The following is a 71,645-nucleotide window of genomic DNA, read 5'->3' as shown; positions in this document are numbered from 1 at the left end:
CCCTCAAAATATGGCGTCACTATCACCTGGGGAATGTCTGTCACATTTATACAGGCCACAAAAGTTTGAAGTATATCTTTACCCAGTCAGAGCTTAATATGAGACAAAGGAGATGGCTCGAGCTGATAAAGGATTATGAATTAGAGATTCACTATCACCCAAGCAAAGCTAATGTAGTAGTAGATGCGTTAAGCCGTAAGGCTTTCTGTCATTGCCTTATCACGAAGCCTTCTGACATTACGATCTGCCAAGAAATAGAGAAGTTGAACCTGGGATGATTCAGCATGGAACTTCAAATCATTTGAAGCTTGAGTCAGTCATCCTGCAACAAATAATTGACGTACAAAGAAATGATGAGGGAATGAAGCACATTCATGAGAAGATAGAAGCTGGAAAAGCCGACTGCTTCCGAAGAAATGATCAAGGTGTTGTATGGTTCAACAACCGCATAGTTGTGCCTAAAAATGATGAGATCCACCAGCAAATTTTGGATGAAGAACATCTTAGTCACTATTCTATTCATCCCGGAAGCACTAAGATGTATCATGATCTGAAACAACATTATTGGTGGACAAAGATGAAAATTGAAATCGTGCGCTATGTGGCAAGATGTGACACTTGTAGACGTGTCAAGGCCATACACATGAAGGCTACTGGTCCATTACAATCTCTACCTATCCCTACATGGAAATGGGAAGATATAAGCACGGACTTTATTGTGGGATTACCCAGGACCGCAAAGGGGTATGATTCTATTTGGGTTATAATTGACCGGCTTACGAAAATTGCTCATTTTCTGCCAGTCAAGACATATTACCCGGTCCTCACATATGCGGAACTGTACATTGCTTGCATTCTCAGTTTGCAGGTATTCCGAAGACTATAGTGTCGGATGGTGGACCTCAATTTGTATCCAAATTCTGGGAAGAACTTCACAAATCCTTGGGTACTAAATTGCTCCATAGTTCGGCCTATCATCCTCAAACCAGTGGGCAGACTGAGAGGGTAAATCAAATACTTGAAGATATGTTGCGAGCATGTGTTCTGGAGTTCCCACAGAAATGGGATGATTGTTTACCATTAGCGGAGTTCTCATATAATAATAGCTATCAAGAAAGTATTAAGATGGCACCCTTCGAAGCTTTATATGGACCACGATGTCGTACTCCGTTAAATTGGTCTGAACCAGGTGAAAGAAGCTTCTTCAGAACTGATATGGTAAAGGAGACCGAAGAAAAAGTTCAACGAATAATTCATAATATGAAGAAGCTCAAGCTCGTCAGAAGAGTTATGCAGACAAGCGATGACAACCCTCGTACTTTCTAGTTGAAGATTATGTCTACCTGAAAGTTTCTCCGATGAAGGGTGTATCCCGTTTCGGGGTTAAAGGGAAGCTTGCACCCCGGTATATTGGTCCTTTTCCTGTTCTTGAACAATATGGACCAATGGCATACCGACTCTAGTTACCCAAAACCTTGTCTGCAGTACATAATGTGTTCCACGTGTCTCAATTGAAGAAGTGTCTTCGGTTTCCCGATCGAACCGTTGAAGTAACAGATGTTGCCCTAGAACCAGACTTGATGTATTCAGAGCACCCTATTCGAGTCTTGGATCAAAGGGACATAATTACCCGAAGAAAAACTCTCAAGTTTTACAAGATACAATGGAACCAACATTCAGAAGACGAGGCTACATGGGAAACTCAGGACTTTTTAGAAAAGAATTTCCCAGGCTTTTTAGCCTCATGTAATTTGTAAAGTGTATACAATTGTTGTAATAAAAGAGTGAGCCCCAAACCACCCCTGCCTTGTACCAAGAATAAGGAAATAAAGACATGACGTGTTTCCTTTTCCATTACTTACCCTAGGACTTTTAATCTCGGGACGAGATTCTTTTATGGGGGGAAGGATGTAACACCCCTGGTGTTACTGTTACTAAAACTTGAGCATAACATCATAAGCATTGCCATTCCATAAGTTTGTTACACCTAGAGTGCATTCACTAGGCAAAAATTTCAAACAAGTTGTATTCATGTGACATGTTACTAGTTAAACCCTAGGGGCTAAATGCAAAATTAGTGCACTTTTGGGCTAAAGTGCAAAAACCATGAAAGTAAGGTGTCTTAAGTTATATGGTTCACAATTATGAAGATTTGCAACCATATCTGATAGATTCTTAATTTTCCATAGAATTTAATAAAAATAGTTTTAGGATTTTTAATCCCAACAGGAATATATAGAGTAATTAAAACAACTCAAGACCTTGCTTCTAGATTTTTAGAAAACAAATAATAAACCCAAAATTCACTAAATTTTTTGGATAATCTCTAAATAATATTTAGAAGCCTTGGGTAGAGTTTGGTATGATTTGGACCTTGTTTGATACTTAGAACCCAAAACCCTACCCCCTGCCCTATGAACTTCACTATTGACTCCGAAAACCCTAGGTTCTCAGAGAACCGTGAAGGAAAATTGTACTCAAGACTTTAGATAACCAACTTCTATTATTTTTGCATCTTCATGAGCACTACATGAACATTCATTACTATACTTGGCTATATATAGCAAACGAAGAAGAAGTTGAAGTCGAAGAAGAAAGAACTTCATCACCGCCACCTGAGGAACATCAGGCAGGCAGTTGTTTCTATTTTGATATCTGTGGGACCGAGCCTGAATCACCAGTAAAACAAGGCAAGCCCCGGTGCATTTGCCACCTCCTTGATTCTTTTAAAATCTTTCTCACTTGCTTGATGCATTAGGTGATAGGAGTTGAGTGCTAAAACGATTCTTGCATTTCCTTCCTTAAATTTGATTACCTTCCTTTGAATCCCTATTTTACAAAAGGTTTTTCCTATGCTTAGTCTTGCTCTAGCAAAACAAAATGTTTTGTTTTTACAAAAGATGATGTTGCAAATTGGGAGGGATGTTTTCAAAAATAAAAATTGATGGTGGATCCATCATGGCCATGATGGGTTCAACATCAGAAAAGATGTACCTCTGCCAGGTACCAAACTTTGGGTTTGAAATGATTAAGCTGAGACCGGGCGGGTGACTTGCACGAGAAGAGAGTCTTGGTGTAGTGTCTCCGTCTGAGTCGATTAAGGACCGTGTCGATGTAGGCTTGATGACCGAGGACCCTTTAACTGGTAACATGCCTCGTCATGGGTAAGCTTTGCCTCAGGCAGACTAATACCATAATAAGATAACACGCAATGGGCGTGGAGAGATGGCGAGAGTAGCATGTACTCTCCGTGGCAAGAGGCTGGACGGTGGTGTATCTGTGCTCTCGGTTGGCGTGAACCTGATCTGGTCTTAAGAACCCCGATGGCAAGTTGACATATGCAAGGGTTAAGTGCTACATATGTCGTGTGATTAGAGATCCTCAGCTGAGTATAATCGATTCGGATCGCCGTACCTTCGTGGTTATGAAGACTTGGTCACTGACCTATACGTAGAAATCCAGTAAAGATGAAGGGTTGTTAAGAAATTGGCTAGTGCAGGTCAAGTGATTGAACTAGGGTAGAAAGAACTCTAGATACATGAAATCTTACTTAACCTGACAATTAAAATTGGATTTTTAAGGATTCACTTTAGTAAGCATTTTTGCAAACAGAGTCATTGATTATTGATGAGCCTTACCTTGACTCCCTTAAAGCCAGCATATCCTTGAGAGTCTTTTATTTTGTCGGGTAAGTCTTGCGAAAGTACACTCCGTACTCAGGGCTTTATCCCATGTTGTTTTAAGTGAGGAAGCAACAAACTTTTGTTGCTTCTGTTCAAAGGTGGTACCCAAAGACGAGCACCAAGACTAGAGCTGCGGAAGGGAAGGCCCTCCGTTAAAAACATTTTAATATCTATTTGGGGAGGAGTTTTTGCCTCCCATGGTTTGTAATAATAATACTCTGCACTCGTATATTATGTTCTGGTCTGTAAATATTTAACTGTCTTACTTTTCAAATAAAAGTAAGCTATTATAACCGCTTCCGCACTTCCGCATCTTCGATGATTTGTAATGTCTGCGTGACGGGTAAAACGCTCTTGGGAAGGTAAGGAATTCAGATACCGAGCTTGTCAAGTGATCAGGTGCACCTGCAGGGTTGTCTGAGGTCCGTTGGACAAGTACAACTGTAGGTGGGCCTAATGACTTGGGAGGTTCCGTCACACTGGTTACCATAAATACTGCCGCACTGTACATTGATGGGACATGCTTAACAAGTCACTACAGTTCCTTCTTACTGTTTTGTTAAGCACTAGAGTACCCTCTCTCCCGAGTGCTTGGGCCCACTTGACTATGTGTGAGTCAGCACCAACAATCGGTATTACATTTTATGTGATTCACGTTGTTTATCGTATTAGAGTCAGAATTTCTCTAGTGTATACATACATTTGTTCCTTTACCATGTTTTTTGTGCAAAAAATTTTATCTTTTCAACTCCAAACATCAATAACCAGTGTGAAAATAGTTATTTTTACACAGTTAGGACAACTAAGGCATGTTCTAAACATACATGTAAAAACATATGAGCTTGACGACCGTTAGATTTAATTGAGTTCCGACCATTATTCATTAATTAAATTGAAGGACCGGTGGAATGAATAGAAAGGGTGAATGGAAACCAATCAAATTTTGCTTCTAAGAACTGAAATTGGTCCGTTAACTTTAATTGAGATAAAGAAAACACCCAAACCAAAAGCACATCAGCCAACCAGTGATCTCATGATTTCAAAATGTTCTTAAGATTCATACGAGACCAACAAAACGAACGGATTGCAAATCGGACACCGAAAATCCGAATTGGCCAAAACTGTATCGCTTACTATTGCTGATTTGAGGAGCTCGTAATTTAGTTTTCGAATGCGAAATAGAACCAAACGTGCTTCAATTGAGCTGAAATTTTGCACACGCCTTGACAAGAGATATTCCAAGATATCCACAAAATTTGAACTCAAATGGATTTATATTTTAATCGCAGATCTGAAAACACGGATATATTTGGTGTTTTGTTGGAGTTTTCTCAAACGAACTCAAACTAAGATCAAATTGGATCATGATCAAGAACTACACCAAGGGAAGAACGTGAGAGCAAATTGACTCAAAAACTGCAATGGAGTCAAAACTAAGAACAAGATTCGACTAACCCTTTCGGTGGATCTGGCCACCCTTCCTTCAGATGATCCGATGATGATTACAAAAGCACATATGAAGAGCTCAAAAATCTATGGAGCTCATGCTTACCTAGGAATGAGAACTAGGGTTTTCAAACCAAAAACACTAATGAGTCTAGCGAAGAGATGGCTGAAACAATAAGCTCACCTTTCTATTTATAAATGGTTATTACTACCCCTAGATATATAGAGCCTATCCAGTTATAGCTAAGGGCAAATGGACCAACTCCTGGAGTTTTGATTTGACGGCCATACGCTCCACACGAAGTTGCTTCGCCTCGATGCACCCTCCATGATGGCGCCACGTGCCGCCTATGATGTAACACCTCAGGTGTTAGCTATAGAGGTTAATTCAACATTCACTTAATTAACATATTATCACATGTGGTTTTTATATGGGCAAAAGTCACCACACTTAAGGATTAAGGCCTTAGTGAGGTGTGAATCATCCTAGAAGGTCTACCTTAACCATCTCACACTAACCAAAGAAGGGGAAATGACCAAACCCTAAGCACACCACATTAAGAGCAAAAGGAGCACCAACAAGAAATGAGTAAGAAAAACCAATTGAACCACCTCATCATGAGATGAACCATTAATAAAAGTGATAGCCTACTAAATAAGTAACAAAAGTTATTAAAGGTTAGGTACCAAAAAGGTTTAACAAAACCCCTAATTACGTCAAGAAATGGTGAGAAACAAAGGAAGAATCAGACATTCCTTAGCTTGATTTCAGCCCTCTAACTAATACCATGTTCATTAGGATCTAAACCTCAAACATAATAACCCCAATTAGCAAAGTCTTGCTAAATTACCTTAGGAACAACCTGCAAAATTTTGAGCCCGAGGCGCCCACGTTTGACAAGACAAAACAGTGTTTTGACCTCGGTTTTGGCCCTTAAGACAGACCAGTCTTGGGGATAAGACCATTCCTTATCCATGCCACAAAATGCTTCAATCATTGCACACAAAAGACAGAGTGAAGATTAGGGAGGATATCTTACAAAATTATTTTGCTCAAATTCACTCGAATTATCGACCTATGAGCATTTGAAAGGGACTAAACCAGACTCGACAACGCGTTCGACCCCGGCTGGCAAGCAAGAGCGCGGCCAACCATGCGCCCGTGCACCCCCCACACGCTGTCGGCCATGACCGTGTCTAGGTTGCGCCTATAAGACCACCCTGACCCTCGGTCTCACTCCCCGCGCTCCCGTGAATCCTGCCCAAGCTTTGTCCGTCGGTGCTCGCCTGAGCGTTGCGAGCTTCGCCGCTCGCCATCACCACCGAACCACTACTCGCGTGGCCAGAGCCCATCTTGAGAGGGAACTATTTAAATGGCTTGATCTTCAAAATATTAAGAAGGCCTTTCAGAAGAAGGATATGCAAATGCAATTGCCTAGGTCTCCACGACGTTTCTAGCAAAATTATAGGTATGACTTTATATTGCATATTATTTACCGTTGTATATTTTGTAGAAATTTATTCTTATTATAGACAATGTTTTATTTATTTATATATATCAAGTTATTATTCTATAATTTGATTTGTTGTGTGCTAAATATTATACGACCTAGTCGCGTAGAGCCACACCTAATTTTTCGTCCTCCACCACTGGTCCTATGAAATGTTCTCCGATGGAGAAATGACCAAAATAAAAGATATACATCTGAAAAATTTGTGGAACTATATAGTTTACAATCTTTTCGTTTAAAGTCATTTTGATGTTGAACATTTTGATTCACAAGATTTCATAGAGTTAATAACTTAGAAATCAATATGCTTCATATAGCACTAGTGTGTAGTACGTGAATGTGGTACTAACAACAAGCGGTCTCTAACGAAGAAACAAACAAAACAATAAACTAGATCTCAAAACGTTATGCAATATTGTAGTTCAAAATATTTTCATTTAAAATCAAATATCTAGCGAGATTATGTTGAAAGGCCCATATTAAAACTAAAATTTTCAAACAACCTCAGGTAGGCAAAAGAACAAAAAGAAAGTTATAGATCTCAAAAAGTTATATAACTTAGTAGTTGATAACATTTTTTATTTGAAATCATCTATCCGAAATTATGTTTGAATTTTCTTACATTTGAAATTCAATCGGAAGTTGTAGATCACAAAAGGATATAAAACTTTATGGTCAATAATTTTTTATTTGAATTTTGTCAATGGTTTCAAATAGTTATTTGAAAACAAGATAAGTATAAAGTGATCATAACGAATATCTGAAATGGATACAAATGTCTTATAGGTGCAGCGTAAAGCTTGAGGTCTTAAGTTTGCACGAAAAGCCGTGTGATGTAAGCTTTTGTTTTTACAATCGTCGGAAATCTTCCTGATTGTTAGAGCAGTTCCAACCCATCATGTCCATAAGTAGAGTCTACCGTCTGTTTGGTTGCCTGTAGGAACCTAGCCAGACTAATTGAGCCGAGTCAGGATAAGGAGAACCTGATTGAGTTCATGCATGATATATTTGTTTGGTTGCTTGTATAAGTCGAGCTACGCTGATACATACATTGTTTGGTTGATTTGGTACATAAATACACGTGATTAAATAAATTATTATTTTTTAAATATATATAGCATAAATGTTCTAGTTTTATAAAATATCTTAGAAACACAAATATAGAATCAATCAGATTGGATTTTTAATTCAAAGATATAATAAAAAATAAACAAAAAATGTTTTTTGTTATATGTGCTAGTGCATGCAACCGCATGCAACCAGCCTACACCCGTGTATACGAGCGGCAGCAGCATCTCCCGCGGGCCTGGCTTCACGTCGTTTTTGTTAAGAACCCTTTGCTACTAGTGTAGTCCAAAGGCTTCTTAACTAGAAATAGAATCACAAACATAGGAGACACAAAGATATAGGAGGAACTGTTATTCGCATTCATGTATTCAGCTCACTGGTTACAACAAATGGCGGTGTCCTCCTCTATATATAGTACAAAGTTAGGGTTTCGGCTAGATGGGTCACATGGGCCTTCGGGGCCCAAACTGGTTTCTTAACACTCCCCCTTGACCTTCTAACCGCGAGATGCACATGTCCCAAAACTCCACAAAAACCCATTGGGAAAAATTTGGAGAAAGAGTACATGGCTCACGCTTGATGTGTTGCATGATTTACCTCATTAAAAATCTTATGTGAGAAACTTCTATTGAAAACTCACTTAAGGGGAAAAGAGTGCAAATCAACCTTTTCTTAATTTAATTTTAAGGTTATAATTAGATACTTGAACTTCATGCTCAAGATTCAATTTAGGAGTATGCAAATTTCTCCCCCTGAGAACCACACTTTTAAGTCTTCTATAATTGCTTCAAGTCCTTCATTTCAATGATGAATGTAATGCTTAAATGAAGATCTACAAGATCCTCTTGTGGCTTATTATGCAAGACTCTAACGTGGTTCATCATATGCCTTCTTAATTATATATTAATGGGATTTTCATACATAGCATATATCACAGTCATTACTTATGCAACACAAGCTTCTTTATTTCATAAGTTGGTAGTGGGGATTCCTTAATCCACATTGCTTATATCGTGGAGTGTTTCTTATTCAAAGTATACATCTTCACAAAATCTTTATGCTAGACTTTGGTTCCCATATGAGTTTGTCATTGTTGACACAAAGGTCTACTTTCTGACTTTAATTCAATTCTGATTTGCCACAAAGGGAATTCATATTCACATTTAGATCCATGTCTTGATCTTCAATTCAAATTTTCTCTTCCATTTGGATGTATTGGAGGACATTCATGATCCATATACAGGGTATTTGCTTATACTTAGTGCCATTATCGATCCAACACAATGACACTTACAGTGTCTACCTTTCGTGTTATCTTCATGGTGCATCGACATGGTATTTCCTCCCCCTCATCCTTAGGTTCTTATAGGTCTAGGTTCTTCAAAAATGACCGACCAATTAATAGCATTTTCATAATATACATTTTTATATTGAAACCCTTTGAGCATGATAAGGTATATGTTTCAAATATTCATTCAATCATGCCTCAAGCTATGGTTTGCTCATACTTCAAGTATGGTTGCTTCTTTTCATCGTTCTTTCAATACTTGTGGTAATTTTTCGAAGTTACATTGTGCTTTAATTCTATTTGCCTTTCCTGGTTTATGGGCAATGACACTTCTATGTGCCTATAAATATATATAAATCCCATATCTAGATATTTTCTTTAGATAACCATCCCTTTATTCAACTTCCAGTTGATTTCTACCACTGAGATAAACATACTTACAAAGAAGATAATGCCCATGATTAGGAAAAATAGATCTTCAAGACCTTGAGCTACTAGTGGTCATTGTATCCTTGCTACAACCATTTTTCAAGATAGTCTGCATTATATGATAGATACATAATGACAATTACTCTTGTTCAAGTATTACCATTCCTTTTCAAAATTCACGGTCGTTTGTCATGGGGGTGCTTTATGCACTTTATCTTGCTTTACTTAATATTTCTCAATACGATAGCAAGCTCCTTTATTAATAGCTGATGAGCTCAAATTTGTTTCAACTTTCTCTTCTTTTTCATTTACCGGTATATTCTTATCCTGAAGGCACCTCGCTAGCAGGCTGCTCTCCAGTTACCAGCTCTCAACTGGTTCCCCATTATTTCGTTGGGGTGTTTCGTGACTAGGCTGTGATAAGCTCTCTTATCCATTTTTCTCCAGGCGTCCCCGGGTACATGGAATTAGAGTAACTAGATTTCCTATCCTTTTCTTTGAGGCCTCGGAATAGGATGAGGAATACCATTCATGGTACTTAAGTCCTCTCTAGTGCACTAGACAATAGTGTGACTTGATCACACTCTACAAATCACAAAACAAAATGGCAGTTTAATACTTTATTTCAATGTCTTCTTGACATTCCAATTTACTTATTGGTATTGCACGAGAATATTCTATGTGAATTCCCGGCTTCTTGATATTCTAGTTTTCTTATTAGTGCGGGTCTTGCACGGGGATCTTTTTGGCTTTTTTAGCGATTTCCCGACATTCTTATTTCAAGTATTCTTTTCCTCCCCCCTAATGTCGTGGAATAGATAATTGGGCATTATTGTGGTAAGTACATATACCATAGATTTGAAGTTGGGGAGTTGTTCTTATGATCATTTGCATGTATGCCCCTTTTCTTTTCTTTTGAAATTATGGACTTCATGTCCTTTTCTTGAAAAAAGGGTAATTCTTCTAGTACGACCATATTTTCCAAGTGTATCCTTATTTCATTTGGCATCTTCCTTCACATTGCTAGACTTCATAATGATGATACCCAATATATCCATAATTCTTATGAGCAATGCTATCAACTTCATTGGTATGTGGTTTTCTAAGGAGCGCACTCACTTTTGACCACTTTGATGAAGAATATTTTGACACGTATAAATTCTTAAAATCCCTAATAAGGATTTTATATGACCATGAATATCTTCTAGATGCATTCTAGGCAAGGGTTATTCTTTAAAATTACTATTTTTATAAGAGGGTATTGCACTTTTAGTTTCCCCAGTGGCTCAAAAGTGCTCACAAGGATCTTCTTAATTCATGAGATACTAATGTGATGGTCATGCAAATTGATTGCTTCTCATTATTTGCGAATATAAATGAAATTTCTTATGATGCAAAAAGGGGAGAGGATATCTAAGATTCTAAACTATTTATCCAAATAATAAATTGATAATTCAAGTGTGCATTGAGATTCAAAAGGGGAAAAATTTTCATAAATGATTTTCACATTTAACCTTTCTTAATTATTCATATGGAAAATCATTCATATTTCCTAGCAATTCATAGTGAAAGTACGATGTTCATTGTTTCTTCCTGAAACGAATTCTTATGGATCTCTTTTAAACTTGAGAGTGTACTACATGTACGATGCTTCGTATGATCATGCTTCTTCAAGTGCTGATATAATGTCACATTTTTCAGTCTATGCATATAATGTAAAATAAATACTTCGAGGAATGACATTATAGAGGGCAACCTTCATGGCCTGCTTGGATGCACTCTTCTTAAAAATTCCTTTTGTGTCGATATCTCTTTCGACATTTTATATCAGTCGGATACTTTCATAGTATTTAAGAGATGATTCATATGCTTCTATGTTACTTTCATGCTTCAGAATAATCGAGTAAATGCAAGATTCCATACAAAGTGAAAACAAACATCGAATGTATTTCAAATAAATACTAAGTAAAGATTCATATATAATGATGAGAAAAATGTGCCCTTCTCTTCAAGAGTTGGAAATTCTTTGCCAAAATGGGTCTACTCTTCGTGGCTTTCTAATTCATACAATATTTACAACCACAATTCTAAAATGATGCAAGAGATGTTGATCATTTATAAAAGATTATTCAAAACAAATATTGACTTTAATTTCAATATCATTGTTTGTAGTATTTTCTTCTCCAATCCACTTCATGTGGTTTTTATACGGCTAGGGGAAAAGGGGTATTTCTTCATGAGGGACCATTCATAATGTCAATGACTTACTACTGCATGTCCGAAAATAAACTTACATTGGTATAAATCAAGCTAGTGTGCCTTCAATTGGCAATTCATACGACTGAATTTGGATATGCATGAGGTAAGAGGTTGTGTATAGTAAAACAACAAGATGAGCTTCTATGGTTCGTATAAATGGTTACTGTTGTTTATATGATAGTATTACACTTCTTGTTAAATATTTTCAACTAGGTCAAGGGAGTTATCGACCATACGTCCACGCATGTGACTTGTGCATATTAATTGATCGACGTAGAAGTCGGCGATTTCAAATCAGCAACGATTATATGCCACACCTCGATCGACTTCTTGTCGGTGATTGCTAGTCAGCAACGATGATGTATTTCTCGTGTGAAGATAATACTTAAAATTGCCCATATTTCCGTATTTGAAATATATACAAAACACTTGCAATCCTATAAGTGGTATATATGCTTCTCATGAAATTCAATAGCCATGAAATATAATTCACTAGTAATTTCGTAAATGTGTTGCATAAAGGTAATAAATAATATCGTACAATTACCTTCAATCCCATGCTCCTTTATGCCATCATCAATGCTCACTACAGCAATCCAAAGCATCCCCGTCGGCTACATTAATTCCCGTCGGCCTGCGCGCGGGCCGACGGGGATTAATTAATTCACGTCGGCTAGAATAAGGCCGACGGGGATTAAATAATTCCCGTCGGCTCGCCAAAGTAGCCGACGGGGATTAAGTAATTCTCGTCGGCTCGCGCATAGGCCGACGGCGATTAAATAACTCCCGTCGGCTGCGCCGCCAGCCGACGAGAGTTATTCGAATAACCAACGCCGGGCTTCTTCTTCCTTTCTGTTTCTCTACGCCCGCGCCATCTCTACGTCGCGCCCTGCCCTGCCCGCGCCCTGCCCCCGCCCGCCTGCCGCCGGAGCTGCCGGCCGCCCCCCGCGCCCACAGCCCGCACGCCGCCGCCACCACGCCGCCGGTGCGCCCGCACGCCGCCGCCACCACGCCGCCGTGCTGCCCGCCTCCCCCGCGCCCACGGCCGCCGCCCCCGCCCGGGCGCCCGATGACCGTCGCCGAACGTCGTCGCCCGCCCAACGCCGTCACCCGCCGCCGTCCACGGTAGCCGCGGCTTCCCGACATTGACGTCGTCCATCCGCGTCGTCCACCGACGTCGTCCACCACCGTTGTCCGCGCAAAGCGAGCAGCGAGGTATATTTTATATATTGTTTTATTTTCGTTGGTTTTTTATGGCCGACGGGAGTTAACTAATATGTGATTAAATTTTGTTTAAATTTGTTAGTTAACAGTGTTAGTAGTCTTCATATTTTTAATTTTATGTTGCAAATATAAAATGTGTTGTTTAATGTTATTAGTTAATAAATTGGATGATTAATGTGATGTGTTATACAAATAGTAGTTATTTCAAATATTATTATTTAATGAATTTGATGTTATGCAAGTAGTAATCATGTTAATGTGATTAAGTTATGTTATGTATATATATAGTTTAACTACTTATCTATAGATGTATGTGTAACGTTTAGAAACATGAATGTCTCACACACGCAATTCTTATTCGTACACACAGCCGCAATAATGGGTGATAGACGTGATTGGTTGTATGAAGGTTTCAAGAAGGGTGGGTGTCACACAAGTGAATGGTTTGCCAAGACGCAGATGTTTCTGGACCATGCAGCTGCTTTGTCACAAATAGATAATATTAGGTGTCCATGCAATAAATGTAGAAATATGATGAGCCACACCAAGAGGCGGGTCACACTACACCTGTGCTCGCATGGTTTTGTGCCAGGCTATAAGGTCTGGTATCTCCATGGGGAGTCACGCCTTGAACGAGCAGCAGAAGTAGAAGTTGATGACAGTGAAGATGATGTTGATAGGATGGACCAGATGCTTGAGGATCTGCAGCCTGAACTGGCACCAGATCATCATGATTCACCTACACCGGAGGTTCAGAAGTTCTTCGACCTACTTAAAGCGTCAGAAGAGCCTCTTCACGGGCACACTAACGTGATCGTACTCGAATTCGTGACCCGGCTGATGTCAATCAAGTCCAAGTTTGCATTCTCAATTAATTGTTACAAGGAGCTTGTGGATTTGATTAGCGAGGTTCTTCCTACGGGTTACAAGAAGCCCAAAGACATGTACCAGTCCAAGAAATTGCTTGAAGGTCTTGGTATGGAGTATGAGAAGATTGATGTTTGCCAAGACAACTGTATGCTTTTTTGGAAGGAACATGACAGAGAATAGAAATGCTTAAAATGTGGGAAGTCGAGGTACGTGGAGCTTGTAAATGAAGATGGGGAGAAGGTGGTGACAAAGGTTGCACATAAACAGCTTCGGTACATGCCTCTCACTCCTAGAGTGAAATGTTTGTTTCTCTCGAGGAAGACCGCTATGCACATGAGGTGGCATAAAGATTGTACGGACAGACAAGATGGGTTAATGGTGCACCCGTCAGATGGTGATGCATGGAAGGCTCTTGACAAATTTGATCCAGATTTTGCCAGCGATGCAAGAAACGTTCGTATCGGCTTGGCAACTGATGGTTTCACGTCGTTCAATATGACCGTTGCGTCGTATTCATGTTGGCCTGTCATTGCCATACCGTACAACCTTCAACCTGCTCTTTGTATGAAATATGAGTTTATGTTCCTATGTCTTGTTATACCTGGGCCTGAGCATCCTAGCGTACGCCTCAATGTGATGCTTGAACCACTGATTGAAGAGTTAAAGAAGCTACGGCAAGGTGTGGAAGCCTATGACTGCTTCAAGAAGCAGAAATTCAATCTTCGTGTTGCATATCTGTTCTCGGTTCATGATTTTATGGCGTATGGTATTTTCTCTGGATGGAGCGTGCATGGTAGATTGACGTGTCCTTATTGTGCTAAAGGAATTTAGGAAGGGCACCATCGTCACGAAGGGACCGCCCAAGCGACGTAGTGGGATAGAAATTACAGAAGAGCATATGAAACTTGTCCTAGACGAGAGTGGGAAAAGTGAAAGGGAAATGTGCCTTTGGGCCATTTCTAAGTATTTTGGTGATTGAGTGCAAACACAAGTGCTTAAATGTAAATCTATGCCCATGGATGGACAAGTTGCAAATCAAAAGTAAAGGTATGTTTCTAAGCCTTAGTACATTGGTTTTGTGTACTAATATACTTGTCTAAGTGTTAGAAACAGGAGAAAACGAGTCAGAGAAGAGTTGGTTGTGTACAGCCAAAAGGCTGTTTCGGTCTGGGGCACCGGACTGTCCGGTGGTGCACCGGACAGTGTCCGGTGCGACAGGCTGCCTCGGGCGAAGAGGCCGCTCTTGGGAATTTGCCGACGGCGTACGGCTAAAATTCACCGGACTGTCCGGTGAGCCAACGTCGGCCGGGCCAACGGTCGGCCGCGGAATCCGCGCGCGACACGTGGCCGAGCCAACGGTCGGAAGGGGGCACCGGACTGTCCGGTGCGCCATCGGCTCCCACATCTCCAACAGTCTGCAACGGTCGACTGCACTGTTTATGGAAATAAATCGGGCACCGGACAGTGTCCGGTGTGCACCGGACTGTCCGGTGCGCCCGACGACAGAAGGCAAGGATGGCCTTCCAGATTTGTTCTCAACGGCTCCTAGCTGCCTTGGGGCTATAAAAGGGACCCCTAGGCGCATGGAGGAGTACACCAAGCATTCCTACAACATTCCTAAGCACCAAGACATCGATCTTGCGCATTCGTTTCATTGTGATAGCATATAGAGCTCTTGTGGAGTTGTGAACTCTTTGAGTTGTGTTGCGAGCTCTTGTTGCTACTTGTGTGCGTGTTGTTGCTCTGATCTTTTGAAGTCTTGTGTGCGTTGCTCATTCCCCCTTGCTCTGTGTTTCTTTGTGAACTTCAATTGTAAGGGCGAGAGGCTCCAAGTTGTGGAGATTCCTCGCAAACGGGATTGAGAAAAAGCAAGCAAAACACCGTGGTATTCAAGTGGGTGTTTGGACCGCTTGAGAGGGGTTGATTGCAACCCTCGTCCGTTGGGACGCCACAACGTGGAGTAGGCAAGCGTTGGTCTTGGCCGAACCACGGGATAATCCACTGTGTCATCTCTGTGATTGATCTCTTGTGGTATTGTGTTGTTGAGACTCCTTTATAGCCACTTGGCAATTATTGTGCTAACACTTAACAAGTTTTTGTGGCTATAAGTTTAAGTTTTACAGGATCACCTATTCACCCCCCCCCCCCCCCTCTAGGTGCTCTCAATTGGTATCAGAGCCGTTCTCTTCAAGAAAGGGACTAACCGCCCGAAGAGATGGATCCTAAGGGGAAGGGAATCGTGATCAACGATAAGGAGAAGGAGTCCTTCGTCAACGAGCCCAAAGATGACAAGTCTACCGACTCCGGCTCGGGCCATAGACGGAAGGAAGGGAAGAAGAAGAAGACAAGGCGCATCAAGGAGATCGTCTACTACGACGACAGCGACGAATCTTCCTCTTCCCAAAAGGACAACGACGACAACGACTATGACAAACAAAAGACGGTTAACTCAAACTTTTCTTTTGATTATTCGCGCATTCCGCATAGCTCAAATGCTCATTTGCTCCCCATTCCACTTGGCAAGCCTCCTCACTTTGATGGAGAGGACTACGGATTTTGGAGTCACAAAATGCGTACTCACCTATTTTCTCTCCATCCAAGCATTTGGGAGATTGTGGAAAGTGGAATGAAATTTGATAGCTCGGATAGCCCTTCGTTTATTAATGAACAGATCCATAAAAATGCACAAGCTACTACTGTGTTGCTAGCCTCTTTGTGCAGGGACGAGTATCACAAAGTGAGCGGCTTGGACAATGCCAAGCAGATTTGGGACACCCTCAAGATCTCTCATGAGGGGAATGATGTCACCTTACTCACCAAGATGGAGTTGGTGGAGGGCGAGCTCGGACGATTCGCGATGATAAGGGGCGAGGAGCCGACACAAACATACAACCGGCTCAAGATCCTTATCAACAAAATAAGGAGCTACGGAAGCACGCGATGGACGGATCACGACATCGTCCGCCTAATGCTAAGGTCATTTACCGTTCTTGATCCTCACTTGGTGAACAATATTCGTGAAAATCCTAGGTACATCAAGATGTCGCCCGAAGAAATTCTTGGAAAATTTGTAAGCGGGCGAATGATGATCAAGGAGGCGAGGTACGTGGACGACGCGTTGAATGGCCCAATCCATGAGCCTCAACCCATTGCTCTCAAGGCAACAAGAAGCAAGGAGGCGCTACCCAGCAAGGTGGCGCAAATTGAGGCGGCCGGTCTTAATGATGAAGAGATGGCCCTCATCATCAAAAGATTCAAGACGACACTAAAGGGTCGCAAGGGACAGCCAAGCAAGACTAAGACCAAGGGAAAGCGATCATGCTTCAAATGTGGTAAGCTTGGTCATTTTATTGCTAACTGTCCCGACAATGATAGTGACCAGGAACACGGGAGCAAGAGGGAAAAGAAGAAGCATTACAAGAAGGCCAAGGGCGAGGCACATATCGGAAAGGAGTGGGATTCGGATTGCTCCTCCTCCGACTCCGACAATGAAGGACTCGCCGCCACTGCCTTCAACAAGTCATCCCTCTTCCCCAACGAGCGTCACACATGCCTTATGGCAAGGGAGAAGAAGGTATGTAATCAAAACAATGTCACTTATGATTCTTCCAGTAATGATGAGTCTAGTGATGATGAAATAGATTACTCTAGTTTGTTCAAGGGATTGGATAGAACTAAAGTAGATAAAATTAATGAATTGATTGATGCCTTGAATGAAAAAGATAGACTCTTAGAAAAACAAGAGGACCTTTTGTATGAAGAGCATGACAAATTTGTAGAGGCACAAAAATCTTATGCTTTAGAAGTTAAAAGAAATGAAGTGCCTTCTAGTGAACTATCTTCTTGTCATAAAACCATTGCTACTTTAAAGTGTGGTAATGATGACTTAAATGCTAAACTAGAAGTAGCTAGTAAATCTAATTCCTGTGTAGAACATGTTGAGATTTGCACTAGGTGTAAAGATTTCGAAGTTGATGCTTGTAGTGATCATTTAGTTTCAATTTCCAAATTAACTGAGGAATTGGCTAGTCTTAATACCCAACTTAAGACTAGCAAGAATGAATTTGATAAACTAAAATTTGCAAGGGATGCCTACACGATCGGTAGACACCCCTCAATTAAGGATGGACTTGGCTTCAAGAGGGAAGCCAAGAACTTAACAAGCCATAAGGCTCCCATTCCCGCTAAGGAGAAAGGGAAGGCCCCTATGGCTACTAGTGCTAAAAAGAACCATGCCTTTTTGTATCATGATAGGAGACAAACTAGAAATGCTTATAAGAGTTATAATGCGTACGATGATTTTTCTCATGCTATGTTTGCTTCTAGTTCTTCATATGTGCATGATAGAAATGTTGGTAGAAGGGATGTTGTTCATAATATGCCTAGGAGAAATGTTGTTAATATTCCTAGGAAAGTCAATGAGCCTTCTACAATATATCATGCTTTGAATGCTTCCTTTGCAATTTGTAGAAAGGATAGAAAGGTAATTGCTAGGAAGTTAGGGGCAAAATGCAAGGGTGATAAAACTTGCATTTGGGTCCCTAAGGAAATTGTGACTAACCTTATAGGACCCAACAAGAGTTGGGTACCTAAGTCCCAAGCCTAAATTTGCCTTGCAGGTTTATGCATCCGGGGGATCAAGCTGGATTATTGATAGCGGATGCACAAACCATATGACGGGGGAGAAGAAGATGTTCACCTCCTACGTCAAGAATAAGGATTCCCAAGATTCAATTATATTCGGTGATGGGAATCAAGGCAAGGTAAAAGGGTTAGGCAAAATTGCAATTTCTAATGAGCACTCTATCTCTAATGTGTTTTTAGTAGAGTCTCTTGGATATAATTTGCTATCTGTTAGTCAATTATGCAACATGGGGTATAATTGTCTATTTACAAATGTAGATGTGTCTGTCTTTAGAAGAAGTGATGGTTCACTAGCTTTTAAGGGTGTATTAGACAACAAACTTTATTTAGTTGATTTTGCAAAAGAATAGGCCGGTCTAGATGCATGCTTAATAGCTAAGACTAGCATGGGCTGGCTGTGGCATCGCCGCTTAGCACATGTGGGGATGAAGAACCTTCACAAGCTTCTAAAGGGAGAACACGTGATAGGTTTGACTAACGTGCAATTCGAAAAGGATAGACCTTGTGCAGCTTGTCAAGCAGGTAAACAAGTGGGAGGAGCGCATCACAGCAAGAATGTAATGACCACTTCAAGACCCCTGGAGCTGCTGCATATGGACCTCTTCGGACCCGTCGCCTATCTGAGCATAGGAGGGAGTAAGTATGGTCTAGTTATTGTTGATGACTTTTCCCGCTTCACTTGGGTGTTCTTTTTGCAGGATAAGTCTGAAACCCAAGGGACCCTCAAGCGCTTCCTCAGGAGAGCTCAAAATGAGTTTGAGCTCAAGGTGAAGAAGATAAGGAGCGACAACGGGTCCGAGTTCAAGAACCTTCAAGTGGAGGAGTTCCTTGAGGAGGAAGGGATCAAGCACGAGTTCTCCGCTCCCTACACACCACAGCAAAATGGTGTGGTAGAGAGGAAGAACAGGACGCTAATCGATATGGCAAGGACGATGCTTGGAGAATTCAAGACCCCCGAGCGTTTTTGGTCAGAAGCCGTGAACACGGCTTGCCATGCCATCAACAGGGTCTACCTTCACCGCCTCCTCAAGAAGACTTCGTATGAGCTGCTAACCGGTAACAAACCCAATGTATCTTACTTTCGTGTATTTGGGAGCAAGTGCTACATTCTAGTAAAAAAAGGTAGAAATTCTAAGTTTGCTCCCAAAGCAGTAGAAGGGTTTTTGTTAGGTTATGACTCAAATACAAAGGCGTATAGAGTCTTCAATAAATCATCGGGTTTGGTTGAAGTCTCTAGCGACGTTGTATTTGATGAGACTAATGGCTCTCCAAGAGAGCAAGTTGTTAATTGTGATGATGTAGATGAAGAAGATGTTCCGACGGCCGCTATACGAACCATGGCGATTGGAGAAGTTCGGCCACAGGAACATGATGAACGAGATCAACCTTCTTCCTCAACTATGGTGCATCCCCCAACTCAAGACGATGAACAGGTTCATCAACAGGAGGCGTGTGATCAAGGGGAAGCACAAGATGATCATGTGATGGAGGAAGAAGCGCAACCGGCACCTCCAACCCAAGTTCGAGCGATGATTCAAAGGGATCATCCCGTCGACCAAATTCTGGGTGACATTAGCAAGGGAGTAACTACTCGGTCTCGATTAGTTAATTTTTGTGAACATTACTCTTTTGTCTCTTCTATTGAGCCTTTCAGGGTAGAAGAGGCCTTGCTAGATCCGGACTGGGTGTTGGCCATGCAGGAGGAGCTCAACAACTTCAAGAGGAATGAAGTTTGGACACTGGTGCCTCGTCCAAAGCAAAATGTTGTGGGAACCAAGTGGGTGTTCCGCAACAAACAGGACGAGCACGGGGTGGTGACGAGAAACAAGGCTCGACTTGTGGCAAAAGGTTATGCCCAAGTCGCAGGTTTGGATTTCGAGGAGACTTTTCCTCCTGTGGCTAGGCTAGAATCAATTCGTATCTTGCTAGCATATGCCGCTCATCATTCTTTCAGGTTGTACCAAATGGATGTGAAGAGCGCTTTCCTCAACGGGCCAATCAAGGAGGAGGTGTACGTGGAGCAACCCCCTGGCTTCGAGGATGAACGGTACCCCGACCATGTGTGTAAGCTCTCTAAGGCGCTCTATGGACTTAAGCAAGCCCCAAGAGCATGGTATGAATGCCTTAGAGACTTTCTAATTGTTAATGCTTTCAAGGTTGGGAAAGTCGATCCAACTCTTTTTACAAAGACATGTGATGGTGATTTGTTTGTGTGCCAAATTTATGTCGATGACATAATATTTGGTTCTACTAACCAAAAGTCTTATGAAGAGTTTAGCAGGGTGATGACGCAGAAATTCGAGATGTCGATGATGGGCGAGTTGAACTACTTCCTTGGGTTCCAAGTGAAGCAACTCAAGGACGGCACCTTCATCTCCCAAACGAAGTACACGCAAGATCTGCTAAAGCGGTTTGGGATGAAGGACGCCAAGCCCGCAAAGACTCCGATGGGAACCGACGGACACACCGACCTCAACAAAGGAGGTAAGTCCGTTGATCAAAAAGCATACCGGTCCATGATAGGTTCTTTGCTTTATTTATGTGCTAGTAGACCGGATATTATGCTTAGCGTATGCATGTGTGCTAGATTTCAATCCGATCCTAAGGAGTGTCACTTAGTGGCGGTGAAGCGAATTCTGAGATATTTAGTTGCTACGCCTTGCTTTGGGCTCTGGTATCCAAAGGGGTCTACCTTTGACTTGGTTGGATACTCAGATTCCGACTATGCTGGATGTAAGGTCGATAGGAAGAGTACATCGGGGACGTGCCAATTCTTAGGAAGGTCCCTGGTGTCGTGGAACTCTAAGAAACAAACTTCCGTTGCCCTATCCACCGCTGAGGCCGAGTACGTTGCCGCAGGACAGTGTTGCGCGCAACTACTTTGGATGAGGCAAACCCTCAGGGACTTTGGCTACAATCTGAGCAAAGTCCCACTCCTATGTGATAATGAGAGTGCTATCCGCATGGCGGAAAATCCTGTTGAGCACAGCCGCACAAAGCACATAGACATCCGGCATCACTTTTTGAGAGACCACCAGCAAAAGGGGGATATCGAAGTGTTTCATGTTAGCACCGAGAACCAGCTAGCCGATATCTTTACCAAGCCTCTAGATGAGAAGACCTTTTGCAGGCTGCGTAGTGAACTAAATGTCTTAGATTCGCGGAACTTGGATTGAATTGTAGCATACATGTGTTTATGCCTTTGATCATGTTCATTCTGCATTTTGTTGCTTATTTTGGTGCTCAAGTTGTACAAACACTCCCGGGACCTCACAAGTCCGTTGCAAAGTGATGCACATGTTTAGGGGGAGATGTGTTACAACTTGACCCTTTGAGACTAACTATGTGGTTGAGTTTGCTTGATTTAGTCTCGAAGGAGAATTGAAAGGGAAAAGGTGGACTTGGACCATGAAAGACTTCCACTGCACTCCGATGAGAGGGTAACTTATTCCAAGTCCATCTCATGAACTCTTATTGCCATTTGCTCTTAATTGAAGATTTTGGTGAGGCAATGGGGTTAAAAGGGCCAAGATTGATCCCGTTTTGGTGCTTGATGCCAAAGGGGGAGAAAATAAAGGCCAAAGCAATAAATGGATCAGCTACCACTTGAGAAATTTTGAAAATAGTGAAATAGAGCTTTTTGTTTTGTCAAAACTCTTGCATTGTCTCTTTTGTCAAAAGTTGGCTTCTTGTGGGGAGAAGTAGTGATTATGGGAAAAAGGGGGAGTTTTTGAAATCTTTGATCAATCTCTTTTGGAATGACTCTCTTTATGCTTCAACATGTGTGTTTGACTTAGAGATAGAGATTTGAGTTTGATTTGCAAAAACAAACCAAGTGGTGGCAAAGGATGATCCATATATGTCAAAAATGAATCAAAATAGATTTAAGTTTTATTTGAAGTGATTTTGCGCTTGTTCTAGTTGCTTTATGTTGTGTTGGCATAAATCACCAAAAAGGGGGAGATTGAAAGGGAAATGTGCCTTTGGGCCATTTCTAAGTATTTTGGTGATTGAGTGCAAACACAAGTGCTTAAATGTAAATCTATGCCCATGGATGGACAAGTTGCAAATCAAAAGTAAAGGTATGTTTCTAAGCCTTAGTACATTGGTTTTGTGTACTAATATACTTGTCTAAGTGTTAGAAACAGGAGAAAACGAGTCAGAGAAGAGTTGGCTGTGTACAGCCAAAAGGCTGTTTCGGTCTGGGGCACCGGACTGTCCGGTGGTGCACCGGACAATGTCCGGTGCGCCAGGCTGCCTCGGGCGAAGAGGCCGCTCTCGGGAATTTGCCGACGGCGTACGGCTAAAATTCACCGGACTGTCCGGTGAGCCAACGTCGGTCGGGCCAACGGTCGGCCGCGGAATCCGCGCGCGACACGTGGCCGAGCCAACGGTCGGAAGGGGGCACCGGACTGTCCGGTGTGCACCGGACATGTCCGGTGCGCCATCGGCTCCCACATCTCCAACGGTCTGCAACGGTCGACTGCACTGTTTATGGAAATAAATCGGGCACCGGACAGTGTCCGGTGTGCACCGGACTGTCCGATGCGCCCGACGACAGAAGGCAAGGATGGCCTTCCAGATTTGTTCTCAACGGCTCCTAGCTGCCTTGGGGCTATAAAAGGGACCCCTAGGCGCATGGAGGAGTACACCAAGCATTCCTACAACATTCCTAAGCACCAAGACATCGATCTCGCGCATTCGTTTCATTGTGATAGCATATAGAGCTCTTGTGGAGTTGTGAACTCTTTGAGTTGTGTTGCGAGCTCTTGTTGCTACTTGTGTGCGTGTTGTTGCTCTGATCTTTTGAAGTCTTGTGTGCGTTGCTCATTCCCCCTTGCTCTGTGTTTCTTTGTGAACTTCAATTGTAAGGGCGAGAGGCTCCAAGTTGTGGAGATTCCTCGCAAACGGGATTGAGAAAAAGCAAGCAAAACACCGTGGTATTCAAGTGGGTCTTTGGACCGCTTGAGAGGGGTTGATTGCAACCCTCGTCCGTTGGGACGCCACAACGTGGAGTAGGCAAGCGTTGGTCTTGGCCGAACCACGGGATAATCCACTGTGTCATCTCTGTGATTGATCTCTTGTGGTATTGTGTTGTTGAGACTCCTTTATAGCCACTTGCCAATTATTGTGCTAACACTTAACAAGTTTTTGTGGCTATAAGTTTAAGTTTTACAGGATCACCTATTCACCCCCCCCCCCCTCTAGGTGCTCTCAAAAAGGTATCAAGGTTTTGGTGAGGAGCATAACTAGACTCACATATGTGGCTTGTGGGAGCTTCCTTATGCTAAGTCATTGATTTTGATGCACAACATCGACATCATGCATCAAGAGAGTAACTTTTGCCAAGACCTCATAAATACATGCATGGATTTCCCTGATAAAACGAAAGACAATGACAAGGCACGCATGGACTTAGCAGTGATATGTGATCGTCCAACCCAAGTGCTTAGAGAAAACGGAGGCAAACCAAAAGCTGACTATTGTCTGAAATCTAAGCAACGGAAAGAAGTGATGAAGTGGATGAAGGATATTAAATTCCCCGATGGTTATGCCGCTGGTTTTAGAAGATCTGTGAACTTGAAGACAATGAAGATGAATGGACTGAAGAGCCATGACTTCCACATAATTATGGAGAGGCTCATGTCTGTAATGTTTCGTGGGTACATTTCCGAAGCTGTGTGGAAAACGTTAGCTGAAGTTAGCTATTTCTACACACAGTTGTGTGCTAAAGAAATCAGAAGAGATGTGATGGAACAGCTGGAGAAAGAGGCACCAGTGCTTTTGTGCAAATTGGAAAAAATATTTCCACCGGGTTTCTTCAATCCTATGCAACATCTCTTTATACATCTTCCATATGAGGCTAAGGTCGGTGGTCCTATTCAGTATAGGTGGATGTTTCATATAGAAAGAGCTTTAAAGAAGCTTAGAGCAATGGTGGGCAATAATGCAAGAGTTGAAGGATGTATTGCGGAACAATTTAAACTTAAGGAGGTAGCACACTTCACAAGTTGTTACTTTGCAGAAGAACATAATGTATTTGCTCGAAAGAAAAGGTACCATGATGATGAACGAGAGATGCCTCCTTGTAGTGATCTTTCGATTTTTCAGACAAACGGCAAAGCTGTTGGTCCACCCAAGGCATATCACCTCAGTATGGAAGAACGGAAGTCTGCTTTACTGTACATGTTCACGAATATGCCTAAGGTGGAGAAATACTTTGTGTAAGACTTATTTTCTTAAACTGTTCATATGTGAATTAGTTTATGTTATCAAATATCTCATGTCATACAATAATATTTGACAGCGAGTTTGATGAACAAAACATGAGGTGTCTCGGTAGGCCAACAGCGAGAGACATAGACAAATTGCGACACAATGGTATGCATGGGCGACCTAATTTCATTATGTGGCTTCGGGACCGTGTAAGTCTTAATTATGTGGCTCCGAGAGCTAATTTCAGTTAACTAATATTACAGAATTTGCTAATGCTTTGTGGCATAATTGACAGTTTGGGGAGGAAATGAATTTGAATGATGACTTACGTCAGTTATCTATTGGAAGCGTAACTGCCAAAAGCTATGGACGTTACGACGTCAATGGATATCGCTTTCGTTCAAGCATTTTCAAATCAAGTCATCCTATGGCCGCCACTCAAAATAGTGGAGTCGTTACTAGGGCAACCGACATGGAAGGACACAAAGCCTGCTATTACGGGAAAATCAAAAATATAATCGAGATTACATTTGCTGGAAATAAGCCTTTAGCGCTAGTTTTCTTTGAGTGTAAATGGTATGACCCGAAGTATTATAGGACCGAATTTGGGATGACACAGATCCAACCGGAAAAATTGCTTCAAGGACACGACACGTATATCCTTGCCCATCAAGTAGACCAAGTTTATTTCTCGACATATCCATGCAAAAAGTTGTCTAAATGGAGGGTTGTGTACAATGTAAATCCCCGCGAACGCCTATACACTCCTGGTGAGGACGAATATCAAATTGGTCACCTTGAGCAGGTTGATGAGGTGTTTCAAGAAGAAGAGTTGCCAACTAGTTTTCATATTGATCCTACACCGGCATTAGATTCACTAGTTGCAGACGTTAACGACTTAACTTTTCCTGAGAGACGGAGAAGACAACATGTTAGGAGAAAGGTTACATGGCGACCTCTGCATAGAAGAGAACAAATAGATCCTGATTTTGATGATATTTAACAAGTAAAGTTGTTTTGTTATTTCATTTGTTTCTATTTTTAAGTATTATGTCATTTTTGATGCACTAATGAATAATTTCTTATTTTTTATGTAGGATGCCGCCAAAATCAAAGAAGTCAGTGAAGGGGCTGTTCAAGGGCCTGGGCCTTTTTCAGGGCAGTTCTTCTAGCAGCAGCAGACGTCGAGAGCTATTGAGCGCGGTACATGGAGATGAGGTAACATATCTTGTACAAATAAATTTGTTTACATATTTACAAATAAATCTTGAGTTGTATGTACCAGGATGAGCAGCACACTGAGGAGCAGCACATTGAGGAGGAGCAGCACAATGAGGAGGTGGAGCACAATGAGGAGGTGGAGCACAATGAGGAGGTGGAACACGTGACATGGGACCAGGCCGCACAGCATCACCAGCCATGGGACCAGTGGGACCACCAGAGAGAGCAGCAACATGCGTGGGACCAGTGGGGCCAACAAGGCGAACCGGGTGACAACCCGATGGATGGTGGCTCGGGAGGCTCTTCAGCGACACGCACACGTCGCTCAAGAAAAAGCCACTCAGTAAAGCCTCGTCACGCGATAGAGCGAGTGGCTGATAGTACTTTAATCATGCCACATGGAGATCGGTGAGTGTAATATATTAACTTATCTCATATAACTATTATGTCTATTATTAATGTTTTTGTGTAATGCAGGAATTGGGAGGACCTGTCCTTTGACGGCAAGGGACACCACACTCAGGTTAACCTTACGTTGGGTTCTCTTTGCCGCCTTCACTACCCTGGTATAGTGAAGGTGCCAAACGGTGATACCGAGGATGATGTGCTCGTCAGTACTTGGGACGAGTACAAGTTTAAAAAGGAACGAAACCACACCGACAGACAGGGACTTGTGCGTAATGACTTTTGGGTATGAATTCTTTATTATTTTTTGTTATGTTTCCTAATATTGTAAATCTATGACTTATACCATTGTATTTGTATTCTTTAAGTTGTAGCTTCGATATCGGTTGCCTGACGGAGAGGATTACATGGGGCACGCTGAACGTGTCTTCCAAAACAATGCAAAGAAGCTGGTGAAGGATACCATATACTATGCGAGAATTCAGGCTACAAACCTGTATTTTCAAAAGCATCTGGAAGAAGCAGGCCCCTTGAATAAAAAGGAAGGGTCCTCAAAGATATATTTGACTGAGGATCAATATCGTGAGGTTAGTATTTAATTTGTTTTACCCTTTATATTGATTGTTGTGATTGATATAATATGTAACATTGTGTGTGCAGGTGATGGTTCCATGGATGGCGCCCGTGCCTGATGCGTACTATGCTTGGTGTCGATATTGGGCTTCCGAAGGCTTCCAGATTGCGTCAGCGCATCATAGACAATGTCGAGGAACCAATCCTAACCACAAGTTTGGCAGTGACGACATGATACGAAAAGCTAAAAGAATGGTAAGTTTGATCTAGCTATGTCGATCAGCAAATAGTACGATTTCTTATGAATGTTTTTTGTTTATACAGGAAGCTACGAGTGGCCAAAAGCCTAGTGACATTGAGGTCTAGCAGGAGGGCCACAAAGGACCAGACCCGAACAACCCTGACCAGCTCTGCAGCCAGACAGCCACGGATCGCTTGGTGAGTTTTGGCTCAAAAGTTCAAACGTTCAAAGTATATAAATTCCTGCATTTGTAAGATTGTGAATGATGTATAGGCGGCATATGGGGAGGAGATGGTTCGTCGCCATGGCCCTGACTTCGACTGGCGCCATGAACCGGTGGATCCCTCGGTGGTGTACGCAAGTGGTGGTGGCAAAGCGCATGGACGGTAAGCTCTAACTTATGAAATTATATGGTTGACACTAAATTGATTATGCAGTAATCACATTTTTTGAATCACTTATAGATACTCACTCTTCGACGGATTCATTGACTCGTCGTCGGTGAGATCTCAGAGGACGGGTTCATCTTCCCGTAGCTCATGCTCTCGTCGAACGAACGAGCAGGAGTTGGAGATTATGAGGATGCGTGAAGAGATGAGACAACAACGTGAATTTATGGAGGCTTGCAATGCACATAACCAAGCGATGTATCAAGTGAGTACACATAATCCGAACTCTAAATTATTATATTTCAATACAACATCTTCAGTGGTAACACATATGTGTTTAACAGTTAATGCAGCAACAGGGCATGGCAACAAATTTTCCACCGCCACCACAATGGAGCCAATTTGCAAAGACATCAGTTCCACCACCATAGTTCAACACCCCTCCGACACATATACCTGCACCTGGAGATAGGGTACGTTTGATAACTATCGATTAATTTATACACTTGTATAATTTTTTATATTTGCATTTAACGTGTTGATATTTGCTAACTTGCATAGGTTACGCCTGAAGCGGGTGGTAGTGGGTCTGATCCAGCAGTAGGGACTGGATTTGTTGACTCGCTCTTCGTGTTCCCTCCTCCTGGTGGTAGTGGCGGCAGCGGTCAAAGCTCTAACCACCCAAGTGGTGGTTATCTCTAAACACTTGAACTTATGTTTGAAATGTCGTACTCGTTGATGAATGTTATGTTTCAAAACTATGTCGTACTCGTTGGTGGATGTTGGTGGATGTTTAGTTTTAATACTATGTCGTACTCGTTGGTGGATGTTTTAATTATAAATGCATGTGTTTATGTCTAAATGCATGTGTTTGTGAATGTCGTATCTCTAAATGCATGTGTTTGTAATGTGGCTGTTATCTGTGATTTATGTTATGTGTGATATATGTTATGTGTGCAGAAATAGTGACCTAATTTAGTGCTGTTTTTGTAGCAGTATAGGGTAATTCTCGTCGACCCAGTTAATTCCCGTCGGCTATGGTCGAACCGACGGGAATTAATTACTAATGCTCGTCGGCCCAGTTAATTCCCGTCGGAATTAATTAATAACTCTCGTCGGCCTGGGGAACCAACGGGAATTAATATGTGACGCCCGTCGGCCAGCAAAACCGACGGGAGTTAGCCTTAATTCCCGTCGGCCACTAACTAGCCGATGGGAATTAATTATTCCCGTCAGCCGCCTTCGGGGATAACCTTATCCCCGACAAGGGACGCCTGGTGGCTGACAACCGATGAGAATATGCCCTAAACCGACGGGAATTACTTATTCATGTCGGTTTAATGCTTATTCCCGTCGGTCCCTGTCCGACGGGAATTAACTGTTTTCCTGTAGTGGCTTCTTCTAATTATAGTTTAGCCACATGTGCTTCTTTGCATTTTCATATTTTCCGAAAAACACTTCTTGTAATTTTGGATTTTTCTAATGCTAATGTAATTATTTATACAATCAAGAAGTGCTCTATGTAATTTCGAAAAAAAATGATGAGTCCACTACTTCATATAGGACTTTCAAAATATGAAATGTGCTTTCGGTAATATGTACAATGCGCAACCAACTTCATGTTATATATATAATGCGCGACATAGAATGCTTCATATTATATCTTTGGTAGGCCTTTCCATTATGTATTTTTTTTGTAAATTTCTGAGTATTCTAGGCCTTCTAAAAATACATTATTATATGAGTAAGAACATACATCTACGGAACAAGCAAAATTATTTCTTGTAATTTTCTGTTGCACTATAGAGATAAAATAGCAAATGTACAAATAGTAATACAAATTCACAATTCAAATGCTTAAGGAAAAAGTAATAAAAATACTTAATGCACCACAACGCTAGCTACTAGGGATGGATTAGGATGTCTGGAGATCCGAAATATCCATATTCGTATTCGGATAAAGTGCTAATATGGATATCCGTATTCGTATTCGATTTTGATATGGATGTCAAATAGACATATCCGAATTCGTTTCTTCTCTATCCGGTTTAAGATTCGTATTCGACAACATTCGACAAAACCGTGAAATATCCGATACTATTCGTATTCGAAAGAAAAAAAGTATTCAATAAAATCAATTTAAACTTACTTTTATTACTAATTACAAGTGATTTTAAACATTAAATAATATACTAAAAACTGAAATACACCATTTAAAATGTTAAAAATATTTATATCATAAACAAATGACTTTGTTAATCTTACGGTACTAGTGATATACAATGATAAATTTTAATAATATTAAAAAGTATAATTTTGAATACATTAGATTATTGGAGTTTGAGTCCAAAATAAAAATATATTTAATATTAAAAAAGATTATAATTAGAGTCCAAAATATAAGTATGCTAGGTATAAATATTTTATTTAAAAATATGATATTCAACTAAGTTTCAACTAAATAATGTCTATGTACTATTGTTCATAATTTGCTTGTAATATGATTTTTATCAACTATAAATCCATCGATAAAACAAATTAATACTTGTTATGATGCTATGTTCTAAATCAAGTAAATATCCGAATGTAAATCCGAATTCGAACTATCCGTTTTGTATTCGTATCCGGCAATATTCGTATTCGTATCCGTATTCGAATTAAAATATGGTAAATAGTGATATTCGAATCCGTTTCCATGCGTATCCGATCCGAATCCATCCCTACTAGCTACAGGAGGGTCTCGGGTGTATTTTTTTTCTTTTCCTCTCTTTTTTTTTCTTTCTTTCATGGCCTAGCCCATATGGGCCCAAATGTGCAAACGAGAGGATCCTTTCTAGGGTTTCCTGTTGCTGTTACTGGCCGACGCACTAATCTCTCTCTCTCTCTCTTTTTTCTCTCGTCTTCCCTGGTTCAATGGAAAGACGGGAGGATGCAGCTCGTGCACCTGCACGCTCGCCTGCGGGTTGGTGGGGCTAGAGCCCTCGTCTGCTTACGGCGGTGGCCTGCGCGCTCGCCTGCTGCTGCGGCAGTGCTCGCGCCCGCGCCTGCTCAAGGCGACGGCGACAACCTGCGTGCTCACCTGCGGCTGCGGCGGTGCTCACGCGCAGCAGCAGAGCCCGCGCCAACGCTTGCCTGCGCGAGTCGAGCGGCGGCGGCGGCGGGCTCGCCTGCTTACGCGTGGAGCGGCGGCAGCGGCGTGGCCTGCACGCTCGCGGCTTGCCCTCGATGCCTCATCTGCTCGACACGGTGCACGCGCGTTCGTCCATGGCAGCGTCGGTAGTTCGGCCAGTACGCCCATCTGTGCATGGTCGCAGCGGTGGCGGTGGCGCGACGCCTGCATACCGGGCAGCTACGGTTGCGCGCCTTCGTGCTGGAGCGATGACAACAGCTGCGTTCTTGCGTGACTTATTTTTTTTTTCTTTTTTCTGTGTGTTTTTGCAGAGGTGATTGATGGATTTACATTCGGCGACTTCAAGTCTGCTGCAATCTCCTGTGACATTCCATCGATTTTGTACTTGTGTTGTGCCGTTTGCAATATGGAATGAAAATACAAAGATTCGAGAGAAAGATAACCTTCTTACTTTGCGAACTCCTGAAAGAGCAAAGGTGCTGATAACGTGTTAAGAACCCTTTGTTACTAGTGTAGTCCAAAGGCTTCTTAACTAGAAATAGAATCACAAACACAGGAGACACAAAGATATAGGAGGAACTGTTATTCTCATTCATGTATTCAGCTTACTGGTTACAACAAATGACGGTGTCCTGCTCTATATATAGTACAAAGTTAGGGTTTCGGCTAGATGGGTCACATGAGCCTTCGGGGCCCAAACTGGTTTCTTAACAGTTTTTTGCATCCGCTGAACCTGTACGCATAGAGAAAAGAACCAAACAAAATATGCTTTAAATCTCCGCGGGTGCAGCTGCACAGCCAGAGAAACGAACCAATCACGCGGTATGCTACCACATTATTAAGACATGAGTTACAGAAACTGCATCTTCCAACCCAAACGGTGAAACTCACACTTGCATCCGAGGGGTGGCAAGTTGCGCGCATGGCATCAGAGGCTTTACTGTGGGTTCCATAAAGCGTGTGGTAGAATCAGTGTCTTGTCCTCCAACGCATTTGATATCCGGTGTCTACTTTTTCCCCTTATCTTATCATTAACTCTCTTGCCATATTGTCATTTTGCCTGTGTGGTAATCTATTTAAAAACTAGCTCACGTAGAGGGTTAGGATTAGGGGTGACAATATGCTCTAAATTTTATACTATAAGGTTTAAGAATCGGATCCAATTTATATTTATTTTTGAACTAAAATTTATTTAGTACCCTACTATTTTGTAAAAAAACATTGGGATCACGATCAATTACCATTTCGAGGGTTGAATAAATTGTTTCTCTATTTTTTTGGACCCATTTTTTTCTTTAAACCTCATCACTGACGGTTTAAAACTGCAGTGAAGAGCGCCACTTTCTGAGTGTCGGATCAAAAACCGGTAGTGATGAGGTTTTTGAATTGGTAATGAATATGGGATCGAGCGTAACGAAAGTAATGTGTGTTCATACGTGCGTACGCAAATTTATCACTAGAACAGGACCATGCATGTAATGAATTGAAATGTAAGTACTGACGTTGAAAAGGGTACTGGAAACGGCGTGCAAACAAAGAAAAGAATAACATTAATGCATGTGGTCTGCGTCAAAGAGAGACGACGACATTGACCTGCATGATGCGTGGTCCATGCATTGGTGCCATACTGTGCTCACGTCATGCTCCTGACCGCACATGCGTACGTGTTGCACGCAGACCATGCATTAGTGGTACTTTAGTAATAAAATTAATGCGAAATAGTATAACTTACGCCGTACGTATATACGAGCGGTTGGCAGGTAATAAAAGCATTCATTTTCCACCTAATTGTACTGTCTGCTAAAATTAAATTTGTGTCTTTTATTCATCTTCGACCTAATTTTTCTAAATACTTGTGGTTGGCGCGCGTGATAGGCTTGTCTACAAAAGCTTTTGGCCCACAAGTATGAACACCTTGACGATAACTTAGGCTATATATGGCCATCAGTTTATATAGCCGTGCAAAATAAATAATATTTTGCATTACAAATTTACTGTTTGTAGAGTAGAGTTTAAAATAACATGTATGAATGAGTTACCTTAGACTGTGTCTAGCAAGATATAATAACTCTCGTCAGCCTAAACATAGCCAATGAGAATAAGGTGGTGGTGTAGCCATGGTTGCTTTAACTCCAGTCAGTTGCGGAGGTCGATTGGAGTCATTGCTTGAACATAGTGATTCTCGTCGGCTATAAGAGGCCTATGAAAATTACTTAATTCTCGACAGCTTAACCATGGACACACCAGCACCTTATCCTTATTGGCTATGGTTAGGCTGATGAGAGTTATTATATCTTGTTGCCAAAACAACAAGTGCGTAACAACACCCAAGGGTGTGAAGTCGTCTGAGAGACGCACGTTTTTACCCAAGCAAAAGTCGCCTAAGGGTGCAGCTGGATTAGCACAACAAGTGTGTAATAACACCCAAGGGTGCGAAGTCGTCCGAGCGACACATGTTTTTATCCAAGCAAAAGTCGCCTAAGGGTGCAGCTGGATTAGCACAACAAGTGCATCACAAAGGTACAAAGTCGTCCGAGAGACGAACGTTTATACCCTAGCACAAGCCGCCTAAGGGCGCAGCTGGATCAGTATAAGCGTGCTTGCGGCACCCAAGAACGCAAAGTCATCCAATACACATGATTTCCATCCAAGCAAGTCATCCAAGGATGCAGCTGAGTCAGCACAAGTGCATTTTAATAAATAGCACCACAAAGAAAGGCATGTCATATTTCAAATACAAGGTGCACAATAAGCACAAGAAAACCATTCAAATTCATTACAAATGTCCCCATAGCCGTCCTTTGGCGAAGGGGGGTGCGAGGGAAACATTTACGCTTGGATTCACCAAAGAACGACAATGGCAGCACAGATTTTACATAGGCTCTTCTTTCGGGATAAGGTCGGCTTCAAGGAAATTGAACAACATCAGTTTCAACTCCTCGCCGTCAAAAAGAGCCCGCAGATCTCCCTCCTCAAAACATGACCTGGCTGTCGAAGCAAGTATGATCCGGCGAGTCCCCTCCTCCCACCGCACTCCATCCCGGAGACGGGACCTCTCCATTCCCATTCGGCGACGCCTCTAGGAGACTGCAGTGCCTTGCGAAGACTCACCAAGCATTCTCACACTTTGTTTCGACACCCCAATCCTTCTTTTACCCTGCAGCTCACACGGGGCAGCCCTAGGCGAAGACGCCGACGCAGTGGGGGCAACCATTGGCAGAGACTCCGTGACGGACAAATCTAGCGCCACAAAATAATCTAGGTCATCTTCCGAAGACTTGTTGTCCATCCCAGCAAACGGGCTCACCAACCCTTCACCTTCCGAAGGCCATGACTCAACATCAGATTCATCATCAGATTCATCACTACTAAGAACTATCACACTTTGACACATTAACGATTCATCATTCCCATTATCACCAAAATTTGCTTGTGCAGGCCCAGGCGCCGGAACCAGCGCAGCAACTGATCTTAAGTATCATACAAAACAACAAATCATTATACCACTCCTACTATATTCTTTACACCTGCGCAGAAGTCCCCGCCGCCGCAGGGCCCTCAGCACCGCCTTCTTTGAGCAAGGATTGATCTTCCACTCCCGCCTCCACCTCGGCGTCCTTTTGAGCCACCGAGCTCTCCAGGCCAGCGAGGTCCTCCACTTCTTCATCCTTCATTGTCTGCGAAGACGGCACAACAACGCGTTAGACAGCAAACATACATATCACTCTCGCTAAGGGCACAAACGTACCTATGCAAGTGCTCGGTCGGCCCTCTCCCGGACAACGCCGCGACTGTGAGGATCCCACATCCTATCGTAAAGCGCCCTAGCTGAGTGCTTCAGCACATCGTCTTCGACCTGGAATACACAAGCATCAAAGTCATCATTGCTCTAATCGAATGCCTTGAAGTGCCTACAGCCCTTGCAGGCCAAGGCATTCTTAACCCCCTCGTAGGACACGAGCGACGCATAGGACATAAGGCCTGTCACGATGGACGGGAGTGACTCTAGCTCCTCCTGTAGCCACCTAAGGAAGCGGGTCCCCACCTCTCCCCTGACTTGTCGAAGGGAGCAGTCTACGCACCAAGGTCATGGTACGCATCCACAAAAAGTGTGTGTGCCCAATCCACCCCGCCAGAGGTGACCGACTCCGTTTTCTCGCAGTAGGCGCACATGTTCTTTACCTCGAGCTCCAGTTCGGCGACACTCTTGCCGGCAGCATGGGCTTCCGCACGAGCGTTCTCTGCATATGTCTTTGCCTCAGTGGCGGCCTCCATCTCATCATGGAGTCGACAGCCGAGGTCTTCTCTCTCCTTCTCAAGCATCGTCACCCTGTCGAGAAGATTTCGGCTCTTGTTCTCGGTCGCTAACTTATCTCTTATCGCTTCGGTATGTTGCATCCGAAGGCGCTCAATTTTTCCCTTGAGTCGTTTCCTCTTGGAACGCAACTATGAGGTCAGCGCCCCGGATGCAATGTGGTCAGCGAAGACCGCCGTCCAGCGTTACAATTCGCCAAGATCAGCACATAACAAAAAATATAATAATATAAATGCAAAAGCTTACATATCGTAGCTATCGTGCGACAGATACCTCCACACCTTCGGCGGCAGCCGCTAAAGCGACTTTGCCTCCTCCATCAGTAGCGGCGCAAAATTCCACCCATCGGTCCAGCAAAGTCCCGGCCACACCCTTCGCTGGACCCCCCGGGCCGGCAGGCACCTTCAATGGCGCCACCACCAGCTTCCCTGCCTCCGCCCCTACACAACAAACATGAGTTAGCAAAAACAAAATCACCCTACTTAAAACCATAAGACATCCCACTTACCAACAGGCGGTAGCCCGGTCTGGGCATTGAACATGGTAACACCCCCACCAGGTAGTTGTCGACAGACAACTCCTGGCCCGTTCCCCCGGTCTTCGACATCGTCGTTTCAATAAGGCACATTCCACGGGTCTACGACACCATCGTTTCAATAACCTGCGGCGGTGAAGACGACTTCGCAGGGGGAATCGTCGTAGCCGGAGCAGCCCCCCTCGCGCTAGGCGCAACATCTTAGTGTCGTGACGCAGGTCCACCAGCCGAAGTGAGGCTTTCTGTTTGTTCCGTTGGATCTCCTGACGATCTTTCTCCATCATTGTTGACACAATAGCACCAATATTTCTCCCGTAAGGAAAGATTTTCAACTCACGAGCCAAACGAGATGTAAAATAGTAATCGCCAGCGGCCCGAGGAATAGGGTCCTTCCTATGCCATGGACCCCGGGTAACCTTCAGCATGCGCGAAGATGTTTCCCAGAGCTTGGGCGAAGTCATAACCTCCCCAAGCCCAACGCACGTCCCCGACAACTCCTCAACAAAAAGCCTAGAGGCCTTGGACCCCATCTTTTCCCCTTTGTACCTTGCACGTGCATGATGAATCTATTTTCCTTTTTTGAGTTGCTGCGACCACAACCTTTCCCTTTGAGGTACCCTCTTCAGACCAGGTTTTCACATGTTTTCCTCGGTCGTCCCCGGCATCAGCAGAGTCCCCTCCTGGTAAGAACCATAGCGCAAGCTATTCAATTCAAAAACACGGTTCAACTTAACGTTGGAACCGTGAATATCCCAGCTTCTCAATATCTCCGTCTTTGGCACATATTTTCCAACAATCTTAATTTCCTCTAGCTCCACCTCCCACACGAAGGCGACCACGTCCCATCCTTGCAAATCAATAGCGAAGGCAGGGCTACGCACCATCTGATCCCCCAAAGACGTCATCGGGCGAGGCCGAATTTTGCCCAGATTCCACTCGTGAGCCATCGGCCACACACCGCTGGCAACAGACTCTTCTACTAGGTCTCGGCCGCTGCTCAACCGGGCTGCATTGCGAAGGGCCTCCTCGTTTTGATCCGCTTGCTTCACTTTAAATTGTGGGAAGGCCACATAACAATGCGAGCATAAAATGGCCGAGGCAAACTAGGCAACACTTTGACATCCCCCAACGCCACATAAAACAAAAAATCCCATTAGTTCACCCACTTATTCTTAGCACAAGGAACAATCTCAACTACTTTGGCCGAAGTCTTCCCAGTCCTCAGCGTGATTGTGCAGGACCCAAATTGCGCAATCAGTCAACCTATCTTTTTCTTCTGCCAATGCAAGCAATAACTTTTGGCGAAGACCTCAATAGATGACTCTCCACCATATGAAGACACCGGCCACACATACTTCTCCAATGCTACCATAACGTTCGGCGTCAACTGATGAATTTGAATTTCGAATTTCCGCAGAACTTCAATTATGAATCGATGCATCGGCAAGCTGAGTCCAGCAGCGAAAAAGGCCTCGAACACAACCAATTCCCCCTCTGGCTCAGGAACATCTTCAGCCCCTGGCGCCCGCCCAACTTCATTCCCAAAGTAACCCAAATGCTGCATCTCGTGCACACGGCCCGAGTAAATCCTCGATGTACCAAACTCCACTGTGTGCCTGTGTTGTAGCTCCACAACCACCGCCAGATCGCTAATCGTATTCTCCAACGACGGCGCGTTCGAGGACGCAGTCGCAGCAGACGACGACAAGGAGGAAGAAGGCATGATCATGTACCGTCGGCGGCGGCGAGCTGTTTGCTTAACGTGAGCCAGATCAACGTCGGTGCGAGAGAGAAAGAGGGCAAGCGGGCAGAGAGCAAGAAGGCTAGAGTTTTTTCCACACGAAGATGGGTAAAACCCCCGCAGCACGCGCATAGCTTTTTATAGGCAAGGGAAAACACCTCAGGAACTCAACAGTCCCATAGTAAAACGTCACATTTCAACAGTCACATTTCAAAAAAAAACTGCGGGGCCACTTCAACCGAGCGAGGGCAGCATTTTGGCCATCTCTCGACATACTTCGGTACCAGCTCACTTAGTCGAACTAGCCCCTCGAAGGGCAAGTGTTGGGGCGAAGGCGTAACGCCCCCCTCGCTCGACCTTGTCACAACAGGGATAAAACATGATAGAGGGAAAGCGAAGGCAGACAAAGACTAAAATAGCGAAGGCCCCAAGACGGAGGGAGCGTAAAGAGCTGGCGAAGGCCTTGCCGGCCCCTATCGAAGCTAGAAACGACAAAGGCCTCTACGACTGCCGAAGACCTAGCACAGGAGCACGAAGGCTACGTGTCACCACACGCGCGTTATTTGGACGGTGGGCCCGTGTAAAATCGTCCTGGGCTGCCTGGTCCCACTTAAGCTTGATGCATGCATAAAACAAGCATAAGCATAATTTATCAATGAAGGTGTACCTTGTTTCAGCATCCACTAGCCTCCGGCTTAAGTAGGTCACAACATGCTCATTTCCTTGGGGCTCCTGAGTCAGAACAGTTTCGATAACTTTGTCTTCGGCTGTAATGTATAACCTGAATGGCACTCCTGCTTTTGGTGCTTTCAATACTGGAGCCAAAGACAAATAACTTTTAATAAGATCAAATCCTTCCTGCTGTTTTGACCCCAAGTAAAATCGACATTACTTTTTTAAGCTAAGGTATAGGAGTGAAAGCATCAACCTTCCCGGCTAAGTTAGAAATAAACTTTCGTAAATAATTTACCTTGCCGAGAAACTTTTGCATTTCAAGCTTACACGTTGGAGCCCCCACATTCTGAATGGACTTAATTCGGTCGGGATATATATCTATGCCATGCTCATAAATGATGAATCCTAGAAACTTTCCAGCTTACACCCTAAAAGCATATTTACGATGGTTCATTTTTAAACCATACCAACACATCTTATGAAAGGCTTTGCGCAAATTAGCTATATGAGAAACAAATTCAGTTGATTTAACTATTATATCATCAATATAAACCTCCATAGTGTTTCCTAACAACTCATGAAAGATCAAATTCATAGCCATCTGATAAGTGGAACCAGCATTTTTTTAAACTCAATGTCATGACAACTCACTCAAACAACCCAATAAACCTTGTACATATAAAGGTCGTTTTAGACGCATCTTTCTCAGCCATGAAAATCTGATTATATCCGGCATTACCATCAATAAAACTAATAACTCTATTTCCTGGTACGGATATCGGTGGTTCGGTTCAAAAAAGGGGTCGGGCGTTGCAGGCCTAGATGGTCCGCGCTCACATGTGGATGGTCCGGTTGTGTGTAGATCGGTGGATTTACCCCCGATATGCGTAGGAGACTATGGTTGTTCGGGATATGTAGTCATCTATTTCCCGATATTATTAAATTAAATAATATTTTCAGAACATCAAATTTATTAACCATAACATCAAATTTATCAATATCGAAACCTTCATACATCCTAATATTATAAGTTAAATCTAATCAATAAATAACATCAAATTCACACTACAAGAAATCCTTTAATTTATGACAAATTTGCGATGACGTATTTACAAATCGTCACAAATACAATACCATGTATGACGATTATTGTATTTTGTCATAGACTTACAATGGTGGGCTACTAGGCCCGTAATTTATGATGGAATACTTGAAATCGTCATAATCTGATTGCATGAAACGTCATATAATTTTCAATCTATGGTGACGAATTTTAATTTATCACGGTGCGTTAGAGTGTAAGATTGGACCATATAATACTCGATTCATACTGATTTTTTAGATGAAGAGAAAAATAAAGAAATGAAACTAAAAAATATAAAATATTTTTATGTGCAGATCGAACCAACCTAAAGGAAATTCTTTTTAAAAATAAAAATTAGAGTAAAAAACCAATACACACATAACATTCTTAAAAAATTAGAGTAAAAAACCAATACACACGTAACATTCTTAAAAAATTAGAGTAAAAAACTATATACATATATAATTTTTTATATGATGTGCTGGTCGAACCAACCTATGGGACATTCTTATCTTAAAAAATAAAAATTAGAGTATAAAAAACTGAGTTAGAGTAGAGTAAGAAAATAAGTTAGGATTTGTTGGGTTTTGAACTCAGGACCTCATACTATTAGATATGTGCCATGAACCACTACAACATAGAATATGACATGATGGAATTTTTATGTGCATTTGTATAAATATTTATAATGTTCCTTATGTTGTCTGGCCAGATCCAATCAAGAAGATAATGCCGCTGCTTTATTATTCCGCTCGTTTCTCAGGAGTCAGGACCTTGCCCCGGCCCCAATCCCTTCTCCTTCGTGCAGCTGCGCGCCAGATCGACTTCACCGTCGCTGCTCGTCCTGCCTAGCTGACGGTCCGGCCAGCATCGCCTCCTGCTCGCGGCCTCGCTCAGCTCCCTCCACCCTCCGGTGAGACGCAGATCTCCTGCTCGCGGCCTCGCCCAGCTCCCTCCACCCTCCGGTGAGACGCAGATCTTGGTGCGACGGGGCACTACGGAGGCAGGGTAGTGCGGTTGTGCGTGTGTTGGTGGCCTGGTTCTAGCAACCGAGGTACATGCTCCTAGCTGTTAGTCTGAATAAGATTCACTAGTTAGTATTAATCTCGTTGGATAGCTAGTCTTTTATTCTTGCTGTTTTTCTTAGTGGTTGGCGTAGAATCACGGGCGTCAGAGCTGTGCCTGAGCGCGCCATGACCGCTGTGTGTGGGTTTGACCCCGTTGCTCGTGAGCATTGCGCATGCCCACGTTGATCCGGTTTTGGTGGAGATCGTGGGACGCTGCGTTTGACGGGGGGGGGGGGGGGGGGGGGTCCGGGTGAATCCATACCTGAGGGTTTTCAGGAGCACGACGCGCCGTTCGCCGGCGTCGTTCGCCGCCGCTGCTTTCTGAGAAGTCGGTCGCCGGGATCGGGGACCCAACACTAGCTCCCCATGGGCCAACTTGATTTTGCCTGTTTACACGCTCTGTTGTTATTGGTAATTTTAGAGCACTGTCAGCTATTTTTCATGTTTAGAGCTCTGTTGTTAAGGCATCTACGAACATACTTGTTAATTTATGTTTCTTTGCATGCTTGTTTAGATGGATAGAAGTTGGGTGCATGCTAGACTATTTTCTCATGAATATATAAATGGCGTCAAAGAATTTATGAGCTTCATTCATGGGAACTTTGGAGAGGATGAAGAAATCTTATGTCCATGTAGTAGATGCCTTAATCAAAAGTACCAACATCAAGCTCTTGTGGAGAGGCATATATTGATGAATGGCATGGAAAGTACATATACTCGATGGATTCATCATGGAGAGAATCTTGATGTATATGGTTTGTTAAATGAGTCAGGTATGACTGAGGACAACAGCTATGATGATGGTAATTTGATGATGATGGTAATTTGAATGGGTTGTTACAAGACTTAGACAGCACAGAGAAAGATAAGCAAGACAATGAAAATGAGAATGATCCAGAACCTAATGGCAAGGATTCATTTTTTAAATCGTTGATGAAAGAGGCTAAGCGTCAACTTTATCCAGGTTGTACGAAATTTTCGAAGTTGTCCTTTGTGGTAAAACTTCTTTATATGAAGTCATTGTATAGGATATGCAACTCCGCCTTTTCTGCAATATTAAAACTGTTAGGTGATGCTTTCCTAGAATGCAATACACTCCCCAAATCATATTATGAAGCAAAGAGCATTTTAAAGAAATTAGGTCTTGGATATGAATCAATACATGTGTGCTATAATAATTGTGTGCTCTTCAGAAAAGAATATAGCAAGCTTGACAATTGCCCTATTTGTGGTCTCTCAAGATGGGTTGATGTTGAAGGAAAGAAGATTCCACAGAAAGTGTTGCGCCATTTTCCGTTGATACCTAGGCTACAGAGGATGTTTGTGAACAAAGAAACAGCAGAACAAGCACAGTGGCACAAGCTGAAGCGAAATCCTAAGGAAAATGAAATGAGTCACCCAGCTAATGGTGAGGCATGGCAAGATTTTGATAGAAAATATCCAAATTTTGCAAAAGATGCCAGAAACCTTAGACTTGGCTTAGCAACTGATGGGTTTAACCCCTTTTCGGAAAAAACACTAAATACAGCATGTGGCCTGTACTTGTTGTGCCATACAACTTTCACCTTGGGCGTGCATGGAGGAGTCAAATTTCATGATGGCTTTACTTATTCCTGGTCCTACATCACCTGGAAAGGACTTCGATATTTTTTTAGAGCCTCTTATAGAAGATTTACTTGAGCTTTGGACAGGTGTACCTACTTACGATGCTCTAACTGGACAAAAGTTTAACCTACGTGCTGCAGTTTTATGGTGCATCCACGATTATCCAGCTTTGGGCACTCTTTCAGGGCGTAAAACAAAAGGTTTTTTTGCATGTATTCATTGTGATAAGCAATCTCTTTCATACAGCCTAAGGAGCAAAATTGGTTATTTTGGGCATTTTCGTTTTCTTCCGGTGGGACATCGCTTGCGCAAAAATAATGAATTTGTTGGTCTTCATGAAAGCAATGATCCCCCAGGTAAATTCTCTATGGAAGAGTTGATGGCTGAATTGGAGAGAGTCAAACATGTTAGGCCTAGGAAGCAACAAGGAAGTAGGAAAAGGAAACGTTCTAATTTGGACAAGGATCATGTGGTAATTTGGAGTTGGATGGTTAGTTTATGGAAGTTACCATATTGGAAGAATTTGAAACTGAGACATAATCTTGATATCATGCACATTGAGAAAAACATATGTGAAAACTTGATTGGGACTATTCTCAATATACCCGGGAAGACAAAGGATACAATTAAAGCTAGGCTTGATCTGAAAGATATGGGTATTAGAAAGGAGTTGCATTTTAGAGGGAATGTAGATTCATGTGAGATGCCTTATGCAAGATATACCTTGCCCACAGAATATAAGAAGGCCTTTTGTGATTTTTTGCGGGAGGTGAAGTTTCCAGATGGATTTGCATCCAACATATCAAGATGTTTAAATGCTGAGGGAACCAAATTACAAGGGCTTAAAACACATGATTGTCACATTCTTTTGCAAAGAATATTACCAGTTGCCATGAGAGGATTTTTGGACAAGGATATTTATGAAGCACTAGCGGATCTGGGGAAATTTTTTAGGGAATTGTGCAGCAGAACTCTTAAAAAGGATGTGTTGGCTGAAATGAGGAAAGAAATTCCAATAATTTTGGTGAAGCTCGAGAAAATATTTCCCCCAGCTTTCTTTGATGTGATGGTGCATCTAGCTGTGCATCTACCTGATGAGGCATTATTGCGAGGTCCTGTGCATTATGGTTGGATGTACCCAATTGAAAGGCGATTGTATACTTTGAAGCGCTATGTGAGGAACAGGGCACGACCGGAAGGCTCAATCGCTGAGGCATATATTGCGGACGAGTGCTTGACATTTTGCTCTAAATACATGGATGATGTTGAAACAAAATTTAATCGGGAACCAAGAAATAAAGGGTTTTCTAATGAGGAAGCCTATACTGTTGATGTTTTTGGGCATGGAGTTAATTTTACCTCTGCGCCTGAACTAGTGTATGATGATAGTGCCATTGATCAAATGGTATGGTATGTTCTGAACAATTGTAGTCAGGTTGACAAATATATGAGGTATGCTCTTTACTATCTTTGTACTTTTTACTGGACATCATTGGATTGAACACATGTTATCTTTTTTCCAAATTGCAGAATGTTCAGAGATGAATTAGAGAGAGATGGCATGCCTAACATTGAAAGAACATTGCGACAAGGATTCCAGACTTGGTTCAGAACCCATGTTAGTTTTAATCCATATCTTTTTATGCTATTTTTGCACTATAGAATCTGATTTATGTGTTGCATGTGGCAGATCCTCAGAATGCGGAATATAAATCAAGAAGAGGCTGATGATGATCTATTTTCCTTGGCTTGTGGTCCTGATTTCAGAGTTCGAAAATACTCCTCACGCATAGTGAATGGTGTGCGGTTTAACACTAGTGACCGTGACAAGCATCGAAAGACACAAAATAGTGGAGTAATGACACAAGGTACTCATAACGGTCAAGAAATTGATTTTTTTTGGAACCTTAAGAGAGATCATTCAGTTAGAGCATAACCTTGATGAGAGATCAGTAGTTTTGTTTAAATGTGACTGGTTTAAACTAGACGGGAGGACTGAGCTTAAAGATGATGGCTTTTTTAAAAGCATCAACTTTGGAAGTCTATGGTACAAGAATGATTCCTATATTCTAGCCACTCAAGCTAGGAAGGTCTTCTATTTGGCGGACACAAAATTGGGTAAAAATTGGCATGTTGTTCAGACATTTGACCATAGACATCTTTATAATGTGAGTGAAAATGATGTTGCACAACATAATGCTCCTGCATATCAAGAAAATGAGTGTTGTGAAGAGAATGCTAGTCGACAAGCAGTTTCCGATAATATATATGAGAAGCCTTTAAGTAGAGATGATGAACAAGGTCTTATTTTTGAAGCTGCTGAAATTGCTCAATTGGTACAAGAAAATGGCCAAAAAGTGTATGGGAGTGATAGTGAAGAAGAAGATGATGACGATACAATTTTGGAGTATTGCAGCGAAGCCGAAGAAGGTGCTACAAATGATGTTGACAGTGATGACGAATAGCTGATACTACTGATATTTAGTTGTGAAATGACACTTGTAATATTTATTTGGATAGGCTGTAGTATTTTCTGCCATTTAATTGTGAATGTAACTTGAAATATTTATTTGGATGGACCATGTTCAATTCAGATCATGGTTTTATGAATAATGGTCATGTTGAGTTCAGATCTTGTTATTTTGCTGCTTCTATCGTGCCCTCCTCTGATGCTTCTATCGTGCCCTCCTCTGTTGGTCTTGCTATGGTAGAGCCCTCCGACCTTGCTTTGGTGCTGCCCTCCATTGCTGCCTCGTCAAGGTTATATTCATCTAAAATATACTTTATTTTTTCAAGTTTCTAAAATTCACATGATTATTTACTATTTTCATGTTTTGTGTAGGGAAAATAAAAGGAAGAGAGGAAAAGAGGTTGCGCGTACAACTGAAGACAGTCCAACGAAGAATACAACGACCAAGGTTATGAAGAAGGCAAAAATCAAGAAAAGGCTCGTTGCGGACTTGTAGCTGAGATTTAGCTGAATTTGGTACTGTCATGTCATCAAACTGTGCTGAGTTCAGACTGAATGTCATTAAACTGAATAACTAAATGTTTGAACCTGCTGCTTCAGACTAAATGTCATTAAACTGTGCTGAGTTCTGCAGACTGAATGTTTGAAACTGTGCTGAGTTCTGCAGACTGAATGTTTGAAAATGTGCTGAATGTTTCATCTGCAAATTGCAGGCACTTTTTCAATGTTTCTCTCATTTCTCTCATTTTTACTTGTTCAATGTGCTCGGTGCAGATTGCACTTTTACGGTGCAGATTGGCTGAGGAGAGTTAATATTGAACTTATGTTTGCCAGGTTTATCTAAATTTTGCAGGCTTTTGTATGCCAGGTTCATCTAGCTGATGACCAACTGCTGGAGCGCCCAGCCCAGGACAGGCACTCCACTCCACTCCACTCGCGGTAGGAACTGGAACTGAAGCAGCTGCTGTAGGATGTAGAACTAGCAGTGTACCAGCAGTGGAGCACACATATAGCTTGATCTGGACTGACACTTCTTCCTATCTGATACTCTATGATCTCCGTCGGGTCGGGTCAGTCGTTCTTGCGTAAAGGCAGTGGAACAGAGCATGCAGATTGAACTTATGCTTGAATCTGCAGAACTTTGATCGGTTAAATAAATTTCCTTTGTTAGATTTACTGTGACATACACATGGCGCAGTGGTTTATGTTAGTTGCATGGTGTACAAGGTGCTTGGTTCGACCCTTCTCGGGCACCTTTTTTTTGTGGTCACACTTTTTCATAATGCTCTGAATTTTTTACCTTAAGCAACTAAGACCAAAATATGACTCCATGCCAAGTTTCACTATTTTTTGACCATATTTACTATTTATTTATTTTTTCTGGCTAGGGAAGGCAATTAAACCACAAAAATTAGTAAATAATCCTAAAAATGGACACCTATGCATGAAGTTTGTAAAGGTTAGATGAACAAAAGGTATACTTTTCAAGGGGAAAAAACAAAAAAAGTAAGAAATGTAGCTCAAACTTTGGAGTTGTAGTTCAATGTCCCGAAACTTGGTGAGAGATGTGTCCGTTTGTGAAGGACCTACATTCACACTTTTTCATAATGCTCTGAATTTTTTACCTTAAGCAACTAAGACCAAAACATGACTCCATGCCAAGTTTCATTATTTTTGACCATATTTACTATTTATTTATTTTTTCTGGCTAGGGAAGGCAATTAAACCACAGAAATTAGTAAATAATCCTAAAAATGGACACCTATGCATGAAGTAAGTTTGTAAAGGTTAGATGAACAAAAAGTATACTTTTCAAGGGGAAAAACAAAAAAATTAAGAAATGTAGCTCAAACTTTGGAGTTGTAGTTCAATGTCCCGAAACTTAGTGAGAGATGTGTGCGTTTGTGAAGGACCTACATTCACACTTTTTCATAATCCTCTGAATTTTTTACCTTAAGCAACTAAGACCAAAACATGACTCCATGCCAAGTTTCACTATTTTGTGACCATATTTACTATTTATTTATTTTTTCTGGCTAGGGAAGGCAATTAAACCACAGAAATTAGTAAATAATCCTAAAAATGGACACCTATGCATGAAGTAAGTTTGTAAAGGTTAGATGAACAAAAGGTATACTTTTCAAGGGGAAAAAACAAAAAAAGTAAGAAATGTAGCTCAAACTTTGGATTTGTAGTTCAATGTCCCGAAACTTAGTGAGAGATGTGTCCGTTTGTGAAGGACCTACATTCACACTTTTTCATAATCCTCTGAATTTTTTACCTTAAGCAACTAAGACCAAAACATGACTCCATGCCAAGGTTCACTATTTTTTGACCATATTTACTATTTATTTATTTTTTCTGGCTAGGGAAGGCAATTAAACCACAAAAATTAGTAAATAATCCTAAAAATGGACACCTATGCATGAAGTAAGTTTGTAAAGGTTAGATGAACAAAAGGTACAAATTTGAAATTATAATTTCATATAAACTTGTTTTTGAACCTTGTTTTACATACTTATAAGCCAAACTCGGAACATATAGATAGTTTAGTTTCCTTTGACTTCACATGAGATACGACATAGTGTAATGCTAATTTGGTTCTCACACTGCGGGAGGTTCTAGGTTTGATTCATGGCTGCAGCGCAGTATGGAACCTGTTTTTTTTGGATTTTTAGACAAAATCATGTAACGTCCATTTTTTTTGCAGTATGTCTTCTGAATCAAATCTCATGACACCAGAATTCAAATAAATTTGTCTCCCACTAGATTTAACACTAAAAGATCATGGCACACAAATTCCACACTAGAATGCCATCACATACTCATCACAACAAGACCCTGACTGAATCGACATATTTACCACCACAAATGTCCATCACAATTCAACATCACAAATATTCAGCACATGTTCACCTTTTCGATCTTAGTCTCACGAGCGACTCTGACCTTTCGCATTTGGGGCAGTGGATCAGCGACACCGGACCATAACTGTGCCATCCTTGTCCTCCATTGGAGGAGCCGCTTGCCCGCGACATGCGTGAATCCATGCTAGTAAACACAAACAGTTTAGCATTTGAGTTAGCAACAACTGTTATATCGCAACAATGAGTTAGCAACAACTGTTATATCACAAACAGGACCAAAATTAAATTCGTCACTGATAGGAACATGCCGCCTATCCAGCAAGGATCAGGCTTCGGGGGCTGTGGCGAGGTGGACGGGGATTTCATTGCCGCTGGCAATTCGAAGGTAATCCACTTGACTTCTCGTTTTATCGGACACTAGTGATGCTACAATGTTGTTATAATTGGAATTATCTTGTTTGTGTGACTGTTAGCCGGTTGTATCAGACACATATATTGTACTTCCATTCTATGTAGTGTCTTGTGATGCTTGTTTGTTAAAGTTTCTCCAGTTTAGAAATACAACTACATCCTACAACTGCAACCACACACACACTGTCCAAGTTCCTACAACTGCAACCACACACACACTGCAACCACACACCCGACGCCCTCAAGCTTGCTGTTAAAGTTTCTCCAGTTTAGAATTATCTTTTTCGTAGTGTTGTCTGCAAGCTCAGAAACAGCAAGCTTGAGGAGGAGAAAGTGACTTACGTCGCAGGTGAAGTTGGTGCTCGTGCTCCCAAATCACGTTCGTCTCCGAAGGGGCGAGTAGCGTGCCGCGGCTTGACTACTCGTCAAGACCTTCACACTGCACAGGCCCGATGTGCTGCCAGTTGTCGGGCGGATGGGGCTGGGCGTAGGGAGCAGGGAGGAGGACGCCGGAGCCTGGGAAGATGGCGCGCAGGATGCAGGGAGACGGGGCGTGGAGCAGGGCGGCGCAGGCGTAGAGGAGGCCCACGACGAAGAAGCCCTCCAGGCCTGCTGCGGCGCTCCTCCACGGTGAAGACGCTCCTCCAAGCCTGCTGCGGCGCAGGAGAAGAAGCCCGTCCAGAGAGGCTGCCGCTCCGTGGATCCGTGGGGGAGCAGGGATGCGGCCTACAGGAGCGTCCTTCTCGGCGATTCGGGGAGGAAGATGGGGCTGGCAGATTTGGATCGGGAGAATGGCGATTTGGATCGGGAGAAGATGAGGCTGGCCGATTTGGATCGGGAGACGCGCCGAGCAGTATTGACGTGGGGAGGAGGCGCGCCGAGCCCCGAGCAGACGACGGTGGGGAGGAGGCGAGCTTGGCGGGGGCGTCGGGAGCACGTCGGTGGGGAAGAAGATGGTGGGGAGGGGGGCGCCAAGCCAAGTGCCGCCGGCGGTGGGGAGATGAAGGGCGTCGGGAGCGCGTCGGTGGGGAAGAAGATGGTGGGGAGGGGGGGCGCCAAGCCCAGTGCCGCCGGCGGTGGGGAGATGAAGGGTGTCGGGTGCCGCCGAAGGTGGGGAGCTTGGAGGGGCGTCGGGGCAGGCGAGTACAGGATTTGGGTTTGGGGAATTTTGGATGGAGAGGGGTCGCGGGGCCCACATGCAGGTCACGGTAACGGCATCAGAGTCATGGAAACGATGGCCAAGCAGTCTTCTGATGTTTTTTACGCGTGGGAGGGTAGAAACGAGGAGTTCCTCAGACTAGGGGCAAAACTGAGCACCTGGTCACATCTAAGGTCACCCATGTAAAAAACCCTGAATTTAATAGATACAGAATGAGCAAGTATAAGATTTTCATTATCCCACCTTTAAATCCCGCATACATTTTTACGGACAGCGCATGCCATGGCATTCTCAAGTAATTATACTATCTATTCCTATATATATATATATATTTATATATATATATATATGTTACCTCCTCTCAAATAATTAGGTTTTGCAAAAGTAGCCGCCACCTCCCCACGACGGTGGTTCCCAGACCGGCTCAGGTCCAGGCATCCAGGCTCAGCGTCTAGGGACCAGCCCCAGCCCTAGCCCCTAGCCCTGGCGGCCGGCGTGGCGGCACACAGTACCCGGCGCGACGTTGGCCCGGGCGCCTCGCCCATCCACTTTCGTCTTCTGGTGCAGCACAGGCGAGTAGCGCACTCAGCTCGACGACCCGTCCCGTCGATCGCCGCTCCCTTCCATCAAGGCAAGCAGTCAGGAAGGTAAGCAAACAAGCTGTGCTAGATTTGCAATTTTTCATAATTGATAACTGACAACTTAAACTCTATGCGGCTATGCGGCAGTAGTTGTTTATAATGTAGTTGTTTATTTGTTGATTTTGTCATGTGGTTTTTGCCCCCCCCCTAAATTCTTGTCCTGCGTCCGCCACTGCTGGAGGCAAAGGAGGAGGTGCCCATGCTGGCGCACACATAGGTTAATTGTTTATCTGTCCAATGAAATTGATTGTTACGTGTCGTCTATTTTCAAGAACCGAAATTTATCTTGAGTGAGATGTCCAGTTTTTTGCTAATGAAATTTGTTGGTTTATTCTCTTAGGAAGAAAATCCATTCTTGAATGCTTCTGTAGTTGTGAGTCAAATCCTACTGGGTACCATGTTCGATTGAGTTAGTGTTGCAGTGGTTACCTCAACTTTTTATCACTTCTACACGGCAGGTTTGCTGCTGCCCACTCTCCGCTCAATGAAATTGTTGTTATGTGTTGTCCTGTCCACTTTCAGATTCCTTGATACTAAAATTTATCCTAAATGAAATATCCAATTTTCTGCTATTGAAATTTGTTGTTTCATTTTCCTAGGAAGAAAATCCATTGGTGGCGCAGTCCTAGGATCAGCACAAAGATGCCTCCTGGTCGTGAGAAGGTTGGAGTCAAAAGGCCACATGGACCTCAGCTATCAGGTGCAGTCCTCAACTCATTTTTGTTCAATATATTTCCTATTTGTGTGAAGCATAAGTTGTAAAGTTCTGTTACGTAAGAAATGATTTTCCCTATTTTCTCTTAAATTAGAACCACCATTGCATCCATACGAACAACTGCGTCTAAGACAATGTATGAGGAATAATTCAAGGCTACAACAATTAGGAATCCCTGCTTTATCAAGCATGCTTGCAAGCACAAATTCTATTTCTCAGAGGAATAGGCCAAGTCATAGAAATAGTGAGGACTCTGAGTCTGATTATGACATTTCACAAGATGAGACTGGTGATAACAATGTTAAGGTGGTATTCCCCTTTCTTATTAAGAATAAAATGATCTTTACTTGCTAAGTATATCTTTTGTCTTTATTAATCGACTCATACTTTCATTTCATGAAGGGCTCAAAGGAATGTAACATAAGAACTACTGATAATTCTCTTGGTGCAATCAAGCTCTGGTCTAAGAGAGTTTTTGCGCAACAAGAAACTACTAGAATTACAAGGTCAAAGAAAAATATTGCTCAACCTGATGCAACTCTTACACCAAGGCACAACATTGATTACCACACACAGGGTATAGTTGAAGGCAAGTTCAACTACTATGTTTCTTAGCTATTCTGTTGGTGTTCATTGTATGGTAACTGCACTCACTGACTTTAATTTATTTCAGCTAATGGCCATGCCCATTTGGATGAGAACACTAACATGACCAATGAAGGTCATGTTGCTCCTTTTGATGGGAAGAACCCTACAGGCAATGAAGGTGATGATTTATAACTGTCATTCTATTAGTTTTATTGGATAATGAATGTATTTTTATGTCTGCCATCTTTTAGATAATGTGGATGTCCTAGCTGATAACAACATGACGATTGGAGGTCAAGTTGATGACACTAATCAGATGTCGAACGGAGGTCATTTTCCAAATTACCTCTTTAGTTTTACTTATTAATTGACCATTGCTTGCATATCTTGGATCCATGTTCTATCCATCTCAATAATTTATACTTTTCTATAGATTTAGAATTAGGTCAGAATGATCGGTGGGAAAGGGGAATCAATATGGGACATGGTCTTCATAGAATTAACCGAGGTTTGCGTGGAAAGTTGCAAGTTGTTATTCCTGAAGGGAAGATAAGGCCTATGGCACCACTTGTTGCTGCTAAGTTTGCAACTGAATGCAACATTGTTGTGAGGAACCATGTGCCAGTGTTCAAACATTGGAAGGATTACAAGAACCATTCAGGCCTATTCAATCTATTTACAGGAAAACTTAGTGTAAGTGATCCACCACTAATTAGATTTGGTCTTGTTTACTTGCATATATTCTTCACCATTGTTTTAATGTAGCATCATTTTAAATGATTATCTAAGACTGTAGTTTGCACCATTTTGAATTGATGTTCAAATATCATCATTCTTACACTATAGTTCTCTCTTTAATGTACCATCATTTTGAATTATTATCTCATATTGTAGTTTTGTACCATTTTGAATCGATGTTCAATATCACCGTTCTTACATGGTAGCTTTACTTTCTTCATTTTCATCCACATTGACATATTCAGATTATCTATGATGTTACTTCTCGTTCATTTTTTATATTTAGTTACCCTCAAGGTTTGATATCGACACAAGTGGATGTCTAACAAATTGTCTTACTTGAATAGGCAAAGTTTGACATTAACACAAGTGATGCACCAGTTCAAAAGGCTTGTTCCCAGATGATGAAGAGTGCAGTTCGACAACAACGATACCGGCTCAAGAAAAAGTACTTTGATCCTTTTCCGCTACATCTAGTGGCAAAAAAATCTCCAATCAGATCTATGACTGATGAAGAGTGGAATGAACTTGTGGAGTATTGGAAGAGTCCAAAAAAGTGGTATGTATCTTCCCAAAATCTGAATTCGTGTGTAATACATGCTACTTGTGCCTTACATGTATTCTATAATTGATGTAGGAGACATCTCAAAAAAACAAAGAGAATCGATCCAAAGTTAAATTCCATCAAACAACTGGCTCTCGTAGCTACATGGTTCATGTAGAAAATTTGGTAAGTTGTGTGTTTACTTGTAGTCTTAGGATTTATGGATGAGGAAAGTGTGTATGCTATTGCAGTCATTCCTTCATGTGTTGCAAATCGGTTCTTGAGACTAATCTATCTGTTGTTCTAGATTGTGTTTCTAGTTTCACATTGTGTTCTTAGTTTCTAGTGAGCAAAATATTTTAGTAGAAATTAAACAATGTGATGTGAATAAGTGTTGTTCTGTTACAGGTTGTGGTCTTAGTTCTCTCAATAAGTGTTGTTCTGTTCTTGTTTGTATAGACATGAACATTGTTGTGATCAAAGAACTTATTGCTGATATGACTGCAAATATAAGTTCATTATTTCTAGAGAATCTTATTGCTGTGAATGTTTTTATACCAGGGAGATAAATACATTGATCAAGAACCTGATGCACTGGATTTATTTAAGGAGTGTCACTACAGCAAGATAAAGAAATGCTATTCATCTTCTGTTCAACAAGTTATAGTAAGATTGTTATAATAAAAAAGTTCTCATTGAATGCTTATGGTTTCTTGATCTGTAACCATGTTTGTTTCTTGCATGCTAGACTGAAATAGAAAACAAGTGGTCTACACCAACAGAAGGTGAACAAGAAATGTTTGTGACTGAAGTTGTTGCTGATGTACTTGCTCAAAATACAAAGAAAAATTTGTTCCTTCAAAATGTGGGGATACAAAGTGCTTATCCAAGGTCTAGTGTAAGAAATATCGAAGCACAACTTGAAGTAGAGAAGAGAGCAAATAGTGCTCTTCGATCTGTTGTCAACACCCAACGGGAGGAACTAGAAGTATTGTCAAAGCAAATGCATGAAGCAGAAGAGTCACGGATCAAGGAGCAAGAGGAATTGAAGAAGAGGCAAGTTGAGATGGAAGCAGAGATGAAGAAGAGGCAAGCTGCCATGGATGCCAAGCTCCAACTTTTGTTTAGTAAATTTCAACCACGTTAGTTGCATGTGTGGTATGTGAAGTCAGGTTCAATATAGGTTTTGGTGTTGTAGTCTTATGTTATTACTGTGATGGAGTGACTTTGGATGGCAACTTGATTTGTGTTGGAATGATATTGGTTGGCAATTTTATCCTTGTGATGTTATTATATTATTGATGTTGAGATATTATTTTGAACTGTGGAAAATAAAATTAAAATCATTACAAATTGTAATCGGTTGCTTTTACAAATGGATCAGCAAGTGGGCTAAAATAGTTATGCTAAAAACAAATAAATGGGCAATAATTCTCATAAGGTTATTGGACCAAGCTCCTGGCCCATGTAGGATGATAGCATGCATGCCACATCATTTTCCATATTGGCACATGTGCCATGTGGCAGTGATATCTATGACGAATTTTATCCTACGTGTCAACAATTTGTGACGTTTATTTACGTCATTAAGTCTGGGCTTGGGCTGGGTTGTTTGGGCTCAAGGCATTCTACGACGGTTAAAAAACGTCACAGACTGATATGATCCATGACGATTTTAAAGAACCATCATAAATAGCAAACCGTGATGCCCATTACATGACGTTATGAAAAAGCGTCATAGTTTTAGCTTTGTGATGGATTTTTGCTAATTTATGACGAAATTGGTATGTCATTGATTAAGGGGTTTCTTGTAGTGTCAACAATTCAATAGCATAAGTTAAATCTACTATAATAATAGAATTAATACTTACCTAACATCAAGCCACACATGTGATATTAAAACTAGCAAGTATAATGCATGAAGTCATATGAAAACTAAGAACACTATCAATTAACAAATTTAAACTAACTCTAATCACATGAAAGTTAACTCCCGTCGTCCACAAAAAACCGACGAAAATAATCAAATATTCATTTACATTTAGATATAAGATTATACCTCGACGAATCGAGCGCGGACTGGATGGTGAGCCCTCGGGGTGGCGGCGGTCGGGGGCGGCGGAGCTCGGGGGCTTGGGGGCGGCGAGGGCGGCAGCGGTGGGGGCCGGGGGGAGGGGGGCGACGACGCTTGGGGGAGGCGGTGGTCAGGGCCGACGGGGGTGGCAGCGCTCCAAATCCTCGAGGGCGATGGCGGTTTGTGAACACGGACCAGATGAAGCAGACGAAATGAACCCGCACGGCTGTGCTCTGGCTCATAAAACTTTAATTCCCGTCGACGAGAGAACGGGGCCGACGAGAATAAGTTAATCCCTGTCGGCTAGAGCAAAGGCCGACGGGGATAAAGTAATTCCCGATGACACAGGCCGACGGGAGTTAATTAATGCCCGTCGGCTGTTAGGTAGCCAACGGGAATTACTTTATCCCCGTCGGCCTTTGCTCTGCCCGACGGGAGTTACCCTGGCCGACGGGAATCTTTACAATTCCTGCAGTGCATACCCCTTATTATTTGTTGCATTTGCTCTCATTGCTCATCTATGTAAGATATAAGAGATTGGATTTTGTTTGTTTCACTTACTTTGGGATAACAACAGCAGGTCAGAGTCATAAAAAGTGTGTTGACGCCGATCTGGGTACCTATCATAGCGAGGTGTATCGGTGGCGGTGCTCTCTGCGACAGCGTGGATGGCTCGTGACCTAGGGCCGAACAGTTCACGACATGTGGCGGGAGCTGAGTCCTCTCTGTGCCGAATCGGATAGTCCGCGCCCGGTGGCCGAATGGTCTGCGTGTCCACAGAGGCGGCGACGTTCGCCAACAGCACCTGGATCTGACGTCCTAGGAGGGACCCTACCAGGGAAGAAAGATCTTAGAGCTTGTCTTGGGATCGGTAGGCCACACATGACGCATCTAGACGACACAGAGTCAAAGAGAGGCGAATATCGAGATGAAGAAAGCTAAGTTACTGTCAACTCCTAGGGCAAAAGTAAAAGATAGGAAGATATATTGATTTTATTTTGATTGTTAGAGCTTCAATCGATCGTACCCCTTTAAATATATAAGGGGTGAGGTCTGGACCTGTTCCTAGGCGTCCTGCAACAACTCCCACGAGTTTAAAGGGATAAACATGTGTGGAAATAGGAGTTAATCCGCCTGATCTGATCTAATCACGGACTGTCCGCGCCTAAGGGTTGACCGTCCGCTGGCCAGACCATCCGCAGGCCGGACCGTCCGAACGCGCCCAGGGCCACAAACAGTGCTCAACACATATGTTGTTGCTACCTACCCCTTGGGAGGCCACCAACGAAGAAGAGCCATGCATGATATTTTAAGGCATATACAACCTAATTAAATGAGGGGTCTTTTAAGGAGTCTCTAGGGAGCTAAGTGAACCAGTCTCTACGTGACTCTATACATATTATGTCTTGATTGCATATTATGTCTCTAGGGGCTTAAGGTTATATCATGCAGTCTCTTAGGCTATTCTCACTAGTAGTTTCATAGTGTTTCATGCACATTTAATATTGTGCCACATAAGATTTTTTATGACATTGCATAACATTTAAATGGGTTTCATGGGACGAAACTAATTTTACGAGGATGAAATTATGTCGTCTCGTTTCCAAGATCTTAGAAACCGTGTGAAACCTCGATTGAGAGTGATTTTTTTATATTCATATATTTTTCTGACTTTTATTGGTTATTGAGTTGCACCATTTAATTAGTATGCTAGTCTATGAAATAATATTTAATAAGTCAGTCTATGAAATAGTGAAGTGAATTTTTTATTGATAGGCATTGTTTCATTCTTAATAACACTTTTGATGATATGACAATAGTGCTAAGAAAATCACTTCGTGAATAGCCTTAGCTGTCTTTGGAAAATCGTTCCAAGAGATTAGAGCCCTTATCCGCTAGCACCTCTCTTCCTGTCTTTTCGTACATGAGAAGTTTTCGCAAAAAATTCCCAATTTTCCTGTACCGAATGCATGCAGGTCGACAGTTTTAGAGGATGCATGCATGCATTTCCAGGTGGGGTCCATCGACACCGGGGTGGCGCGCTGGGAGAGACGCAGAGAGCTGTATCAAGATATCTTTAGATGCTTAGGCCGTTTGTTGCCTATAAATACCAACGCCATATGGAGCGGCCGGCACACAGCAACTCGCAGAAACGAGTAGCCATCTATCGCTCACACAGTTACACAAAACCCGTCGGCCGTCGCCATGGCTTCCCGTGCACAGAGGAAGATGACAATTGTTTGCTTGATGCTGCTGGCCGTCGTCGGCCAAATCATCGTCGGAATGGCCGTAGAACATCCCAATCCCAGCAACATCTGCACCGAAACGGTGATTGATCCTCGTGTTCCCAACAACGAGTGCATCTGCTCCAAGAACTGCGCCTGTGCCGGTAAGTGCATCCTTGAGTCGGCTGATGCTGTCCAGACCTGCTTTGTCGACTGCGTCCTCAAGAACGACTGCATCTGCAGCAGCAAGATCATCCCCGGCGCTGACGACCCAAAGGCTAATGCCAAGTGAAGTAGTACTATCATCCCAAATAATGTCCTACGTATAGTACCTGCTGAATAAACCTCCCATGCACCAACAGGGAGAGAGTCTGTACGTCTTCTTTGTAATCATGAACCGCTTGTACGTGTAATATATAATAAACCACTCTCCACCTTACACATACATCCATATTCATGTTTATTTGGATACACATTTTCAGTCTGTTAGGATTGTAGCCGAAAAAAAAAAGAGACACCGAGTTTAAAGCTAGTTTGGGAACCAGCTCATTTTTCCAAATGATTCTTATTTTACTAAGGGAAAATAAACTAATTTTGTTTGAGAAAATAAAAATCATATAGAAAAATGGTGTTGCCAAACAAGCCCTTAATGTTAAAAAAACTCCCTAATATGGAGGAAAAAACCCCACAGGAAAACATATCTATTATGTGTTGTGTTGTACAGGGTATAAGGGGGCCTATTTATATAGGCAAGTGAGATAGAGATAAGATCATGCTCCAATTTACGCTAAATCTATAAAATTGTTTCCGCAAACACCACTTGGGTGCTAAGCTCCACAAATACCTACCAAGTCAAGAAATGCTTGAACTTAGTGGCTTCATAAGCATGTCTGCAAAATTTTCATCTGTATGTATCTTGTCCACTTTAATCTTGCCTTCAGCAACAATATCACAAATGAAGTGGTACTTGATATCAATATTGTCGGCGTTTCGACCCCGAGGGGTCCCTGGACCGACGAGTAAATTTGTCGCTGCGTGCCCCTGCCCAGATGGGTTGGCGCAAGATGGAACACAAGTGGAAAGCGCGGCTCGTGTTATCTCGCACCAGGGGGGTGTGCTCGTAGTAGGGGTTACAAGCGTTCGCGAGAGAGAGAGAGAGAGTGAGCCTGTTCGTCAGCTCGTTCTCCCGCACGACCCTCACTCACGAAGGCCCTCGACCTCCCTTTTATAGATGCAAGGAGAGGGTCCAGGTGTACAATGGGGGTGTAGCTATGCGCTAACGTGTCTGACAGAGAGGTGCCTGAGCCCTGTGTACATGCCAACGTGGCTGTCGGAGAAGTGCTTGAGCCCTGCGTAGGCGATAACGTGGCCGTCGGAGAAGTGCTTGAGCCCTGTAGAAGCACAGCTGTCGGTGCTGCTGGAATCTTGCTGACGTATCCTTGCTTTCGTAGGGGGCCGAGAACCACCGTCGTCATGGACGCACGCGGGGAGCCATCATTACTTGTTACCGGGGCGAGCCAGATGGGACGTCGGTCTTGTTCCCCCGTAGCCTGAGCTAGCTAGGGGTAGGGTAATGATGTATCCCCCATGGCGCGGTCGGTCCGAGCCCAAGGTCGGGCGAGGCGGAGACTTCCCCTGAGGCCGAGGCCGGGGTCGGGCGAGGACGCGATTCCTCCCGAGGCCGAGGTTGAGGGCGAGCCCTGGGGTCGGGCGAGGCGGAGACCTCCTTCCGAGGCCGAGGTTGAGGCCGAGCCCTGGGGTCGGGCGAGGCGGAGACCTCCTTCCGAGGCCGAGGCCTAAGGTCGGGCGAGGCGGAGCTTCCTGTTACGCCTGAGGCTGAACATGCTGTTGTCAGCCTTGCCCGGGTGGTTGGCACAGCAGTCGAAGCGGGGTGAGCGGCGCTGTTTTCCTGTCAGGTCGGTCAGTGAAAGGGCGAAGTGACTGTGGTCACTTCGACCTTGCCGACTGAGGCATGTGTGTCAGGATAAGTTGTCAAGCGATCCTCGCATTGAATGCGCCTGCGATACGGTCGGTTGGTGAGGCAATTTGGCCAAGGTTGCTTCACAATGAAGCCTGCCCGAGCTGGGCTTCGGGCGAGTTGAGGGTGCGCCCGTCGCTTGAGGAGGCCCTCGGGCGAGGCGTGAATTCGTCCGGGACTACTGTTCCCGCCCGAGGCCGGGCTCGGGCGAGGCGAGATCGCGTCCCTTGGGTAGACGAAGCCTTGACCTGAATCGTGCCCATCAGTCTCTGCAACTTGTGCTGATGGTGGTTACCAGCCGTGTTTAGGAGTGTTGGGGGTACCCCTAATTACGGTACCCGACAGTAGTCCCCGAGCCTCAAAGGGAGTGTTGGTACTCGCTTGGAGGCTTTGCCGCACTTTTTTGCGAGGGGACCGGCCTTTCTCGGTTACACTTTGTTCCGGTGGGTGCGCACGAGCGCACCCGCCAGGTGTAGCCCCCGAGGCCTCGGAGGAGTGGTTTGACTCCTCTGAGGTCTTAATGCCTTTCGTTGTGCCTTGGCCGGCCTGGTTGTTCCATCATGCGACCTGATTGTAGCCCGGGTGCATGGTCAGGTTCCAAGTTTTTAGGCTGGTTTGTTGACGCTGTCAACGGTTTGGCTGTAGCCGAGTTTGCGAGAGCAGCCCCCGAACCTCTGCACGAAGCGAGAGGACGATCAAGGACTGTCTCGACTTTTATTATACGCCCCTTCGTCGCCTTTCCGCAAGGAGGAAGGGGGGGAAGCGCCATGTTGCCCTCGGAGGGCGTCGAACATGGTGTCTCCAGTGAGTTGCTAACGGGTGATCCGAGTGGACGCCCGTGCCCCATTCGATAAGGGTCGGCTAGTGGCCCAGAGGCGCGCTCCAAAAGTACCTGTAGGTGATTTGCCGGACCTGGACCCGTTCGATAGGTTCCGAGGGCTCGATGCCTCCCTCTGGTGGGATTCCGTTACAAAATTGCTCCTGCTGGTCTCAGAAATGTCCTAGGGTACCTCGGGAGCATAGCCCGAGCCTCGGCCATGTAACGAACGTACCTAGAGTCATCCCTCGCCTTGCGTGCTCTGGGGCGGCTATCGAACCCTTCCGAGGGGCCAGCCTTCGAACCCCTGATCAGTAGTGGGCGTGGAGCCCGAGTGCTCTGGGGCGGCTGTCGAACCCTTCCGAGGGGCCAGCCTTCGAACCCCTGATCAGTAATGAGCTTGAAGCCCGAGTGCTCTAGGGCGGCTGTCAACCCTTCCGAGGGGCCAGCCTTTGAACCCCTGATCAGTAGGAGGGCTCGGGGCCCGCTTCCTTCGCGGAGAAGGATCCCTTTCGAAATATCCCCTTTCCCGGTCCCTGTAGCAAGAGAGAGAAAGGGGAAGAGGAAAAGGATATGAATTTAAATGGTGTGGCGCACCTTTTTTGACGCGATCATCATGGCGGAGGTGAAACGATGCCCGCTTTGCCTACCAAAGGCGTCGCTTGCCCTGCCGAGGAGTTAATGCGACGGGACGGGCGATTCGTGGGGCGACCATTGTGCGTGCGCGAGTTGCTCGAGGAACGGGCGTTTCGCCTTCGAGTTTGAATTTCGCGACGGGTTCGGGCGAAGTTTTGAATGGATCTCGTCCGGGCCTTTATATACACGGAAGAGGGGCCGGTGGTGGTTCTTTACTCTGCTATTTGCGCTTGCCTTCTGCTTTGGTTTCCGCAACCTAAGAGAATAGCCAGAGAAAAGAAAACCGCGCACCTTGTCCCCTCCGCCTCCACCCCCTTCGTTCAGCGATGGCTGACAAGGTGACCGTCGTTCCGCCGCGTGATCCGTGGCCTTTCTCCACCGTCGCGGTGGACGATCTGGAGGCCCTCGTCGCCGATGGTCTACTGCGTCCCCTCTCCGGTGACCCACAGCCGGAGTGGATGGCCCCTGCGAGCGAGGCCGACCCGACTCCGCCACCGGGGTATGTGGTTAGTTTTGTCTCCTTCCACGAGCGGGGGTTCGGAGTGCCAGCGAGCCATTTCATGCGGGCGCTCCTGCACTACTACGGGGTGGAGCTGCACAACTTCAACCCCAACTCCATTGCGCAAGCGGCCATCTTCGTGGCGGTTTGCGAGGGTTTTTTGGGGATTGACCCCCACTGGGATCTGTGGACCCATCTCTTCTCCGTGGAGCTCTTCGCCTTGACGACGGGGGAAAAGAAGGTCTGCATGGCGGTGCGGGCCGGTGGCTGCACCCTCCAGTTGAGGCAGGAGGGCGCGCAGCAGTACATCCCAGCCATCCTTGTGTTTTCGAACAAGGGGTGGCAGCGCCGGTGGTTTTACCTCCGGAATGATGACGGAAGGCTCCCGTCGTTTTCTCAACGAGTGGTGACCGCCGCCGGCAGCAACTGGCGCTGGGGGGCCACACGCGAGAAACAGGAGAAGCTCTAGCCTCTTCTGGAGGCCTTGCAGAGGTTACGAGATGGGGGGCTTACCGCCGCGGGGGTCATCGCCGCTACCCATCGCCGGAGGGTGCTTCCTTTGGCGAAGCGGTGGTTGCCGCTTTCGGAGATGAAGTCGGGGGTCGATTTGGAGGGCTCGCAGACGTCCTCGGCTTCCCTCCCCGTCGTCGACCTCCACAGGCGGGTAGCGAGTACGGTAGGAAGGCTGGAGGCCGGCGCCCTTGCCCAGCCCACGATGCGCCCCGACCACGGGTACATTTCTCTGGTAAGTGCCTGATCCTTCTTCTGTTTTGCACCGAGTCGCCTTTGATTCTCACTGTTGGGGCTTTTGTCCGTCCTCAGGGTTTGAGGTTTTACAAACTCTCCTTGCCACCGATCCCGGAGGACGCGGTGGACCGAGCCACGCGGAGGACTGCTGCGGAGAAGAAAAAGGAGAAGAAGGACGCGGAAAAGGTCCGGGCCCGCGAGCAGATGCGGGCTCGGGCAGCCTTAGAGAAGCGTCGTCGGAGGCAGAAGAGAGACGGGCTCCCGAGGGAGCCGTCGCTGGAGACGCCTGACGATGATGACGATGAAGATGATGATGACGAGGGCGACGACATGGCGGCCCGTCTTGGCCTCAGCCCGGATCTGAGGCTGGGCCAGGGGTCACCGAGCCAGCCAAGTGGGCTGGCGCCATCAGCATCTGGGCCAGAACATCAAGGTCACGGTCCGAGGAGCGGAGGCAGACCAGGGGGGTACTTGACCCCTTGGACGAGGTAATTTGAGGTGGCTCTGGGGAGTCAGGTCGATCTGCTCGCTCCCCAAGAGCAAGCGCCCGCACCGGCTGTACAGGAGGTTGATCCTCGGGCCGTCGTGAAGATGCCTGGGCAGGCCGTCCCTTCGGCGCCTCGGGCGCCCGAGGCGGGAACGGCGCCGCAGCCGGCAGCGGGGCAATCCTCGGCAGTGCTCGCGGGGACCGAGGCCCGAGGGGCCTCCCCGCAGGCACGATTGGCCTTGGTCCGGAGCGGGTAAGTATCTGAGGATACCTCTGTTTTGGCTCTTTCTCCGTGTGCCCTGATCCTGCTTTATCTCTTCCTTTCAGCAAACGAAGGCAGGGCTCGGCCGGTCTGGCCCCCTGGAAGGCCCTTAAGACAGTGCCGGCTTCTGCAGCCAGTGCCGTAGCGCGCCACGATGGTTGGCTGGCCTCCGCACAAGACGCCCTCGAGCGGGGGCCCCAGGCGGCACGAGTTGCAATGGGGCATGCCTCCCAGGCTGACCCCTCCATTGGGGCAGCCATCGTGCCGGGGGAGGCTGCCGACGTGGCCGCGGCCCCGAGCCTGAAAGGGAAATGTGCCCTTGGGCCATTTCTAAGTATTTTGGTGACTAAGTGTTCAACACAAGTGCCTAAGTGTTAAATTGTGCCAACAACTCAAGAAGTGCAAATCAAGATTAAAGGTATGTTTCTAGACTTAGTACATTGTTTTGAAGACTAATGTATTGTGTCTAAGTGATAGAAACAGGAGAAACAATTTTGGAGAAGTTGGCTGTGTACAGCCAAAAGGCTGCTCGGTCTGGGTGCACCGGATTGTCTGGTGGTGCACCGGACAGTGTCCGGTGCGCCAGGCCGGTGTCTATCAACTGGCTGGTCTCGGGAAGCAATTAACGACGTACGGCTATAAATCACCGGACTGTCCGGTGGTGCACCGGACTGTCCAGTGAGCCAACAGTCGGCCGGGCCAACGGTCGGCCGCATAATCCGCATGCGACGCGTGGCAAGAGCCAACGGTCAGAAGGGGCACTGGACTGTCTGGTGTGCACTGGACAGTGTCCGGTGCGCCAACGGCTCTGAACCACCAACGGTCGGCTTCGCCAAATAAGGAAAGAGATCCGCACCGGACTGTCCGGTGCGCCAGGCGACAGAAGGCAAGAATTGCCTTCTTGAAATGCTCTCAATGGCCCCTAGCTGCCTTGGGGCTATAAAAGGGACCCCTAGGCGCATGGAGGAGAATACCAAGCATTCTCTAAGCATTCCTAAGCACCAAGACTTCAATTCCGCGCATTCGATTCTTTGTGATAGCAACTAGAGCTCCATTTGAGTAGAGAACTCTTTGAGTTGTGTTGAGAGCTCGTGTTGTGACTTGTGTGCGTGTTGTCGCTCTGATTTTGTGTCTTGTGTGCGTTGCTCATCCCTCCCTTACTCTGTGCTTCTTTGTGAACATCAAAGTGTAAGGGCGAGAGGCTCCAAGTTGTGGAGATTCCTCGCGAGCGGGATAAAGTATACAAAGCAAAACACCGTGGTATTCAAGTGGGTCTTTGGACCGCTTGAGAGGGGTTGATTGCAACCCTCGTCCGTTGGGACGCCACAACGTGGAGTAGGCAAGTGTTGAACTTGGCCGAACCACGGGATAAACCACTATGTCTATCTGTGATTGATCTTCTTGTGGTTATCGTGTCTTGCAAGAACTTCTCTCTAGCCACTTGGCTTTATTGTGCTAACTCCTAATCAAATTTTGTGGCATTAAGTTTCAAGTTTTACAGGATCACCTATTCACCCCCCCCCTCTAGGTGCTCTCAATTGGTATCAGAGCCGTTCTCTTCAAGAAAGGGACTAATCGCCCGAAGAGATGGATTCTAAGGGCAAGGGGATGGTGGTCAATGATAAGGAGAAGGAGTCCTTCGTCAATGATCCAAAGGATGACAAGCCTACTGACTCAGGCTTGGGCCACAAAAGAAAAGACGGGAGGAAGAAGAAAACAAGGCGCATCAAGGAGATAGTCTACTACGACAGCGACGAATCTTCCTCTTCCCAAAAGGACGATGACAACGACTACGAGAAAAAGAAGACGGTTAATTCAAACTTTTCCTTTGATTATTCTCGTATTCCACAAAGTTCCAATGCTCACTTGCTTTCCATTCCCCTCGGTAAACCCCCCCCCCCCACTTTGATGGAGAGGACTACGGATTTTGGAGTCACAAAATGCGTAGCCACTTGTTCTCTCTCCATCCAAGTATATGGGAGATAGTAGAAAATGGAATGCACTTTGATAGTACGGATAGTCCCATGTTCATTAATGAGCAAATTCACAAAAATGCACAAGCTACTACTGTTCTTCTAGCTTCATTGTGCAGGGATGAATACCACAAGGTGAGCGGCTTGGACAACGCCAAGCAGATTTGGGACACCCTCAAAATCTCACATGAGGGGGAACGACGTCACCATGCTCACCAAGATGGAGTTGGTGGAGGGCGAACTTGGAAGATACGCAATGATCAGGGGCGAGGAGCCAATCCAAACGTACAACCGGCTCAAGACCCTCGTCAACAAAATAAGGAGCTATGGAAGCACGCGATGGACGGACCACGACGTCGTCCGCCTAATGCTAAGGTCTTTTACTATCCTTGATCCACATCTTGTGAACAATATTCGTGAGAATCCTAGGTACACCAAGATGACGCCCAAGGAGATACTTGGAAAGTTTGTAAGCGGGCGGATGATGATCAAGGAGGCTAGATACGTTGACGATGCGTTGAATGGCCCAATCCAAGAGCCTCAAACCATTGCTCTCAAAGCAATGAGAAGCAAGGAGGCGCTACCTAGCAAGGTGGCACAAGTTGAGGCAGCCGGGCTTAATGATGAAGAGATGGCACTCATCATTAAGCGTTTCAAGATGGTGCTAAGGGGTCGCAAGGAGCATCCAAACAAGACCAAGACAAAGGGGAAGCGCTCATGCTTCAAATATGGTAAGATTGGTCATTTTATCGCTAACTGTCCTGATAATGATAGTGACCAGGAACAAGGGAACAAGAGGGAAAAGAAGAAGGCTTACAAGAAGGCTAAGGGCGAGGCACACCTTGGAAAGGAGTGGGACTCGGATTGTTCGTCGTCCGACTCCGACAATGAAGGACTCGCCGCCACCGCCTTCAACAAGTCGGCCCTCTTCCCCAACGAGCATCACACCTGCCTCATGGCAAGGGAAAAGAAGGTAAGCACTCGTGATACTAGTACTTACGCTTCCTCAAGTGATGAAGAATCTAGCGATGATGAAATAGACTATTCATGTTTATTCAAGGGCCTAGATAGAACTAAGGTAGATAAGATTAATGAATTAATTGATGCCTTGAATGATAAAAATAGGTTGTTAGAAAAGCAAGAGGATCTGTTATATGAAGAATATGATAAGTTTGTAGAGGCACAAAAATCCCTTGCTTTAGAAATTAAAAGGAATGAAATGCTTTCATGTGAATTATCTACATGTCATGATTCTATTTCTAGCTTAAAGAGCATAAATGATGATTTGAGTGCTAAGTTAGAAATAGCTAATAAATCAACATCTTGTGTAGAACATGTTGTAGTTTGCACTAGGTGTAAAGATTTTAATGTTAATGCTTGTAGTGAACACCTAGTTTCAATTTCTAAATTGAATGATGAAGTGGCTAGTCTTAATGCCCAACTTAAGACTAGCAAGAGTGAATTTGACAAACTAAAATTTGCAAGGGATGCCTACACGATTGGTAGACACCCCTCAATTAAGGATGGTCTTGGCTTCAAGAGGGAAGTCAAGAACTTAACAAGCCATAAGGCTTCCATCTCCGCCAAGGAGAAAGGGAAGGCCCCTATGGCTAGTAGTGCTCAAAAGAACCATGCTTTCATGTATCATGATAGGAGACATTCTAGGAATGTTTATAGAAGTTATGATGCTTTTGATTCTTATGCCATGATTGCTTCTAGTTCTTCTATTATGCATGATAGAAATGTGGCTAGGAAAAATGTTGTTCATCATATGCCTAGAAGAAATATTGTTCATGTTTCTAGGAAAGTAATGAATGAACCTTCTACAATTTATCATGCTTTAAATTCTTCCTTTGCTATTTGTAGAAAGGATAAGAAGGTGGTTGCTAGAAAATTAGGGGCAAAATGCAAGGGAGATAAAACTTGCATTTGGGTCCCTAAGGCTATTTGTACTAACCTTGTAGGACCCAACAAGAGTTGGGTACCTAAGACCCAAGCCTAAATTGCCTTGCAGGTTTATGCATCCGGGGGCTCAAGCTGGATTATCAATAGCGGATGCACAAACCACATGACGGGGGAGAAGAGGATGTTCTCTTCCTATGTCAAGAACAAGGATCCCCAAGATTCAATCATATTCGGTGATGGGAACCAAGGCAAGGTGAAAGGGTTAGGAAAAATTGCTATTTCATCCGAGCACTCTATTTCTAATGTGTTCTTAGTTGAGTCGCTTGGATATAACTTGTTGTCTGTGAGTCAACTTTGTAATATGGGATATAACTGTTTATTCACAAATGTAGATGTGTCTGTCTTTAGAAGAAGTGATGGTTCATTAGCTTTTAAGGGTGTACTAGACGACAAACTTTATTTAGTTGATTTTGCAAAAGAGGAGGCCGGTCTAGATGCATGTTTAATTGCTAAGACTAGCATGGGCTGGTTGTGGCATCGTCGTTTAGCACATGTGGGGATGAAGAACCTTCACAAGCTTCTAAAGGGAGACACGTGATAGGTCTAACTAATGTAACTTTCGAAAAAGATAGACCTTGTGCAGCTTGTCAAGCAGGTAAACAGGTGGGAAGCTCTCATCATGCCAAAAATGTGATGACAACATCAAGACCCCTGGAGTTACTTCATATGGACCTCTTCGGACCCGTCGCCTATCTAAGCATAGGAGGAAGTAAGTATGGTCTTGTTGTAGTTGATGATTTTTCCCGCTTCACTTGGGTATTCTTTTTGCAGGATAAATCTAAAACCCAAGGGACCCTCAAGCGCTTCCTAAGGAGAGCCCAAAATGAGTTTGAGCTCAAAGTGAAGAAGATAAGGAGCGACAATGGGTCCGAGTTCAAGAACCTTCAAGTGGAGGAGTATCTTGAGGAGGAAGGAATCAAGCACGAGTTCTCCGCTCCCTACACACCACAGCAAAATGGTGTGGTAGAGAGGAAGAACAGGACGCTACTAGACATGGCGAGGACGATGCTTGGTGAATTCAAGACGCCCGAACGATTTTGGACGGAAGCCGTGAGCACGGCTTGCCATGCCATAAACCGGGTCTATCTTCATCGCCTCCTCAAGAAGACTTCATATGAGCTTCTAACTGGTAACAAACCCAATGTGTCTTACTTTCGTGTATTTGGGAGCAAATGTTACATTCTAGTGAAGAAAGGTAGGAATTCCAAGTTTGCTCCCAAAGCTGTAGAAGGTTTTTTGTTAGGTTATGACTCAAATACAAAGGCGTATAGGGTCTTCAACAAATCATTGGGTTTGGTTGAAGTCTCTAGCGACGTTGTATTTGATGAGACTAATGGCAATCCAAGAGAGCAAGTTGTTGATCTTGATGATGTAGATGAAGAAGAGGTTCCAACGGCCGCAATGCGCACCATGGCGATTGGAGATGTGAGGCCACTGGAACAAAAGGAGTAAGATCAACCTTCTTCCTCAACAACGGTGAATCCCCCAACTCAAGAAGATGAACAGGTTCATCAAGAGGAGGCGTGTGATCAAGGGGGAGCACAAGATGTTCATGTGATAGAGGAAAAAGCACAACCGACACCTCCAACTCAAGTTCGAGTGACGATTCAAAGGAATCATCCCGTCGACCAAATATTGGGTGACATAAGCAAGGGAGTAACTACTCGTTCTAGATTAGTCAATTTTTGTGAGCATTACTCCTTTGTCTCTTCTATTGAGCCTTTCAGGGTAGAAGAGGCCTTGCTAGATCCGGACTAGGTGTTGGCCATGCAAGAGGAGCTCAACAACTTCAAGAGAAACGAAGTTTGGACACTGGTGCCTCGTCCCAAGCAAAATGTTGTGGGAACCAAGTGGGTGTTCCACAACAAACAAGACGAGCACGGGGTGGTAACAAGGAACAAGGCATGACTTGTGGCAAAAGGTTATGCCCAAGTCGCAGGTTTGGACTTTGATGAGACTTTTGCTCCTGTGGCTAGGCTAGAGTCAATTCGCATATTGTTAGCCTATGCTACTCACCATTCTTTCAGGTTGTTTCAAATGGATGTGAAGAGCGCTTTCCTCAACGGGCCAATCAAGGAGGAGGTGTACATGGAGCAACCCCCTGGCTTTGAGGATGAACGGTACCCTGACCACGTGTGTAAGCTCTCTAAGGCGCTTTATGGACTTAAGCAAGCCCCAAGAGCATGGTATGAATGCCTTAGAGACTTTTTAATCGCTAATGCTTTCAAGGTTGGGAAAGCCGATCCAACTCTTTTCACTAAGACATGTGATGGTGATCTTTTTGTGTGCCAAATTTATGTCGATGACATAATATTTGGTTCTACTAACCAAAAGTCTTGTGAAGAGTTTAGCAGGGTGATGACTCAGAAATTCGAGATGTCGATGATGGGCGAGTTAAGCTATTTCCTTGGGTTCCAAGTGAAGCAACTCAAGGATGGGACCTTCATCTCCCAAACAAAGTACACGCAAGACTTGATCAAGTGGTTTGGGATGAAGGACGTCAAGCCCGCAAAGACTCCAATGGGAACCGACGGACACACCGACCTCAACAAAGGAGGTAAGTCCGTTGATCAAAAGGCATACCGGTCTATGATAGGGTCTTTACTTTATTTATGTGCTAGTAGACCGGATATTATGCTTAGCGTATGCATGTGTGCTAGATTTCAATCCGATCCAAGGGAGTGTCACTTAGTGGCTGTGAAGCGGATTCTTAGATATTTAGTCGCTACGCCTTGCTTCGGGACCTTTGACTTGATTGGATATTCAGACTCCGACTATGCTGGATGTAAGGTCGATAGGAAGAGTACATCGGGGACGTGCCAATTCTTAGGAAGGTCCCTGGTGTCGTGGAGTTCTAAGAAACAAACTTCCGTTGCCCTATCCACTGCTGAGGCCGAGTATGTTGCCGCAGGACAGTGTTGCGCGCAACTACTTTGGATGAGGCAAACCCTCAGGGACTTTGGCTACAATCTAAGCAAAGTCCCACTCCTATGTGATAATGAGAGTGCTATCCGCATGGCGGACAATCCTGTTGAACACAGCCGCACTAAGCACATAGACATCCGGCATCACTTTTTAAGAGACCACCAGCAAAAGGGAGATATCGAAGTGTTTTATGTTAGCACCGAGAACTAGCTAGCCGATATCTTTACCAAGCCTCTAGATGAGTCGACCTTTTGCAGGTTGCGTAGTGAGCTAAATGTCTTAGATTCGCGGAACCTGGATTGATTTATAGCATACATGTGTTTTATGCCTTGATCATGTTCCTTAATGCATTTTGTTGTTTATTTATGGTGCTCAAGTTGTACAAGCACTCCCCGGACCTCACAAGTCCATTTGCAAGTGATGCACATATTTAGGGGGAGATGTGCTACAACTTGACCCTTTGAAGACTAACTGTGTGCTTGAGTTTGCTTAATTTAGTCTCAAAGGAGGTTTGAAAGGGAAAAGGTGGACTTAGACCATGCAAGACTTCCACTGCACTCCGATGAAAGAGTAACTAATTCCAAGTTCATCTTTGTACTCTTATTGCCTTTTTACTCTTATTTGAAGATTTTGGTGAGGCAATGGGGTTTAAGGGCCAAGATTGATCCCGTTTTGGTGCTTGATGCCAAAGGGGGAGAAAATAAGGCCAAAGCAACAAATGGATCAGCTACCACTTGAGAATTTTGAAAATAGTAGAATAGAGCTTTTGGTTTGTCAAAAATCTCTTATTGTCTCTTTTGTCAAAAGTTGGCCTCTTGTGGGGAGAATGGTTGATTATGGGAAAAGGGGGAGTTTTTGAAATCACTGATCAATTTCTCTTGGAACAACTCTCTTTATGTCTCAACAAGTGTGTTTGACTTAGAGATAGGAATTTGAGGTTGATTTGCAAAAACAAAACCAAGTGGTGGCAAAGGATGATCCAAATATGCCAAATTAGAATCGAAACAAATTTGAGTTTTCATTTGCATTGATGTTGCACTTCTTTTAGTTGTGTTTTATTGTGTTGGCATAAATCACCAAAAAGGGGGAGATTGAAAGGGAAATGTGCCCTTGGGCCATTTCTAAGTATTTTAGTGATTAAGTGTCCAACACAAGTGCCTAAGTGTTAAATTGTGCCAACGACTCAAGAAGTGCAAATCAAGATTAAAGGTATGTTTCTAGACTTAGTACATTGTTTTGAAGACTAATGTATTGTGTCTAAGTGATAGAAACAGGAGAAACAATTTTGGAGAAGTTGGCTGTGTACAGCCAAAAGGCTGCTCGGTCTGGGTGCACCGGACTGTCCGGTGGTGCACCGGACAGTGTCCGGTGCGCCAGGCCGGCGTCTGTCAACTGGCTGGTCTCGGGAAGCAATTAACGGCGTACGGCTATAAATCACCGGACTGTCCAGTGGTGCACCGGACTGTCCGGTGAGCCAACAGTCGGCCGGACCAATGGTCGGCCGCATAATCCGCGCGCGACGCGTGGCAAGAGCCAACGGTTAGAAGGGGCACCAGACTGTCCGGTGTGCACCGGACAGTGTCTGGTGTGCCAACGGCTCTGAACCGCCAACGGTCGGCTTCCCCAAATAAGGAAAGAGATCTGCACCGGACAGTGTCCGGTGGTGCACCGGACTGTCCGGTGCGCCAGGCGACTGAAGGCAAGAATTGCCTTCTTGAAATGCTCTCTACGGCTCCTAGCTGCCTTGGGGCTATAAAAGGGACCCCTAGGCGCATGGAGGAGAATACCAAGCATTCTCTAAGCATTCCTAAGCACCAAGACTTCAATTCCGCGCCTTCGATTCTTTGTGATAGCAACTAGAGCTCCATTTGAGTAGAGAACTCTTTGAGTTGTGTTGAGAGCTCGTGTTGTGACTTGTGTGCGTGTTGTCGCTCTGATTTTGTGTCTTGTGTGTGTTGCTCATCCCTCCCTTACTCCGTGCTTCTTTGTGAACATCAAAGTGTAAGGGCGAGAGGCTCCAAGTTGTGGAGATTCCTCGCGAGCGGGATAAAGTATACAAAGCAAAACACCATTCAAGTGGGTCTTTGGACCGCTTGAGAGGGGTTGATTGCAACCCTCATCCGTTGGGACGCCACAACGTGGAGTAGGCAAGTGTTGAACTTGGCCGAACCACGAGATAAACCACTGTGTCTATCTGTGATTGATCTTCTTGTGGTTATCGTGTCTTGCAAGAACTTCTCTCTAGCCACTTGGCTTTATTGTGCTAACTCCTAATCAAATTTTGTGGCATTAAGTTTCAAGTTTTACAGGATCACCTATTCACCCCCCCTCTAGGTGCTCTCAGAGCCCACCTGACGTGTTGCCGGCGCCGGCACCAGCTCCTGTCGAGGCCGTCGCTAATTTGCCCGTGGAGCCGCCCGTCGCCGCTGATGTCGGGATGGCTGAGGTGCCGCTGCTCGAGGTTGTCCCCGACCTCCCCAGTCTCAGCCATAAGGAGAGGGCGGCCGCCGTTGCCGAGGTCAGTGATCGGAGGCCCGCCTCCTTAGCCGAGGGGAGGCCCAGTACGTCGTCGGCGATGCTACCCGATGCGTCGACTGCAGGGGGTCCCGACGCCTTGGAGGAGGGGCGCGCAGAACCGCGGCCCATTTTGGGGAGCGGCGACCTTGTCCCCGCACGGCGCAACCCCAATGAGTGGTGTGGGCAGGCGCTCCGGTTCTAGACCCGCGGCACCTCGGAACCCCTCTTCGTCCTCGACAATGAGCGGGAGGAGCAGTCTCAGGATGAGCTCCGTGAGTATGCTGAGGCGGCGATGGGGTCGCTTCGGTCGACCATGGAGATCCTTTCCAGGGACGTTCCCAGGGTCTTCCAGGTAAGGATTTTAGGCATACCCCTTGCGTGACTAGGGCATTCTTTGTAACACCCTGCTTCCCTTCCTCAGGAGCTGGCGGATGTGAGCACCGCCAAGTCGTTGTTCATCCGCCGCGAGAGCGACGTCTGGGGTTCGTTGCGGTCCCAGAGGGCCGCGCTTGCTGAGGCTAATGAACGCATCACCCAACAGAGCACCGAGGTGGCGAACCTTCGGCTGCTCTATGATGAGCTGGAGGCGGAGGCAGCGGCGGCGTGGGCAGCGGCGGCGTCGGCATGGACAGAGGCGCAGCAGCGACAACTAGAGCTTGGCCAGGTCATTGGCGAGTGGGACCAATCTCGGAGCCAGGCTGCCGAGGCTATAGGCCGGGCTGAGGCCCTTGGGGGTCAGCTGACCGAGGTGTCTGCTCGGGCCGGAGCCCTTACGGAGGACCTGGCCG

General features: G+C 44.3%; 3 protein-coding genes and 1 pseudogene across 8 annotated transcripts; all 4 read left to right on the top strand.

The window, feature by feature from the left end:
• Nucleotides 1-39,658: 39,658 nt before the first annotated feature.
• LOC103641416 (uncharacterized) lies at nt 39,659-44,805 on the top strand. Of its 6 annotated transcripts, none has more exons than XR_004853196.1 (5): nt 39,659-40,001; nt 40,529-43,071; nt 43,150-43,237; nt 43,310-44,379; nt 44,462-44,729. XR_004853196.1 is itself a non-coding variant. In XM_008664767.4 (5 exons), the coding sequence occupies exons 2-5, from the start codon at nt 41,591-41,593 to the stop codon at nt 44,082-44,084; spliced, it is 1,896 nt and encodes a 631-aa protein (XP_008662989.1). In that variant the 5' UTR covers nt 39,659-40,001; nt 40,529-41,590; the 3' UTR covers nt 44,085-44,261. The 6 variants fall into 6 exon arrangements, 2 of the variants coding, with proteins under 2 accessions (XP_008662989.1, XP_008662990.1); XM_008664767.4 differs by lacking the exon at nt 44,462-44,729 and having other exon boundaries at nt 43,310-43,487; nt 43,936-44,261; XR_004853198.1 differs by having other exon boundaries at nt 39,675-39,860.
• Nucleotides 44,806-46,997: 2,192 nt separating this feature from the next.
• On the top strand, nt 46,998-48,185 carry LOC109942866 (uncharacterized; annotated as a pseudogene).
• A 182-nt stretch (nt 48,186-48,367) lies between these two features.
• On the top strand, nt 48,368-53,047 carry LOC103641413 (uncharacterized). The gene is made up of 11 exons (XM_020545422.2): nt 48,368-48,575; nt 49,767-49,867; nt 50,102-50,188; nt 50,285-50,471; nt 50,556-50,648; nt 50,722-50,799; nt 50,904-51,163; nt 51,556-51,771; nt 51,849-51,938; nt 52,314-52,418; nt 52,501-53,047. The coding sequence occupies exons 1-11, from the start codon at nt 48,368-48,370 to the stop codon at nt 52,897-52,899; spliced, it is 1,824 nt and encodes a 607-aa protein (XP_020401011.2). The 3' UTR covers nt 52,900-53,047.
• Nucleotides 53,048-55,981: 2,934 nt separating this feature from the next.
• Nucleotides 55,982-56,441, top strand: LOC103641414 (uncharacterized). The gene has a single exon (XM_008664766.2). The coding sequence runs from the start codon at nt 56,032-56,034 to the stop codon at nt 56,341-56,343; it is 312 nt and encodes a 103-aa protein (XP_008662988.1). The 5' UTR covers nt 55,982-56,031; the 3' UTR covers nt 56,344-56,441.
• Nucleotides 56,442-71,645: the final 15,204 nt, after the last annotated feature.

This window comes from Zea mays, chromosome 10 (assembly GCF_902167145.1).
Source record: "Zea mays cultivar B73 chromosome 10, Zm-B73-REFERENCE-NAM-5.0, whole genome shotgun sequence".
Taxonomy (NCBI): Eukaryota; Viridiplantae; Streptophyta; class Magnoliopsida; order Poales; family Poaceae; genus Zea; species Zea mays.
This window is presented reverse-complemented; position numbering and strand designations above follow the sequence as displayed.

Excerpts from the sequence above, each read along its gene's own strand:
- LOC103641416 (XM_008664767.4), top strand. The coding sequence starts at position 41,591 with ATGGAGGAGTCAAATTTCATGATGGCTTTACTTATTCCTGGTCCTACA. Across the intron at positions 43,238-43,309 it reads AGACTTGGTTCAGAACCCAT|ATCCTCAGAATGCGGAATAT; the intron begins GTTAGTTTTAAT and ends TGCATGTGGCAG. Across the intron at positions 43,488-43,935 it reads TAGTGGAGTAATGACACAAG|CTGCTGAAATTGCTCAATTG; the intron begins GTACTCATAACG and ends TTATTTTTGAAG.
- LOC103641414 (XM_008664766.2), top strand. The coding sequence starts at position 56,032 with ATGGCTTCCCGTGCACAGAGGAAGATGACAATTGTTTGCTTGATGCTG.
- LOC103641413 (XM_020545422.2), top strand. The coding sequence starts at position 48,368 with ATGAAGGGCGTCGGGAGCGCGTCGGTGGGGAAGAAGATGGTGGGGAGG. Across the intron at positions 50,472-50,555 it reads CACACAGGGTATAGTTGAAG|CTAATGGCCATGCCCATTTG; the intron begins GCAAGTTCAACT and ends AATTTATTTCAG. Across the intron at positions 51,164-51,555 it reads TATTTACAGGAAAACTTAGT|GCAAAGTTTGACATTAACAC; the intron begins GTAAGTGATCCA and ends TTACTTGAATAG.